Genomic DNA, 72,089 nt, shown 5'->3' on the forward strand with positions numbered 1-72,089 from the left:
AAAGCCTTGGCCATAATTCCAGTAACAGATCTTTGTGCTACCTAACTGTTCATTGATCATTAGTTGGTAGTATAAATTTTAATCTGATTTGACTATCACAATTATATTGATTTACGTAAATTTCTTGATTTACAGAGCAAATCTGTGATTTAGAGAAAACATTTTCTTTACAAACTCTGTTACCTTGTGCAGTCCACTATAGATCAAAATGTTACTATTATTTGTCAATGGTCACCAATGTCAACTCCAGATAAAAAGTATTTAAGCATGAATAGCTATTGTTATAGTTGTATTGTAAATGGTTACATCTGCTACTATTAAGCAGAGTATTTGTTTTCCTTCAGTTTGGCTCTTGTGCAAAAATCTTTGCAAATTTATCAGTGAAAACATCCTACTATCATGTCATGGAAAAAAAAGTGGAGCAATTTCCCTCGCACACACACTCACCATATGCATTTAAATTAAAGGGAAACAAAATTGAATGACAGGAACATATCTTATGGCAGTTTATTTTCAACCTCCTTGCTTATTAGAACTGTCTTAACGTTTGTCATTGCTTTTTACAGAGTTGACAAATGGCTTTTCTGAGATCAAGAAATGTTTTGGAAGCTGTACTGTTTTGCCTGACTTTTAAAAGCGGGCTAAAAAATTGACTTCTTTGCATTTTAAACAGAGCTAAACATACAGCCATCTCTATTAAAATCATGTATTGATTTTGCTTTATGACATCATTTTCATACTAAAAAAAGAGTGTAAGAAAGGCGCTCCTGGGTGAATGATGAAACAATGCAAATAATATCAATGCAATAAATAGTCACTGGTAATCAGTTTAAGTAAATAAGATGTGAACACCTCAAAAGAATCTTAATACTTCACCACATAAAAAAATGTACAAATAATGTGAAATAGAAATGTGCAAACTTTTACACTCCAGAAGAAGCCAACCTAGATGAAACACGTTGAAGAATCATGATACGGTGCTATTTTAGCAGAGGGGAAGCTTTTTTGAGATCACCCCTAGCACCTCGTGACGCAACTGGAAATCCGGCTATCGGAAAGAAAACCTGGTGCTACTATAGTGTAAGGGGAAGATTGCAATGCGCACAGTCTCATCAAAATTGGAAATATATGAAAAAGAAGAAGAAAAAAACACAATAGTGTGATATTGTATATAACAATATTAGCAAAGAAAGTATTGCACTCACATTTCGTGAAATCTATCGGGCATTTCGGTTGCTAAGTTTAACCACACTGATGTTGCAGACTCTCCGTTATCAGGACACCTCTGATGATATACACCGTCTCCAGCAGCAGGACTTGCAGTGTCGTACAGGCTCACCGGTAGCAGGATATTCTCAATAGAACAGATGAAACACAAATAGTGTGATACTGTATATATATATGTATAAAATGAATACTAAACGACATATACACTCACATTTTGTGTTATACACATTGGCTTTTGGTTGTTAAAGTAACCAACTTCAGAGGGTGGTTCTGGAGTCACAGGATACCTCCAGTGAAAAAGGGAAAAGGACGCAGGAAATGGAAATACATCTTTATAAGATAAAAACAAAAGCAGAGCTGCACCCAGATTACTAGAAAAAGCTGCACTGAATCAGCTGAATCCCCACTCTCAATACACCCCAGTGATGGCCATACACCAGGGAATATCACATTGAGGGGGTACAGAGCTCCAGACAGATCCCAGGGGTCTAGTGCAGTCCTTGCAAGTGAGAAATAAAAGTCCCAACGCGTTTCGTCTAATCAGACTACTACATTTTGGAACGCACTAGCTAGTAATGGAACGCGATGTGCGCAACCAATGGAAGCCGGATGAAGGGAAAAAAGGCGCAAATTTCAAATGTATTTATAGGGAAAGGACAGCAGGACTTTAGAAAACCCCTGGAAGAAGTCTGATTAGACGAAATGCGTTGGGCTTGAGCTCAAACCTTCAAGCATTTTGGACCTTACCAGCTACCGTCTAGAGCTAAGAGATCGAGAGCATAGCACTGCACCCGGACTCGGATGCAACGAGCTGAACTCAATGAGTCTCTTACAACTCATAGACTTTTTATTTTGTACTTACTTCATCCCTTGATGTAAGTGCTCTCCTTTTTTAATGTTTTAGTTTTATTAAATTGCACCACTTCAACCACAGATTAAGCATGGTCTACCTTTGTTACACGCCACCACATGAAGGGGTTAACCCAGTGGAGCCTCACCACTTCATCACAGATATCATCACGGAAGCGGCTAGAGGTATTCCGGGAGGTGAAAAAGATACCGCTACTAGTGTGCACTCACACTAGCCTGTGTGAGTACCATTGATTATATATTTTTTCATTCCATTCCCTATCACTCTCATAGACTGTCTATACTCTATATATGAGTTTAAGACCTCAAGGCTGTCAATTTGGAGTAAGGAAAATATATCTCCTAGAGGATTACACTTACACTGGCCTGTGTGAGTGTTTGCAGTTCATTCTGCTTTAATTATTCCACTTCCCCTCACTAATCACTAACCAGAAGTATTTTCCCATCTCTGCATTTGTCATGATTTAATTCTGTTCCTTTACTCCAGGGGGATCACTGCGACTCTAAGCGAGAAGAGACCAAGGCAGGAGCAGGAAAGAAATCGTGATATCCAGGGAAGGATGATCGCTGCACCAGCAGGACAAAGAAAGAACAAAAGATACCTTGATGCAAGTTACACTTGCACAGGGCCGTGTAAGTGTTATTTATTTAACTTTCGATACACCATCCCCCCCATACCATAGCTAAAACAGCTTGTGTATTGACATATCTGCACTCAATATTTGATTGAGAATACTGATACCCTCCACCATCGCCTAACCTGTGTTCCCCCTTCTTTTTCTGTTTCTATTACCACTAAGGATCTTGGATAAATCCTGTGGGGGTTTGAGTCATAGGAGGGCAACACAAAGATAAGTGGGAACCAAAAAAACACAACAAGGTTTAAAATATCTTTTATATCTTTAATACATTTGTTCTTCACCACCATTCATATTTGAAGTAGTGCCCGGGCACATTTTCACTAAACAAATAAATATGGCCTACATTTCAATCAATCCCCCTCCCCACCAAAACACATACAGTACTGTAATAGGCAAAATAACTATTATCCAGATTTGGATAATAAATTATTTGCCCATTATTAAACACAACATTAACCAGCATAAATAAAGTAAATAAATACAGTTCTATTTACCACAGCAATATGATCATCACGATACTGCAGGTCCCTGTCCTCCGTTGCCAGAAAGCATAAATACATAATAAATACAATCTAATGGCCCCTAACCCCTTAATCACCTTAGCGGTTAAAAAACGCTATAGTCATTAAGGGGTTAACCCACCCTGACCCGCTACCCACCCAGGAGGCCTAAGCACCAACCCCAGACCCACTATACCCACCCTGTACCCATTGAGTAGTATAGTGGTACATCATACCCATATAATAGTGTGGGCATGATAAGCCTCTATAGCACTCAATGGGCACCCTAATCAAATTAAATTAATGGTCCAAACACACCAAAAAAACACAATTCACAAAATAAAAACACTAGCCAGCTAATGCAATTAATACAAGCAATAACCAGATCAACAATGAATTAATTAAACCAGTAACCAATCAAAACAATTAATAAATACAACAGCAATGAATTAATTGTACCAGTAACCAAACCAATTAATTAATACAACAGCAATGAATTAATTGAAACATTAACCTACAAAGAAATTAATTATTAAAAATAATCTGAAACACAACCAAAGCATTAGCCGACACAACACATTAATTCAAAACGAAAATCAATCGCCAACATTTTATTTAAATAAAGCAGCAAAATACCAAACAATTACATCCACATAATAAACTGACATCGCAAAAATCAACATCAATACAAAGCAAGAAATGCCCCAAAAATATTGTTCTAATAATGTATTGATCTTTACCCTAAAGTGGTACAGATGAATACATTATCAGTCAATATGGCAAAAAAAAAAAATATACACATCCAATGTCAAAACCTGTAAAAAAAATACATTTAAAAACACACAATATTTTACTTACCATTAAAAGCGCTGGCCCTCCGACTCCCAGGGAAAAAGGAAGCTTACGTACTGCGAAGGCCTCAAACAGCATCCGATGCCATCCGCCATGAAGATCCGGATCAGGTAACCAATCTTCTTTCTTCTATCTTTAATCAGCTTCTTCTATCTTCATCTGTCATTATTTCTTGATCTTCTTTATCTTGTATTGTATGTCTTTATTTATATAGCGCCATTAATGTACATAGCGCTTCACAGTAGTAATACACGTGATAATCAAATAAATAACAGATAATATAAATAACAGATCATGGGAATAAGTGCTTTAGACATAAAAGTAACATTAAGGAAGAGGAGTCCCTGCCCCGAGGAGCTTACAGTCTAATTGGTAGGTAGGGAGAATGTACAGAGACAGTAGGAGGGAGTTCTGGAAAGTGCGTCTGCAGGGGGCCAAGCTTTATGTATCATGTGTTCAGAATATTCACAGTGCTATTCATATGCTTCTTTAAACAAATGTGTCTTAAGTTGGGTCTTAAAGGTGGATAGAGAGGGTGCTAGTTGGGTACTGAGGGGAAGGGCATTCCAGAGGTGTGGGGCAGTCCGTGAAAAAGGTTTAAGGTGAGAGAGGGCTTTAAATACAAAGGGGGTAGAAAGAAGACATCCTTGAGAAGAATGCAAGAGTCTGGATGGTGCATAACGAGAAATTAGGGCTGAGATGTAAGGAGGGGCAGAAGAGTGTAAAGCTTTAAAAGTGAGGAGAAGAATGGAGTGTGAGATGCGGGATTTGATCGGAAGCAGGAGAGGGATTTCATGAGGGGAGATGCTGAGACACATCTAGGAAAGAGTAGAGTGATTCTGGTAGCAGCGTTTAGGATAGATTGTAGGGGAGACAGGTGAGAGGCAGGAAGGCCGGACAGCAGGAGATTACAGTAATCAAGACAGGAGAGAATGAGGGCCTGAGTCAGAGTTTTAGCAGTCGAGCAACAGAGGAATGGGCGTATCTTTGTTATATTGCGGAGGAAAAAGCAACAGGTTTTAGAAATGTTTTGAATGTGAGGGGCGAATGTGAGAGAGGAGTCGAGTGTGACCCCTAGGCAGCGTGCTTGGGCAACTGGGTGAATGATCGTAGTTCCAACAGTAATGTGGAAGGAGGTAGTAGGGCCAGGTTTGGGAGGAAGTATGAGGAGCTCTGTTTTAGCCATGTTGAGTTTAAGGCGGCGTAGGGCCATCCAGGATGATATAGCAGAGAGACATTCATAAACTTTGGTTTGTACAGCAGGTGTAAGGTCGGGGGTTGAAAAGTATATTTGTGTGTCGTCAGCATAGAGGTGATAATTAAACCCAAAAGATGTTATTAGGTCACCTAGAGAGAGTGTGTACAGAAAAAAAAGAAGAGGTCCCAGGACAGAGCCCTGGGGTACCCCCACAGAGAGATCAATAGAGGAGGAGGAGGTGTTAGCAGAAGAGACACTGAAAGTATGATGGGAGAGGTAGGATGAGATCCAGGATAGAGCTTTGTTCTGAATACCAAGAGTATGGAGAATGTGAAGGAGAAGAGGGTGGTCCACGGTGTCAAATGAACTGTCTTCATCTGTCAATCCATAAAACCCCATTGTAGATCCCAACCGCTGTTGTTTCGTCGTCTTCTTGGGCTCAAATGGGGCGTCACGGCCTTAAATAGGGCTTGTGACGTCACATTTGGACGGGAACTGGTTTAACAGCCATCTGATTGGCTGTTAACACCATGTGCCCACTTTAATTTTTTTTATGATATCATTTAAAGGGAATGATGCCAGCCAATCAGAATGGCTGTGCTTTATTTCACTTTAACATGACATCACTAAGCAGACCCCACAGACCCTCATGGGAACCCCCCAAGGTCCCTCAGACACCTGTGGGGATGACCCGGGGAACCCCAGACACCTGTGGGCCCCCCCGTGGACCCCATTGTGGCCCACAGTGACCCACCAATAGTGACCCGTGGGGACCACCTGGAGGCCCACAGCGCCTAGCGGGGACCACCCAGAGACCCCCAGACACTTTGGGCACCCCCCTCTGGTTCACTGTGGGGCCTGCAGACTACCGTAGGCCTGCGTTATTAAGCCTGTATGTTAAAAAATAAATAATGGTTTTACATTATTGGGGGCACGGGGGGGTGGTGTATTGATATTTATTAAATATTGCTATGTTTATTGTGGCCTAGGAGGTGGGTTTTGGGGCTGTTGTGTGTGTATTGTTTTCATTGTGGGTAGTGGGGCTGGGTAAAGGGGGTATTAGCCCCAAGGATGGATGTTAGGCCTTGCGGGTGGGTAGCAGGAGGGTTAACCCCTTCATTACCTTAGCGGTATTAACCGGGGTTTAGTCCACCCGCAACTCCCCCGCAAGGCCTAAACACCCACTAAGGGCAAAATACCCCCCTTCATCCACCCCCTCTACCCACAATAAGCCTGGCACGGGTGGTTAACCCCTTAATTGCCTTAGCGGTTAGCCGGTAATTCCGGTAATGCCTCGGATTCATGCCTGGGGTCTCCGGTGCTGGTATTAATGGGTATCAGCTCCGGAGACCCTCGGCATCAATCTGAGGCAGGAAAAAGGCCAACATTTTTTTTTAAGCGCCGTATTGCTGCATATCGACACTTCTCACCACCAATCTGCCAACTTTTTCTGGCATTTGGATATGGGGAGAAAATTGCCATTCTAGGGCCGCGATAGAAGGCGATAACATACTCGCGGCTACTGGAATCGCGCGTATTTATGATTATTCTGAAAAGCGCTGATAAGTAGCTTATCGCCACTCAGTCAGCGATTTGATTTTGTTCAAAAGTTTTTTTGGCGATTCAGGCATTTATCTCCCACTTATCAACGCTTACTGAATCGGAGTAGGCATTTTGGCCGATAAGTGGTCGATAAGTGGCTTATCGCTGCTTACTGCATGAGCCCTTACTGTTTTCGATACTGCGCAAACCATTTGTAAATCCCCAGCATGTATTTGCATGTTGCACCCCTGCAACTGTGCCACAGCTGCAAATGTTAATGCAGTATACCTTAAACCTGTCAACATAGCAAAAACATGCACTTACAGTACTGTACACACCTCAATCTCCCACAAGGCGGTCACTGAGTGGTATCCAGACAGACCGTAGCGGCAAAATATGCGACCCATGGTGACCCCGTTTAAGGTTGGCAGGGTTAGTACACTAGTGCATGATGGAATTAATACCCCCGCCCTACATGCATAAACATGCAGTGTATCCCAAAGTGTGTCTACAGAATATGCAAAGACACAACATTTTAACTGACACTTAAACCCTTGGCACTGACACTGAACCCATGCCACTGACACTTATTTGTTACTGGTGGCAATAGTTCTAACCCATCCACGATTCGTATGCACTTGTCTGGGTCATCAGGGCATGGGTGATGGAGCCCCAGCATGTAAGGGTTCTGCTATGAAGCCTGTGGGTGCATGTACGGCAAGGGCTGTGGGTGCTGCCTGTGCAGCGGGTAATGATGGGGTTGCTGGGCAGTCTGCAAGATCGGCAGGTACTGTGGCATCTGCTGGGGATACAGGTACTGTGGCTACAGTGGGGTCTGCAGGCTGCATATACAGGGGGTATTGCAGACATTGCTCTGATCTCAGCCATGGTACTGCTGTTCTGTGACGTTCAGGGTTTCCTGACATTTCAAGAAATTCCACATGACATTGTTATATTGTATATTATAGAAACACGTGTTATGTTTTTGTCCTGTTCAACGCTGGCATGGACAAAAATATTCAGTGCGCCATCTGCCGGACAAATACTGAATTGGAATTACATAAATTAGCCTCATAAATAATTCTGCTAGCTAGCCCGCCGTGGGCAAGCCGCGGTGAGCAAAGTGCTCCCGCGGGTGGATTCTCGTGCCTTGTGACGGAACCAAAAACAGTACATCTGACTACATCTGTATACAGTATTAAAGGTAAATTCAAGGAACTTTTAAGGGAGCTTTTTAATCCCAAATACACAACAAATTATACAGGGTCATCCCTACCGGTCATAGGAAAGGAAACAGGTGCCAGTCATTATGCCTTTCGCACAACTGCAACAGTGCACTCAAAGGTTAAATATATCACTGCTCTTAGTTAACCTTAATCTTAGGTAGAAATGCACACTTAAAATAAGAAATTATTTTAAAAATCTACAATATAGGCATTTTTGGTGGCTGTGAGTAATGTCCTTTGGCAGTGATGTCCCTAAAAGCATAAGGAAATTAAACCCATCCTTAGAACTGCATAACAAATTTTAGTTACAGCATACAGTATGAGGATCTGTCACCTGGATGTGGTGTTTATACAGCTGAGCTATATAAATCTGATACAGTTAATGAGACATTTTTAAGATTAACCAAAGTGTGACTGATCTGATCTTATCAGGATAATTCCATTTTCTTGGCAGGATAAAACTATGGCATAACGCTAGGCTCCCTTATCTTGACATAGCGAGCTACTTCCTATGAATCTCATTTCAAATAATTTTCTCCTACACATACCGCTGAAGCATGACCTATCAGTTCATCCATTGGTTTTGCTCCAGTGGGAGGTTGCATGAAAAGTCATTTATTTCATTCCCATTACTCTGCTAATCAGTTTGAAGCTCCCCGATTACAGTACTCTATTAAAACACATTAGCATCTTTATGACTTATCAGTTAAGCCGGAGATGAAAAGGTGCATTAATAAAAGATATATCCTCGACATTTTATCTGGCGTTTTATAAACAGTCTTGTGAAAAGTACTGGAAACATTTTAATCCTTAGCACAAGATAATTGAAGGTGTGTTAATTTGTTTCCCCTATACTAATCTTTACTGTATGTCAAGACATTTCCCTAAGCTAATATAATTGGATAACGTTAAATCAGATTACAAAATTACACTTAAACTAATGACCAATGAACAGTTCCACATCCCACAAAGATCTATTACTGGAATGTTGAGCAAAGCTTTTATGGGAATTAGCGAGAAGCCTGGGCAGATTGCGATGTATTATTTTATTTATATTGCAATATTTTGTACATAATGCAAATACAGTAAAGGTCTAAATCTCTACTTAATCAACGTAAATACAAATTTCTCTAATCCATGTATACTATAAAACTCAAACTCACTGGAATATTCACTATTTCAGTAGCTGAAACTCAATGTTGTGTGACCTCTATTGCAATAAAAAATAGTATGTTATTCTTTGAAAAGATAATACTATACAACCAGGGGCAAAATGACCACTTGCAAAAAGTAAAATTGCATTTTAAAATTGGAGCATGAAGTTCATTCTCATGGTACAAACACAAATGGTGATAAAATAAAAACTTTAAGTTAAAAAAAAAAAATAGGGAGCTATTCTAAACTTTGTGAAATGCACTCATACGGCCAGATGCGCAAAACTCCCTTAAGCCACTTAATGTGACTTTAACCTAAATTAACGCTACCTCAATAGTAATGCTGTATCCTCAAAGGACAATAACATAATGTTTAGTCAGGTTTTCCCATGTGAACAGCGATGACTATCAGGGACGTTAGTGATAATGACATGCAAATGAAGCTTTATCATTGCATCATCTACCCTCAAAAGCAGCAGTGTGCAAACTGGGGGGCGCGCACCCCCTTTTGGGGGGTGCAAGATTAATTAGGGGGGGCGCGGGCTGCGTGTGGGGAAACCTGGGGGCGGACAGAGCTGTGCATGGGCGGCCAGAAGCTCCGTGCTGAGGCTGCTTCTCTGCTCTGTGTCAGAGGGGGCGGGGCTTTCCTTCCCTGCACACAGACATCCCCTCCTTCTCTTCTTGTCTGTTTCCCGCACCAGTTTTCAGCAGCATGGGGGATTGGGGGATCGGAGCATGTCGCCCCCCCGGTGAAATGGTGAAATTTTGTGACTTATGATTATGTGTGTGTGTTGTGTCTGTGTTGTCTGTAATTGAGTGTGTGTGTTGTCTCTATGTGTGGTGATTGAGTGTGTGTGTGGTGATTGAGTGTGTGTGTGGTGATTGTGTGTGTGTGTGTGTGTGTGTGGTGATTGCGTGTGTGTGTGTGTGTGTGTGTGTGGTGATTGCATGTTTGTGTGTGTGGTGATTTAGTGTGTCAGTGTGTGTGTGGTTATTGATTGAGAAGGAGAGAGAGAGAGAGAGAGAGAGAGAGAGTGTGTGTTGTGATTGGGTGTGTGTTGTGATTGAATGTAGTGGTGCACAAACACGGGGGGGGGCAAGGAGGCTCAAGATTATTTAGGGGGGCGCAGGCAGCGTGCGGCGCAATTGGGTGCGAAGGGCCGGCAGACGCTGTGCGCGGGAGAGCGAAAAAGCTGTGCGCGAGCGGCCAAGAAGATGTGCGCGGGCGGTCAGCCGAAGATGTGTGCGGGTGCCTGAGCAGGATAGTGCAGGTGGCGGCCACGTGATGGTGTGTGTGCGCATGCGTGGGGGCTTCGGAGGTACGGGGAGGAGCACGCCTGAGCGCGGTGAAGTCAAACGCCCCTCCTTCTGGTGTCTGCCCTGCAATATTGCTGTGTTCCTGCTCTCCTCCGCTGGCAACCTGCTTCACTACGATCCTCTGCGAGTGAAAGGGTAGGCTGCCACTATATCAATCATACTATGAATGTACAGAAATAATGTAAAAAAAACTGTGAAAACACAACATTGAAAACGGAAAAAAATAAATAATACTGTAGGTAGGAGTTTGGATGACAATGGGGATAGCAAGCCAAAGAGCAGGGAGGGCAAGGAAGAAAAAAAAAGGGGGGGGAGGAGAGGGAAGGGAGGTAGCAAAGAGGTAGATGAATGCCCCCCAAAAGTATTGCCTTTGTGCACGTACGCTCTCCCAAGCTTGGCGCTTGGGGAGACAAACAAAATTGACTTTGAAGCGTGCTCAACAGCAGTCAATACACACACAGCCACACACAAATAGCCCAGATCCACGCTTGCAAAATTATGCAGGACAACCTGTGCTCATGCTTGGAGAGTTGGTGATGTCACTACTCTCAGCGGCAGCGTGGACGCAGCCTAATTTTGCAAGCGTGAACTGTTGAAATATGTAAGTATTTAGACATATTTGGATTAACATTTTATACCATTTAATAAAGGTTTTTTTTTTTTTATATGATTTTAATTACATCAGGCAGGAAGGGCCCGAGGAAATGTTATGGATGAAAAGTGGGCTTGGCCTAAAAGGTTTGCTCCCCCCTGCTCTAAAGCATGACTGTTCAAACATAAGGGCCCGGGGGGGGGGGGGGAGGAGGCGCATGCAGCCTGTCAAACCAGTCTGTCTGGCCTGCAGACACCCTCAAACTAATATTAACCTTACCGGTGCATAAGGAGAGAGCTCTGATGTGGGGACGGGCCTGTGCTGCCTCCTCCATGCTGCACGCGCACTTGACTGCAGTAGGCACTCTCGTGAGACTTGCCAGGCCAATAGTAGTGCCCGGTTAGCCTTTTTGTGGGATCCTGCAGCAGTCAAGAGCGGTAGCAGCATGGAAGAGGCAGCACAGACCCCTCCCCCAAGACAGCTCTTTTGCCATGCTCCCCTCATGCTGCCTCACCCACTTCCATAATCTGCCTGCTCTGATCTGGATCCCGCCTCACCCAGTAAGAGTTTGAATGGGGGAGGCTATTAAGAGTGTGAGGGGGGATATGAAGAGTATGAGGTGGGTATGAAGAGTGTGAGGTGGATATGAAGAGTATGAGGGGGGATATGAAGAGTGTGGAGGTGTGGACTCATTTGATTACCCCTGATTTGTGTATAAGGTTCCAAGAGAGTTAGTTCTTGGACTCAGTAACATTGTATAATTAGTCATGTATGTAATAATTTTTTTTTTTGTGTTTTTCTCTTTCCAGGCATGCCATCAAGCAGGGATTGCTGGTGTAAGATTTTCAAGGTGGGGGGGCGGGGGAGGGGTTTGCAGAGGAACTGTTGTCCGAATGTGCCTAGAACGTTAAGACCCAGAGTTACCAGTTCCCCAATAAATGTACCCAGGAATCATTCCTGATTCTCAGATATGTAGGCACATTGTCCTGGCAATACCTCCCCTTGAAAACGTAACCGCGTAACCGCGTCCACCACTAGGCTGCCCTGCTCCAGAACTAGGAAAGGAGAATGAGGCACAGGGATACATGTATTCCTGTAGCTGAGGGAATCACTAGGTTAAGGGTATATGGTTTGTGGGTACCCAACTGTGTATAAGGTTGGGGGTACTCTGAGAGTCCAACCTGAGTAAAAGGGAAATCATGGGGGGACATCATGTAGACAGAAATAAAAACAGTACATTTTTCCCTTTTCCGTTCCCTGTACCCAGAGACTCAGAGTTTATTAAAGAGTATTTTAATATGTTTTAACATTCAGAACCCGTGTCCAAATAGGCAGCCTGTGCAAACCCATAGGCGCCGGTGTGTCTGCTGGACATCAGAGTTCAAATCAGCCAGAGGATGCCCAGAGGTGTGAATAGTATTTGGTTAGCGAGGAAAGGTCCAGAGATCTCCGGGATGCCACTTGTTCTACCAGATCTAGGGGCGCCTGCCCAGCGAGTTGCATCGGGATAGCTGGGGGGATTTGGCAGTTCCCACACACTGATTGGCTGTCCAGTCTGCTTCTATTTTATGAATGAAGCAGGGATACTATAAGAAGCCGTGAGATTGTGTGTTCCTCTTGAGTCAGAGTCGAAAGAGCGCAGGGAGGGCTTTTCAAAGTTGATTTATGCGAAATAGCAAAGCAACCGGCTTCGATTTCAAGCCTGAAAAGCCTGCCCGCCAGAGACTAAGTTCTGACTTTTGTGCCCAAGTTCTCAGAAACGTACGTAGCGGTTGCGGCTGGGACTTCCTGCCAATTTAAGTTCCAGGAGATTCATGCTGTCTCACGGTCAGGAGGGACCAAGTTCTCAGAAAAGAACGTAGCGGCTGTGGCTGGGATTTCATGCCGATTTGAGTTCCAGGAGAATCCGGGCTAAGTCCCAGTCAGGGTAAAACTCTCCCATAGAGTTCCCTGCACCTAGGAAAGTCTAGTTTTTGACTCAGACCCCCAGTAAGTGTGTATGTTTGTCTGTATTTTGTATTTCACTGTGTGTATGCGAATTTATGCCGAATCAATTACAATTTATTTATTTACCATGTTTTGCTCAATGAATGATCCTGGTAAAAAAGTGTTAATAACCTGGTCTCCCGTGACAGGCTTATTTACTGGTGAAAGCGGTGGGATCATTGAGCTTTATGCTATAAAGTCCTGCGGGGATTTATAGCATAAAGACGAACTCGTAGATTATGAGCTCTCAAAAGAAGTAGTGACTTCCACACATTACACAAAGCAGGAAAAGCACAGGTTTCTCTTGTCACTTTAAGTTTAGTGTCTCCAGGCAAAGATGGATAAACGTTCAGGTCAGTTCCGAACCTGGGAATGTCCCAGAAACGTAGCCCGGTGTGAGGGTTATGGACTCCCGACAGCCAGTCAGGCAAAGACTCAGCTGGAGGCGGATCTAAAGCACCATGAAGTGAGCATAGCTTCAACTGCCGATGCAGAGGCCACCATTCCAGACAGGGTCAAGGAGGTCCTTCTGGACTTGGAGGAAGTGGAGGCTGAGGAGGAGAACAGAGAAGAGGGGGACCAGAGGGTGAGTGCGAGCTCGGGAGTGCAGCCGTAGTAGCCCCAATTGCTACCCGTCTCCCTACCACAGATCTTACTGTACCTCTCTCCTCGCCGTTTGAGGAGAGGGGGTCACCTATGAGCAGAGGTTGCAGCTGATTGTGGCTACTCAAGGTGTACAGTCCCCCCGACCCCGTTGGGACCCTGACCAAACTTCACCACCAAGGGTGTCACACTACAGCTTCAACAAGTTTGCAGATGGCATGGATGACATTGATGGCTATCTCAAGGTGTTTGAGGATCAGTGTCACCAGTTCTGTGTGCCAGAACGGGACTGGATTTTGCGTTTGTCCTAGCTGTTGACTGGGAGAGCCCCGAAGACCTTTCTCCTCATCTGCTCATTTGCGGAGGATGATGCTTCGGTAGCAGCCATCACCAGGAGCCAAAGCAGGGCACTTGCCCAAGAAGGGGAGCCTTTGGTACCCCTGCCCACTGAGGATGTCGCAGTCACCCTGCATTTGGGACAAACAGATCCAGAGGCCCCTGCGCAGTCCAGTAGCACCAGTCTGGGGCAACGCTCCGAAGCTACAGGATGGACATCTTGCAAGAGGCTGTACCTTAAGATAGAGCATACAGCAGCCTTGCAGCAGCTCCAGGCAGAGATACAGCCAGAGGTCCACACAGATTTGCTTTTGCATCCAGGAGTCCAGGCAGTCGTCAGGCAGTCGGCCTGGGGGTCTTCCTGGGGCAGCCTGACCCAGGGCACTGGTACCCACAGATGGGGATGCCGGTGAAGAAACCTGGAGAGGATGCTCGTGACCCCAGTCACACAGAACCAAAAGCGGGCAGTTGCCCAGGCAGGGGTGCAGTCGGGCAGTTTGTGGAGCTTGGGGAGACAGCTGTCCAGCTACCCTCTGGGAGTGTAAGCAAGAGGTGTTAAGGAGACAGAGGGTCCCTGTTATGGGGGAGCCACGTGGGACCCAGTGGACTGATCGCCTGGTAGACCCTGGGGGTCAGCGGACCCCTCATCAGACTGAGTACAGTGTCTTGATGGGGAGAGAAAGCTTAGACAGGGACACACAGCAGTACTTTAGGGATTTAGTGACCTGCTACAATATCCTGACCGACCCCCTAAATAAGGTGATGACCAGAGGGTATTTGTGCTGGCAGCTTGGGTCCCAGAGAATGGACTGGCATTTCAAGAACTGCAGTCCTGCATTGCTCCAGTAAGCAGCCCCAAGCCCCTGCAGCCTTTTGTGGTCAGTGTCCCCAAACCCAGGGGCAGATACCTTGGGTGGCAGGGGGGACAAGTGTGTTGCTACAACAGATCAGTGCCCTGATGTACATGGACCATGGAGGGGGAAAGGTGTCCCACTATGCTGGAGGACTGTACCAGCCAAAGAGATTCCAACCCCGGCACCCTCAACTTTTTTCAAGCTCAGCAAGCCACCGGAGATGGTGGCTGTCCTGGAGCCTTCATCTTGAGGGGGGAGGTGTGACGGGAGGGGGTAACATTGTATCATTACATTGTCTTGTATGTAATAAAAACATTTTTTGTGTTTTTCCCTTTCCGGTCATTCCATCAAGCAGGGATTGCTGGTGTATGTGTTTCAAGGAGGGTTTGTGGAGGAACTGTTGTCCGGATGTGTCTAGGAGGTTTGGGTCCAGAGTTATTGTTCCCCAATAAATGATTCTCGGATACATGTACTGTAGGCACATTGTTGGCCCATTGTCCTGGCAATACCTCCCCTTGAAAACATAACCGCAACTCACCACTAGGTTGCCCTGCTTCAGCACAACTCAGAAAGGAGAATGAAGCACAGGGATAAATGTTTTCCTGTAGCTGAGGGAATCCCTAAGTGAAGGGGTGTACCCAGCTAGTGCCAAGGTGACCAACAAACAGTATATGGTTTGTGGGTACCCAACAGTACATAAGATTGTGGGGACTCTGAGAGTCCAACCTGAGTCAAAGGGAAAGCATAGGGGACATCATGTAGACAGAAATAAAAACAGTACATTTTTCCCTTTTCTGTTCCCTGTACCCAGAAACTCAATATTTTTTAAAGAGTATTTTAATATGTTTTACCATTCAGAACCCTTGTCCAAACAGGCAGCCCGTGCAAACCCATACGCGCCGGTATGTCTGCTGGACATCGGCATTCAAAGCAGCCAAAGAATGCCCAGAGGTGTTAACAGCATTTGGTTAGCGAGCAAAGGTGGAGTACTAGGTCCAGAGATCAATGGCAGTCCTCCAGGTGACTGCCCAGCGGGTGACATTGGGATAGCTGGGGTGAGATGTGGCAGACCCTCCCCTTGGCTATTTCAAATTTCCCGCAAACCCGGCTTTCTACCCGGCTTGGTTCTGATTGGCTGCTTGAGGAAGTTCCCACATGCTGATTGGCTGTCCGGTCTGCTTCTATTTTATGAATGAAGCAGGGAATACTTTAAGAAGCCTTGAGCCAATCAGATTGTGTGTTCCCCTTGAGTCAGAGCCGAAAGAGCGCAGGGGGGCTTTTCAAAGTTGCTTTATGCAAAATAGCAAAACAACCAGCTTCGATTTCAAGCTTGAAAAACGTGCCCGCCAGAGACTAAGTTCCGACTTTTGTGCCCAAGTTCTCAGAAACGAACGTAGCGGTCGCGGCTGGGATTTCATGCCGATTTGAATTCCAAGAGATTCATGCTGACTCGCGGTAAGGGAGGACAATGTTCTCAGAAACGAACATAGCGGTCACAGCTGGGATTTTATGCTGATTTGAGTTCCAGGAGATTCCGAGCTAAGTTCCGGTCAGGGTAAAACACACCCATAGAGTTCCCAGCAACTAGGAAAGTCTAGTTTTTGACCCAGACCCCCAGTAAGTGTGTCTTTTCATCTGTATTTTGTGTTTTAAGCTGAAGACATAGTGCTTCCATCTGTGCTCGTCGGTGCTGACGCTGAGGCTTGACTGCTGAAGCTGGAGAGATTGCATGGCTTTGCAGGCAAGCCAGCGTGCGCGCTCAGGAGGTGGGGCAATGATGTCACTGTGCCAATAGCTCGCAAAACGCCGAAGTCAACGTCACGGCACCGACGTCAACGTCACGGAGCCGACGTGAATGTCACGGCGCCAACGTTGACGTCACGGCGTCGCTGAAAATGTCACAGCACCGACGTCAACGTCACGGCTGTGACGTGAAAAGCAAAGCAGATAGGCTGATAAAAGCAGAGGCTGATAAAAGCAGAGAGCAAAGCAGAGAGGCTGATAAAAGCTGATAAAAGCTGAGCAAAGAAGAATAAGCACAAGCATTAATTAATTCCATTAAAGCATAAATTATACGCCACATTAAGCATGGCAATGTCCAAGGAGCTGTGCATGTTTCTTCTAATGGAAAGTGTATACTGTATGTAAAAACGGCAATTTTGGGTGGAAGAACAAAAAGTGTACATGAAATTAATCGCCAGTGTGAGACGCTTGGTGAATTTGCCACATTATATCCAAGTCTTCATTTGCATGAACAAATTTTTTTCGGATACATGAGAATGTCAATAAAAACTTTTGACTATATCTTGAAACATATTGAAGAAAAGATTACCCTTGTCCAGACTAATTTCTGTCACATAATTCGTGCAGAAGAAAGATTGATGGTCCCTTTGCGGTACGTTTGACTATATATATATATATATATATATATATATATATATATATATATATATATATATATATATATACACATACTCATGTATATGTATGTATTAGTATATACTGTACTGTATGTATGTCTGCATATTTTTTCTATAGGTGTGGGTATGAAATAATGTGTATAAAAATATACCTACATATATACACACACATACTGTACACACATACATTGTATCTATCTATCTATCTATCTATCTATCTATCTATCTATCTATCTATCTATCTATCTATCTATCTATCTAGATTGTGTGTGTCTATGTATATATAAATACACACATTAATATATATCCACACAAATTTAAATAACTATAAGCACATACATACTGTATATATTTACTTATATGATTATATATATATATCCACTGGAGCATCCTTTTGTGCCTCGTCTTTTTCATTCCACACGAGAAAAAGCACTGTTGCATCTGTAGTACATGAGACATGCAACGCAATCTACAATTCATTGCAAGCAGAGCATATGCCATTTCCAACAGTTGACATGTTTGAAAATGTAGCAAAGAAATTTGACTTCAAATGGAATTTTCCTAATTGTGTGGGCTGTATAGATGGCAAACATATTAGAATAAAACACCCCACAAAATCAAGCACAATGTTTTATAACTACAAACATTTCCACTCCATTGTTTTACAAGCTGTTGCTGACGCTAAATGTCAGTTTCTAGCAATCGATGTGGGAGCATATGGAAAACAAAGTGATGGTGGGGTGTTTAGAGCATCATCACTGTGGCAGGATGGCCTGTAGCCGAGGTCAGGGAACAGTCCACACGTATAGTTTCAGGATAATGAAAACGTTCAGTGGCTTTATTTCTCCACAGCATAACATAACATTTGGGTACACTGTCCCTTTAAACAAAAACAAATCCTGCTCCACATTGGGAGAACTGACTAACACTCCAGGCCTATCTAGCAGGCTGGCTGGCTAAACCATTACCAAACCGTAAGTGTATTTTAAGCAGTCAGGAAAAACAAATGAACAATTCTTACTTTGGTTGAAGTAGTTAGTTTGGTGAATCCGTCTGGCTAGCAGCTCACATAGCAGCGTGCTCTGGTCTAAGGCAGACAGCTACTGCCAGTAACAAGATCCTTTTCTACCTTTGCTGGTTATCAGGTGTCAGCTTACCTCCTGATTACCTAGCTTCCTCCTCAGTTAACCTTCTGAGTGCTGGATGAAGCACTCAGACATATGTTTCCCAGGCATAACTGATAGGGGTTGACTTCACCCTGTCACAATCACTCTATAAGTTAATTGAACAAAATAAATTGGTGTTTCCTGCTGCTAAAACTTTGCCATCAAGTACCAGAGAAAACTTACCTCGTGTACTATTAGCAGATGAGGCCTATCCATTGATGAAATACCTCATGAAGCCGTATTGTAGGAAAGGATTAACCAAAGAGGGTGACATTTTTAATTACAGACTGTCCAGGGTCAGACGGTGTGTGGAGTGTGCATTTGGTATAATGACTTCGAAATGGCGATTACTATTGAAAGCGATCAAAACTTCTGTGCCAAATGCCAAACGTATTGTAAAATGTGTGGCTATACTACATAATGTGGTTATAGATTTGGAAGGCACAAATGATGCATCTATGCTGGATCGTTTAGCTGTACTTCCTACTTCACCGAAATAGAGCAAACAATGTACCAGGAAAAATTGCAAATGCATGCGTGATTCATTCAAAGATTACTTCAATGCGGAGGGAGCTGTGCCATGGCAAAATGATATGTAGAAAATGTTCACAAGTCATAAAATTTTACTTTAATAAACTGTAGTTGTACATGGTTATTACTTTTGATAACAAAATTGGTGTTGTGTGTGCCGAAGACATGCATTGTTCATGGAATTTTTTGGCCTTTGGACCCATGTTTGACTGCCAATTTGGTTTGTGACAGTGTTTAGACAAAAACTATAAAAAAAAACACATTTAAAAAGCAAAATACATTCGGACCGTCAGTCAGATGCGAGTGAGTGTCATTCGGTCAGTGTGAGTCAGTCAGTCAGTGTGCGAGTGAGTGTTAGTCAGTGTGAGTCAGACATAAAAATATATTTCTAATTATTCGACTCAAATTCTTCAACAGCATCAACAACAAGTTGTTGTACTTTTTGCCTCAGCCGAAGCTTAGATAATTTGTCCAGCGGCATTATGTAATGAATTAAACTTTAAAAAAAAAATCTATTTCCTCATTACTGTTTTGCATCATACTATGCATCAGCCCAAATTTATTTTCCTCTATTTGGACCATCTTGCGCTGCAAATCTGTGCTGGCTCTAAGTTGTTTAGCGATGGGTTCCTGTGAAACAGAGGCAACAGGCTCTGGACGAAGGACAATTCCAGTAGTGTTTCCTCCTGGCTCCCTAGATCTTCAAGGTTGGAGACTGTTTTCGCCGGCAGCATTTGTTCTTTGAGAAACTGCATATTCTCGAAATACGGCCAAGTTGATGGACCTTCAATGCTGCTCGGTCCAGGGTCCCCTGAGTGTGGTTGCTTCACCTTCTTGAGTTCCCTCTGAAATCCGTCCCGAAGATTTTTCCACTTGCCTTTCGCAGTTTCGGCTACAAAAAAATAAATAAAACACAAGCCATAAATTTACATTTATAATAAATAGATAGAACATGCATTTGTATTACTATGAACAACATGCAGATGGGAAAGCTTTAGGGGGGGGATAGAAGTACATAAATGCATGCACATGGATACGCTATAGGGGGGATAAAAATACATTAATACATGCACATGGGTATGCTATTGGAGGGATAAAAATACATTAACACATGCACATGGGTATGCTATAGGGGGGATAAAAGTACATTAAGGCAATGAAATAAATACAATACAGAGGGATATATAAAAAATATAAACACTCATAGATTAATAAAATAAATAAAAACATCAATAATAACAAATTAAAATACTAACGTGATACGCTCAATATCTGCGCTATCTTTTTCAAGAGCTTATCATTAACATTTCTGTCATAATAAGCTCTTGAACGCTGGTTCCATAATGGCTCTCTGATGGACACCTCAGAAATCAGGTGTTCTATGAGTGCAGGATCCATGGTAATTAGGGACAGTACAGGGACAGTCAAACTACACACAACTTCACATGCACAACTTCAATACAACTGACAAGGCACAAAACACTCACAAAACAAGTAACCATTTTGCTGCTTTACTCTCATTGGATGTTGGCCACCAACGTGACATCCCCAGCGCGCTAAGAAACATTTTGTGCTGTCGGCTCTAAATCTCAGCGCTTCAACACGGATGCATTCACTCACGGAAGCCCCTTCTCAAGACATCCTTATTGAGAATGACGGGGCTCATCGCGGAGCGTCCGCACGGCCCAGCGCTGTCTTCCTATCTATGAACGCAGCCTAACTGTGTGTATGCGAATTTATGCCGAATAAATTACAATTTATTTCTCTACCTTGTTTTGCTCAATGAATGATCCTGTTAAAAGGTGAATATAACCTGGTCTCCCGTAATAGTTGAGATCTAGCATACAGCCGTACTACTATGTTTTATATTTGTATTTTGAAAATGTATGGTATATACACTATGGATGAAGTACAATGAAATCTAATCAGGACCCTCATACAATTAGTTCGACAACCCCTGCTCTAAAGTTTTTTAACGCAGGAACTTAACCTTACGTTAATTAAAGGGGTTTAGCTCTTACCATTTTTTTTGTTTTTGTTTTAAGAAATGCAGCAGTTCGATATCTTTAAGGCAATGTCATTATTTAAGTTGCCAATCCAGCCATTCTCCTTTGTTCGATCAGCAAAATTCTTGGTTCCCCATATCCCCCAATATGGCTGCTTATTTCAAAAGAGGAAGTGATGTGGTTTTGTAAATAGTTGCAATAACAACCCAAGGAAGCTTAATACATTACAACTTTTTTTTTTTTAACATACTGTAGCGAGCGAAAAAATTATAAACACAAAAAAAGGCAGTAAGGTTTATCTAATACAACACAACTAATTTATTTAAAAAAAATCACATATAGGATTTTGAAGGTTCCTTTATGTCATACCTAAACTTGGCGTTACTCCCATCCAGACCCTGAAATAGAGTCCAGGGTCTAAATGGTTGTAATAACACAGTTAGACATCAATGCAAATTACATGCTTTTTTTCTGTGTGTTATTTTCCTCTCCTACTGTATCTTTCTCATCTTGAGCTAAAGACCTATTTCAAGGTCTGATCGGAGTAACGCTGAGACATACTGAGTGCCACGTTATTGTCAGATAATGCAACATTATTCTACAATAAAGTGAAGTGAAATCTTGCCTAATGAGATGTACAGTCATTCTGAAGTTGTTTTTGCATATAATTTACTTTAAGGATACCATGTTAACTCAGGGAACATAACATCCATTTCTGTTTTAAGTAACATCACGTTATGAGCTCTAATTTAACAGAGCTTTCAGCATGTTGCCCATATATACGTTTCTTTAGGTCAGTAATAAGAACAGATGTACAAGCCCATACAGTAGGAGATGCACTGATTAAAAGGAAATTGAATTGTTGGCACATAAGTGTAATTGACAAAAACATCAGAGGTCGCATTTCAAAACAATCAACTATTAGCTGAGAAAATGACGGAGCATCCCTCCCTCAGAAGTCATTTGTCGGTATTAAAAATTTACAATTCCACATAGTAGGCAAATTAATAAACATGACCCCTGAGGAAGTGGTACATGCACGAAACGCGTAGGTCTACTGTGATCACTTAAATCCTCTGATCATGTCAGCTCTATCCGTCATCCAGGACGCAAGGTTTCTTGGGAAGTTGTGTGCGAGGAGTGGTGCCGATGGCCCCTGCATTCACCCCAGCACCCAAACAAACACACTAAGACGAGGAGGCCTTCGGACGTGTGAGACTACTGATTTCTCAGTTTATTTACAGTACTGTATATGCCTGTTTGAATTCACCACCACGTTAATGTGATACTTTTTCCTTACCTTGATTTTGAGGAAAGCAATACAAAACAATATTATACTAATGGTGTTTCTCTTGCACTTGTATTTTTCTATATAAACGCTGTAGAGAGGGAGTGGTTCAGCACCACGCTGCAATGATCTGCATTTAGGAAGAAACCATAAGATGTTCCGGAATGGGAACCTGGGGAATTATGACAACAAGCAAGGCCTGGAATTGGTTATGTTGAACGTTTGAGTACAATTACACACATTAGTGTTTTTAATATTTATTTTTTTGCTTATACGTATATATTCTGGTGTTATTACTTCACACTTAAAGCTGCAGTTCAGTCTTTTTTTTTTTTTTTACTTCAATAGTTTCATGTGTGCAATCTCTAATTACCTAAAGAACTGTATAGCTGCCAGTCAATTCGTTCTCCATGTATTGATAGGCGAAATTTGGTGACATAATTAGAGCTGGCATATGTTTTTATTTGCTTCTGTCAGTCAGTGGAAGCTCATGAATATTCATGAGCACTCCTGCACTGACATGTGCTAGAGGGAGGGCAGGGCTGACAAAGGGGTGTGACAGGACATGACGGGGCAGTGCCTTAGCAAATGGCTGTTAAAATAGAATACAAGAAAATTGGTCTTTCAAAGTTGTTTTTTTTAAAACAGAAAATGCTAAAAGTATTTTTTCTTACTACAGAACTGATTTATTAAAAAAAACACACATGCAGGATATTGGTTGAACTGCAGCTTTAATTGAGATTTTTTTTATGTATATACTGTACAGTAAGTAGTCGTGCGTGCACAGTTACTATTGATCATAATATTCTTTTATTTTATATTTATAAATATTCTTTTATCTTTATATAACATCAGTTACTTTTCATCATATTATACTTTATCACTACATTTTGACTTTAGAAACACTATTTTTATGTACAGTTCCAAATAGCGAGGAAACAGTTTCAGGCAAGGAAAATCCTGATTGTGCAGCCAACACAACATAGACAAACAAATTCTTCAAAATACAGGTTTACTCTAAGGCCTCGTCCAGGGTTACTGCTTGCTGGCGGAGGCACACTGAGGCACGCTTCCGCTCGGCACTGAGCCCCTACAGCCGCAATGAGAGCGGCTTCAGTAGGGGCTCGCCCACGCTTCCGCAAGCGTGCGAAAGCGTAGGTTTTAGGGAAATTTTTCATTTCCCCGCTTGCCGGCGTACAGGGCCGGTCACCTGAGCAGTTCGCCCAATGAGGGCGAACCAGCTCTGTGACGTCACTGGCCCGCCCCCGACACGCCCCCGGACGGTGCGGTGTCTAAGGCCAGGGAAAGCACCCGCTTTCCCTGAGCCTCAGCGCGCCTCAGCACGCCCGCCGGAACCCTGGACGGGGCCTAAGGCTGCGTCCCCGCTAGCGCTGAGCTCGCTGAACGAGCAGCGCTCGGCGAGGTGACTTGCATATATATATATATATGCAAGTCCCTGCTCACGCGATGCGCACACGGGTATGCACGTGCACACACGCTCACCGGCGCTTAGGTAAATACATTTTTCATACTTACCAGCGCGCTCAGCTTCCCCTGCAGCTTCCCCTGCAGCGTCCCCCCCGAGCCACCCCCTCTCCCCCGCGAGCGCTTGCAAAAATTTAAAAGCCACCCGGCGCTCATGCTTGGAGAGCTCTTCTACAAAGTACAACTCTCCTCGCATAATGCACTTCATTTAATGTGAACAGTGGATAGACATGGACCTTTCATCAGGTCATGATTTTTAAGTAGATATTTTATTAATAATGTTTATGGGAACTCCTAGCACATTCTTTTCTAGTATCTATAAAATTCATGAACATGTTCAACAATGAGTTTATTTTGAGGGAGCATCCGTGTAGTTATTTTTTTTACTTATTAGTCCTGTTGAAATTTTAATATGTTCCTCTCTCTCTCTCTTTGGATAATGATGACAGCATAATTAATTTACAGAAAATTACAAAACATGTTATATTTAAATAAGAGTAAAAATGTATGTATACTGTAAGAGTTTACAGATGTTCTTTTCACAAAATAGATAAGATAAAAATACTAAAACCAATCCGAAGCATTTAGCTACGGTGAAGACAGTAAACGTTTTAAAATGGTTTTAAAATGTTTATATTTGATTTTTAAAGAGATGTTATTCACCTACATTTAACATACAGTATCAAATATGTAACAAATTAACTTTGGTTCTAGGGGTTACTGTCCCTTTAAATAGATTCTACCAGTTTGAAAACCTGTTGTGCATTAGTTATGCACAGACACATTTCAACAATATTTTGCATTAAAGTCCTATTAAAGGAAATAAACGTAATATTTCCAGCTATTTTTATATCCTGTATTTACCTCCAGCCAATTTTCATACGTAAACACAAGCGAACGCCTGTTGTCTGTGAACCTGAATTGATTACTCCATATCACCTCACAGCCGCACATTATCACATATTATTTTACAGCTGTCATTCTGGAGAGGCAAAAGGATAATGAGAAGAGTTAAAAGGGATAAGTTAAAATCTTTCTTTGATGGAGTCATCAGTGTAATTAACTCTTGCTGTTTCATGAATATTTAAGATTAACTCAGAAAACATGAAAAAATCTCTCACATGAAGAGCCACAGAACATAAATACAAAACATATGACAAATGCTGGTCTCTGGAAAAACACAGAAAAGATTTAAAAAATAATAATAATACAGTGAAACCAAAGGTTAAATCAATTCATGCAATAAGATGCAGATGTATCAAGATCTAACGGTCCTAGATGTCACGGACAAACAAGCAAAAGTCTTCAGTGCCAGGGACAGTGTCTGCCGCGATGGAGATGCTTCTGAATAGGATCTCCCACAGCATTAATCCTCTTGTGCCGCAGTTACGGGGCAGCGGCACTGAATTGCTACATCTGTACATGCAGAAAGTCAAAATAAATTTGGGGGTCTAATGGAAGGATCCTCATGAATTTTACTAACAATTTTCTCCCAGAGGTATTTATTATTAATAACTCACAGATGCGGGTAAATATCATTGCTATCAATGTGTCATCATTTTAATGAAATGTAAGGATTTTTGTACTTCTAAATATCTAAACATTAATGAGATATTGATTTGGTTTGTGATGTGCAAAAGCTTAGAGTGATGGCTTAAGATTACAAATGCAGCACTGACACAAAAACTGCAATCTTTGCACCACCTTGGTTCATTGAGTATATTTTCTTTTTCTGTGGTTTTTTTTTACATAGTAGCATTTATTTATATTTCAATTATACAATACAATAATCCTTGTATGCAAATATTCTCTGTTGTTCCATGTTTGTGTTTACAAACACAATATTCTCTGTTGCTCCTCTTTCATCTTCTTCCTTTATATCTTTTTTTATTCTTGGTTAGTGATGTCCTGAAACTTTTTACCCAGGTCCCTTAGACAGAATGTATTTTTCGTCAACAAACTATCTGACACACCGGATGATGACTGTGACCAAAAATAATGGCATGTATAACACTTGAACAATTTTCTGTTTTTCATATACTAGTGTCAAATATTTTTGTACAACCTTCTACAAAGGGCTTTTCTATTCATGTTTATTATAAAATAACTTGTAACTGATCACTTCAACTTTGAAATTGCTGCCGCATTGTTTCAGCAATTAGGTAGGATCCCCCAACAAATGCAATGTGTGCTATTTGGCTCTTAACCATTGAGCCTGCATTTGCATGTGCCAAGAATGTTACATTAGCTACAGTATGTGGTTTCACTTTATGGTTAATGTTGCGGTTTCATTCCCTTTGAATCCATGGCAAATACTGGTCACTGCTCAATTACTGAGCATCCATAAACCCACAGACTCATTAGGGGTCAGGGGTTCAACATATATTATTTACTACAGTACTTGCCTGACGCTGTGGCAGGAAGAATGTAGTCTACCATCACACTCAATGCAGTCAAATTAGGTATCTGGTTACTTATTGGAAACAATTGTAGCAGCCTCTGGTAATTGCAACAATTGTATACAGTACTTTCTAACTACAACTATCTGTGGGTAGTTACAGAAGGGCACATTGCACATATACCTGAGTATCAGACCATTTTTATCAATAATTCACATACTATTATCAAGGTTTTTGAATGTGTGGTGGGTATATATACCCCTTCAACAATATTAAACGCACACTTTTGTTTGTTGTGTTACATATTTAATGCCCATTATTTTATTTGTTTGGAGCATAGCTCCCAATAAAGTTTATTACCATTTTAATATACATCACCATATAATTTCTGAACTTTAGTGGCTAGAGTGCTCTCACACTGTAAGTGGGGTTCCTTTTTCCCTTGTGTTCATAGTCATTACCTACCCCCGATTGTACTGTAGCACCCAGGGCCGCTAACAGAAATCATGGGGCCCGGGACAAATGAAAGGAGCAGGAGCCCCCCCCCCCCCCGAACCCATAACGCACCTACCACGAAAAAATATCTTTTAGCGCTGAACTTTTACTTAACTGTTTTCTTATTGTGATACAGAAAAAAAACATTACAATGCAAAACAAATATAATCATTGCGCTTCTCCATGTAAAGAGCATGCAGCTAGTGAAGGAAATGGCCATACAAATGTGCAAAACAGAAAGTGAATCCCTGCGCTTCTCCCATAGGGATAGCAAACAATGGGGAATATACTGTATATATATATGTATGGTGTAAATACCTATAAGAAAAAAGGAGACTTTTAGTATACATCCTTTGATCAAATATATTTGATCAAAGGATGTATACCAAAAGTCTCCTTTTTTCTTATAGGTATTTACACCATACATATATATACACAGGCGGCACACTTTATTTGAGTACGGCTCATTCCGCAAGCCGGGATATGTCCCGGCTTGCGAGTCGCACTCCCTCAGCGTGCCGCGCATCGCCGATGCGCGGTCACGCGTCATCGGGTGCCTGTGCCGCCTGTACGCGTGCCCAGGGCTCCCCGAGGGAGCCCTGGTGTCGCACGGATGTGAGGACGGCGGCGGGACGTTCCGGGGGACCCGGCGGACCCGGTGAGGAGAGGGGGAAGCCCCGATCGGCGGGCCTCTCCTCCGAGGCTTCGGCGCGCGCCCGGCACCCTCCGGCGCGCGCCAGGTTACTGCTGCGGCCGAGAACGGGCAAATGCTCGAATAAACTCGGCCGCAGCAGTATATATATTCCCCATTGATTGCTATCCCTATGGGAGAAGCGCAGGGATTCACTTTCTGTATTACAATGCAACCTGTTTATTTTTATATTTTCAACAAAAGACATGTGACTGCCTGCCTGGGTGGGTGAGTGGGTGAGTGGATGACAGTGACTGGCTGGGTGTATGAAAGTAGAATGATAGTTGGGTGAGTGACAGTGGGTGGGTGAATGATAGTGGGTGGGTGAATGACAATGGGTGGGTGAATGATTGACGGTGGGTGGGTGAATGACAGTGGGTGGGTGAATGACAGTGGGTGGGTGGGTGAATGACAGTGGGTGGGTGAATGACAGTGGGTGGGTGAATGACAGTGGGTTGGGTGAATGACAGTGGGTGGGTGGGTGAAAGACAGTGGGTGGGTGGGTGAAAGACAGTGGGTGGGTGAATGACGGTTGAATGACGGTGGGTGGGTGGGTAGGTGGGTGGGTGGGTGGGTGAATGACGGTGGGTGAGTGAATGACAGTGGTTGGGTGGGTGAATGACGGTTTAATGACAGTGGGTGGGTGGGTGAATGACAGTGGGTTGGTCGGGTGAATGACAGTTGGGTGAATGACAGTGGGTGAATGACAGTTGAATGAGAGTGGGTGGGTGAATGACAGTGGGTTGGGTGAATGACAGTGGGTGGGTGGGTGAATGACAGTGGGTGGATGGGAGGATGGGTGAATGACAGTGGATGAGTGAATGACAGTGGGTGGGTGAATGACAGTGGGTGGGTGGTGGATGACAGTGGGTGGGTGGGTGAATGACAGTGAGTGGGTGGGTGGCTGAATAACAGTGGATGGGTGGGTGGGCGAATGACAGTGGGTGGGTGAATGGTGGTGGGTGGGTGAATGACGGTTGGTGGGTGAATGATGAATGTGGGTGGGTGAATGACGGTTAGACAGTGACTGGGTGACAGTGACTGGGTGGTGTCACGCTGTGCTCCCCACAAACAGGACGAGACCCCGGTACTGAGATGGGAGTAGTAACAAACACCAGGCACAGGTACAGGGGCCACGTCCGGAGTGTAGGTTTGTCTTGACAGCAGGGTCAGGGATATAGATATCAGAGTTGTCTTTATACTTGCCGAGTTCAACGTAGGAGATATCCGGAGCGTAGAAGGTACTTTTGCCAAAGTCAGGGTTGGAGAGTGGAGAGTGGTCAACGTGCAATGCCGAGTTCAGGATTAGAGAGAAGCGAGGAGTCAGAGGTAGCCAAGATCAGGAGCCAGAGGTTGGAGTAGTCAAAGCAAGCCGGTTCGGTACACAGAAGATCAAAAACTGGAACAAAGCAACAGGATAGGAATAAGGCAGGAACAGCAAGGGTAAACACAGAGTAAAAAGAATCTATGCTCAGCCAATGTGCATATAACATTGATGAGCATATATAGGCTGGATCAGCCAGCCCCCATGGGGGGTGGAGCGGGGGCGCAGCCTCCGCGGCAGCTGTGATAGATCCAGGGCCCAACGAGCAGGTGTAGCTGTTTGTGCAGCTAAAGAATGCATCTATGAGCAGGTGCAGCTGTTAGTGTAGCTAATGAATCATGACACAGAGCTTGGGGACGTGGTGCACGTGCCACATGTAAGCTCTGAGCGCAGTCAGTGTGCGTGATGATCCGGGGGCGAAGCCAGAGTCCGCGGCGTCGGATGATGCCATTTTGGCGCGCGTGCATGCTGCGCGCGTCTGGTAAGGAATGTGGTCCATAGGCACCCTGAGCATGCGCGGTGGTGCTCGAAAGGATGCACAGAGCGGCTGTACTTCGGTAATCCTTAGTGGGTGGAAGACAGTGACTGGGTGACTGGGAGACAGTGACTGGGTGACTGGGAGACAGTGACTGGGTAGGTGGGTGAATGACAGTGACTGGGTAGGTGGGAGAGAGTGACTTGGTGACAGTGACTGGGTGGGAGAGAGTGACTGGGTGACAGTGACTGGGTGGGTGACAGTGTGGGTGACAGTGACTAGGTGGGTGACAGTGACTGGGTGGGTGACAGTGACTGGGTGGGTGACAGTGTGGGTGACAGGGACTAGGTGGGTGACAGTGACTGGGTGGGTGACAGTGACTGGGTGGGTGACAGTCAGTGACTAGGTGGGTGACAGTCAGTGACTGGGTGGGTGACAGTCAGTGACTGGGTGGGTGACAGTCAGTGACTGGGTGGGTGACAGTCAGTGACTGGGTGGGTGACAGTCAGTGACTGGGTGGGTGACAGTGACAGTGGGTGACAGTGACTGGGTGGGGTGACTTACCTTGACCAGGTGGGTGAAGCTTGCCGCCGGACACTTCCCCCTCCTGCCCCCGATATCCCCGCGGCAGCTGCCCGGGACAGGAGGTGGGCTTGGGGGAGGGGGCACGGGAGGTGGGCTCTGGGGGGGGGCATGGGAAGTGTATTCGGGGGGGCCACAGGAGGTGGGCTCAGAGGGTGCGTGGGAGGTGGGCTCGGGGGGCGCGTGGGAAGCTGGCCACGGGGGGAAGCAACGGGAAGCAGGCCGCAGGAGGAGCTGGTACTTCCCCCTCCGTCCAACATTGGGAGCGGGGGGAAGCGGGCCGCAGGAGGAGCTGGTACCGCCCCCTCCATCCTACTTTGGGAGCGGGGGGAGCGGGCCGCAGAGGAGCTGGTACTTCCCTCTCCGTCCCACTTTGGGAGCGGGGGGGGGGAGCAGGCTGCAGAGGAGCTGGTACTTCCCCCTCCGTCCCACATTGAGAGCAGGGGAGGGGAGCGGGCCCTGCTTGCCCTGCGCATGAGCGCCAGGACCGTGGGGAATCGCCGCCATTTTCTTTAACTTTTTTTAAAAATTATTTAATTAACTGGTGCCCGGCCGCGCAGGGGGCCCGGGCGGTTGGGCCCCCTTACCCAAGGGGCCCGGGACACCAGTACCCTTTGTCCCCCCTTGTTGGCGGCCCTGGTAGCACCACTCTACCTTACTAGACTTGGTTTCAAACTGTTGCAAGATCTAACTACCATGCCCCCTTCCCTTCTCCTTTTGAGTATATTGGTCTCCAGAGATGAACCCCATTAATTTCAGCTCTGGGGACCCCCAACTTTCGGAGATACTTACCTCTGAAATAGGTGCTGGTAGTCACTCCGGCTGAGCAAGCAGGGCTTTAAAGTTTAATGCTCCCACATCATATGAGCCGATAGGAAGCCGCACCGATAATGTTACGGCTTCCTATTGGCTCTCAGGGCCAGATCTTTAAACAGTGGCCGTTACATGATCCCTGGCAGCCGAGGAGAACTGCTACTGGTACCTACTGTGGAGGAGCTGAAATTAACATGGGTCAGCTCTGAAGATCCCCTGGTGCAATCCTATATATAAAAAATAAATCACCAACTTGGATTGCCACTTTAATATATTGATTTAGAAAAAGTCCCCTGATTTCAAAAGGGTTTTGTTCTCTTTTAATAATCCGTTGTTTTGTACTCCAATTTTGCAGCAGTTTCGCTGCTGGGCGACTGATAAATAGAGCTCTGTAGCTATTATTCATTATGCTGGGAAGGCACCTGCATGTGGTGAAGATTTTAGTCCCATTGATTCTAGAGTACTAGGAAACAACTTCACAACATATTGAATAAGATCCTTTGTAGCAATTAGCCCAGGGTTGGGCAATTAGTTTGGCTGAAGGGCCACTTGACAAACTTTGGTAAGTTTTGCAGGCCAGAGAATTAATGTAGACACTACAGTACATTTACATCTGTGCTCCACAAAGCTTTCCAAGGCTGCCCCTCTCACCAGCTTCTCCCCATCTGCATCTCCCCAACCCTTTCCCTCTTACACCCCTTCACTCTCTGCATCCCTTTCTCACTCACCCTCCCCCACTCTCCTTTCTCTCTCCCACTTCTTGTAATTCTACCCCCTCTCTATCTTTCTTCCCCCTCCCACTCTCCTTCTTCCTTCTCTCTCCCTCTTTCTCACTCTCTCTCTTTCTCCCTTCTCTCTCAATCTCCTTCTCCCTCACTCTCCTTCCTTCTCTCTAACTCTCCTCCTCATTTCTCTCCCCTTCACCCTTCTCTCTCTCCTTCTCCCTTTTCTCTTACTCACTCTCTTTCTCCCTTCTCTCTCAGCCCCTACCTGTGGCGTGGGTGGCAGAGAAGACAGAAGAGAATCGGTCCCCATATCTTTGTTAGTACCAGGGACGGCTCCCGCTGCTGCATCCAGGGCCACAGACAGCTTTCCTGGGGGCCCAGGACTAAAGTTTCCACCGGGGTCCCCCACCCATGTGTCTGCACCCTTGTTCTCTCTTACATTCCCCCCTATCATTCCTTCTCTCCCTCTCTACTTACACCCCCACCTCTCCCTATCTCCCCCATACTCAATAACCCCCTTGCCAACAGAAATAGCCGTGTTAGTCCAGACAGAATAAATGAGTACTTCAGTATTAGGTGATACCTTATTTATTTGGACTAACAATTTATGTCATAGGACAAGCTTTTGAGTGTTCTCCTCTCAAAACTCTAGAACTCTCAAAAGCTTGTCCTATGACATAAACTGTTAGTCCAAATAAAAAAGGTATCACTTAATATTGAAGTGTGTGTGTATGTATGTTATATATGTGTGTGTGTGTGTGTGTGTGTGTGTGTGTGTGTGTGTGTGTTTGTGTGTGTGTGTGTGTGTGTGTGTGTATGTGTGTGTGTGTATGTATAAGTATGTGTGTGTAAGTATGTGTGTGTAAGTATGTGTGTGTAAGTATGTGTGTGTATGTGTGTGTGTATGTATGTGTAAGTATGTATGTGTAAGTATGTATTTGTATGTGTGTGTGTGTGAGTAACACCCCTACCCCACCCCCCCCCCGATCTGCAGAGGATAGGCATTCTGCCCTGATGGGATTTGAGAGTTAGCTCCTCGGTCAGTTGCCTGTGATCTCAGGGTTCCCTCTGGCAGGTTCAGGCCTTGGCTGTAATGGAGTATAGTTGATGGTTGGGAGAACAGCATAAGAAATAGGGTGCCAGGATCTTTTGCAACTCACGTATTTTATTGACAGGCACAACAGCTCCAGGATTGCACAGGACCAATTATTATCATATAGAGCACAATACCTCCTTAGACAGGTTCCCTGTATAAGGCTCTCTTCAGGGCCATCTCCCTCAGTGCCCCTTCCCATTCAGGTAAGTACTTCTCAGTCAGTCTTTGCCTCTAGTCCACCACAAATCTTTTGGGCTTCCTATGTAGCTCTTAGCACACTGCATCCCAAAATACTGCTTCAGCCTGAATATCACTCAGGAAGGGCTTACTTCTATTCTCTTAGTCTTGACTGTGCCTTCCAAGAGCTGGGTTCCCAGGCAGTCTTCACTTAGCAATCCCTAGTCCTCACCCCCAAGGGGGGGAATGAACCTGCTTTTTCCTAGGTGAGGGAAAGACTCATGCCTTTTGCAGAACCCACACTATAACATACAGCAGGAGGGGACAAACTATCCCTCCCCCTCTCCATGCAACTCAACAATCCCAGACTTGTGCCTGTAAAACTGCTACACTTTAGCAACTGAGGAGGTGATCTCACTAGCTAACTATTAACGCCTGCTCTTACCAGGAATTCGACAATCCTATACATCTGCACGCCCGGGGTGAGTGGATTTAACATCCGGGCGAGCTCCTATTGGCCGAAGCAGCCTTCGGCTGTTTTTTTTTTTTAATTTCCCCTGCTCGCGCTAAAACAAAACAAAAAAATCCCCCTTCCTGATTGGATGACACTTGCTGGCCTGCTGCCAGGATTTTTTTGGCAGCCAGGCTCTATGTGAGCCAGCGCTGTGACGTGGCCCCTCCCTTTGGATCCTGCTGCAAGGAGCAAGAAGGTAAGTAAGCCTGATGCCTCCCTTCCCATCCCTGCCTCATACCTCCATTCCCATGCCTGCCTCCCTGCCTCCATTCCTAGGGTGAGCAGGTGTCCTGGTTTAGCCGGGACAGTCCCGTTTTTTTAACCTCTGTCCCGGTTTTTTAGTTTCTGTCCCGGTTTTTTAGTCTCTGTCCTGGCTGCCCCGCATCCTGTAAAATGTTCCGGTTTTTTGTGGCTGTTCCGCTTTTGACCATCAGAGCAGGGGGGGCAGCAGAGAGCAGACAATGCATGGAGGAGAGCAGGGGCCGGGTCTGAGCTGCGCAGCCCAGCAGTGAGACCCGGAAGTGTCAGTGAGAACTTCCGGTGTCTGCTGCCAGGGCTCAAGATGGCTTCCCCCACCCATGCAGGTATGGTCCAGAATGGGGGACACAGACACAAACTCACTCACACAATGGTGGGGAGGAGAGGGAAGAGACACAGAGAGAGGCACAGCATGAGGAGAGGCAGAGAGAGAGAGAGACACACAGGCACAGCATGGGGAGAGACACAGCATGGGGAGAGGCACAGGCACAGCATAGAGAGAGACAGGGAGAGGCACAGGCACAGCATAGAGAGAGACAGAGAGAGGCACAGGCACAGGATGGGGAGAGACAGTGTGGGGAGAGAGGCACAGCATGGGGAGAGGGGCACAGAGTGGGGGGGAGAGACACACAAAGAATGGGGGGAGAGAGACAGAATGGGGGGGAGAGAGAGAATGGGGGAGGGAGACAGAGAATGGAGGGAAGAGAGACAGAGAATGGAGGGGAAAGAGACAGAAAATGGAGGAGAGACAGAGAAAGGGGTGGGAAGAGAGAGAGAGAGAGAGAATGGAGGGGAGAGACAGAGAATGGGGAGAGAGAGACAAAGAATGGGGGAGAGAGAGACACAGAATGGGTTGGGGGAGAGAGACAGACAGAGAATGGAGGGGAGAGAGAGACGAGAATAGGGGGTGGGGGGAGAGAGACAGAGAATGGGGGAGAGAGAATGGGGGGGAGAGCATGGAGGGTAGAGAAAGAGAATGGGGGGTAGAGAGAGCCGAGAATGGGGGGAGGGGGGTGAAGAGAGAGAATGGGGGGAGAGAGAGAATGGAGGGAAGAGAGAGAGAGAATGGGGGGGAGACAGAATGAGAGAGAGAGAGAATGGGAGAGAGAGAGGGAATGGGGGGAAGAGGGAGAATGGGCGGGATAGAGAGAGAATGGGAGAGGAGAGAGAGAGAATGGGGGAGGAGAGAATGGGGGGAGAGAGGAGAGAGAGAATGGGGGGTTTCACAGAATTGGGGAAGACACAGAGAATGGGGGGAGAGAGAGAATGAGGGGGAGAGAGAGAAACAGAGAATGGGGGAGGGGAGAGAGAGAGAATGGGGGAGGGGAGAGAGAGAGACAGAGAATGGGGGGGACAGAGACAGAGAATGGGGGACAGAGACAGAGAATGGGGAAAGAGAGAGAGAGAGACAGACAGAGAATGGGGGGGAGAGAAAGACAGAGAATGGGGGGGAGAGAGACAGAAAATGGAGGAGAGACACAGAGAATGGGGGAGAGGAGAGGGAGGGAGAGAATGGGGGAGAGGGAGAGAATGAGGGGAGAGAGAATTGGGGGGAGAGAGAGCGAGAGAATGTGGGGGGAGAGAGAGAGAGAGAGAGAGAGAATGGGGGGGAGACACAGATAATGGGGGGATTGAGACAGATAATGGGGGGATTGAGACAGAGAATGGGGGGATTGAGACGGAGAATGGAGGGGGGAGAGAGACAAATCGAATGGGGGGGAGAGAAACAGAAAATGGAGGAGAGACACAGAGAATGGGGAGGGGAGAGAGACAAAGAATGGGGGAGCGAGAGAGAGACTAAGAATGGGGAGAGAGAGAGAGACAGAGAATGGGGGGAGGGAGAGAGACAGAGAATGGAGGGGAGAGAGAGACAGAGAATGGGGAGGAAAGGCACAGAGAATGGGGGAGAGAGAGACAGAGAATGGGGGGAGAGAGACAGAAAATGGAGGAGAGACACAGAATGAGAGTGAGAGGGAGAGGGGAGAGGGGGAGAGAGGGAGGGGAGAGGAGAGGGGGAGAGAGGGAGGGGAGAGGAAAGGGGGAGAGAGGGAGGGGAGAGAGGGGGGGAGAGAGGGAGGGGAGAGGAGAGGGGGGGAGAAAATGGGGGAGAGAGGGAGAGAATTGGGAGAGAGAGGGGGAGACAGAGAGAGGGGGGAGAGAGAGATGGGAGGGGAGAGAGAGAATGGGGGAGAGAGAGAGAATGAGAGAGAGAATGAGAACGAGGGGAGGGAGAGAGAGAGAGATAGAATGGGGGAGAGAGAGAATGGGGGGGGAGAGAGAGAGACAGGGAAGGGTGGAATGAGAATGTAGGGGTGGGAAGAATGAGAATAGAGGGATATGGGGGGAGGGAGAGAGAAAGGGGCTTGTGTGTGAGAGAAGGGGGGACAGAGCGGGTAGAGAGACAAAGAAGAAGGGGCGCAGTTGGTGATATCATTTGTTTTATAAAAAAAATTGTTAATGTGTCCTGGTTTTTACTTTTGTAAATCTGGTCACCCTATCCATTCCCCTCCCTGCCTCTATTCCCCTCCCTGCCTCCATTCCCCTCCCTGCCTCCATTCCCATGCCTGCCTCCCTGCCATGCCTCAATTTCCTTCCATGCCTCCCTGCCATGAGGCGAATCCCCCCCCCCGCCCCCCCACCGTGCGGAAAACCCCCTCTGCCATGGGAGACCCTCCCCTACCCCCCTATGGTGCGGAGGGCCTGCTGCCGTGCGGCCAGCCCCCGCTACCATGGGAGACCCCCCTACCGTGCGGAGGGCCCACTGCCATGCGGCAACCCCCGCTACTATCGGAGACCCCCCTACTGTGCGGAGGGACCGCTGCCGTGCGGCCAGCCCCCGCTACCATGGGAGATCCCCCCTACCCCCCTACCATGCGGAGGGCCCGCTGCTGTGCGGAGGCCCCCGCTGCCATGAGAAACTCCCCCCCCCCCCCTCCCCTGCAGTGCAGCGGGCCCCCTGCCTTGCGGGTGAGTGTGTGTGTGTGTGTGTGTGTTTGAATGTGTGTGTGTGTGTGTGTGTGTGTGACTGAGTGTGTGTGCGTGACTGAGTGTGTGTGCGTGACTGAGTGTGTGTGTGTGACTGTGTGTGACTGTGCGTGACTGTGCGTGACTGAGTTACCGAGCGTGTGTGTGAGTGACTGTGCGTGAGTGTGAGTGACTGTGTGTGTGAGTGACTGAGTGACTGCGTGTGTGTGAGTGACTGAGTGACTGTGCGCGACTGAGTGACTGTGCGTGTGTGACTGAGTGTGTGTGTGTCACTAAGTGACTGTGTGAGACAGTGGGTGTGTGTGTGTGTGTGTGTACCGTCACCTGCCCACCCAAAGTCACGTCACCCAGTCACCCACCTCCTGACCCTCCCTCTCTGTCTCTCTCTCACACACCCTTTCTCTCTCTGTCTCTCTCTGTCTCTCTCACCCTCTCTCTGTCTCTCTCTCACCCTCTCTCTGTCTCTCTCACCCCCTATCACCCTCTCTCTGTCTCTCTCTCACCCACACTCTGTCTCTCTCACCCACACTCTGTCTCTCTCACCCACACTCTGTCTCTCTCAGCCACACTCTGTCTCTCTCAGCCACACTCTGTCTCTCTCACCCACACTCTGTCTCTCTCACCCACACTCTCTCTGTCTCACCCACACTCTCTCTGTCTCACCCACACTCTGTCTCTCACCCACACTTTGTCTCTCACCCACACTCTCTCTGTCTCTGTGATGGTTCAGGGGATTCTTTCCCCTTCTTTCTCTCCCTCTGTCCCCTCTCTGGCCAATACCTCTGCACCTACCCACTCCTGTCCCGCTCCATCTCCCTCTCTCTCACCCTCTTTCTGTCTCTCTCACCCCCTATCACCATCTCTCTGTCTCTCTCTCACCCACACTCTGTCTCTCTCACCCACACTCTGTCTCTCTCACCCACACTCTGTCTCTCTCACCCACACTCTGTCTCTCTCACCCACACTCTCTCTGTCTCACCCACACTCTCTCTGTCTCACCCACACTCTCTCTGTCTCACCCACACTCTGTCTCTCACCCACACTCTGTCTCTCACCCACACTCTCTCTGTCTCTGTGACGGTTCAGGGGATTCCTTCCCCTTCTTTCTCTCCCTCTGTCCCCTCTCTGGCCAATACCTCTGCACCTACCCTCTCCTGTCCCGCTCCGTCTCCCTCTCTCACTGCCCCATTGCCACAGCGCATGCCTCGCAGGTCGCGTGCACCCGCGCGGTCCCCAAGCCCCTGCGACAACACTCCCCACTCCCAGTCACTCCCTGTGCCTGCTGCCTGTACCTTACCTCCGGTGGCGGTCCCGTCCGGGCCTCTGCTCCCCTCCACTGTGGTGTCCGCAGCGCGGCGTTCCGCGCGTCTGGTGACGCAGCCTGTGCGCGCGCACCCTCGGCTTGCAGAGGGCGCGCGCACACGCTCATCTTCTAAGCCCTGTCACGCTCCTGACTCCTCCCCCCATTCCTTGCAGGCGATCTCACTCTCTGATCCTTCTGTCTCCTCCTCTTCTCTCCCTGACCTATCCTTGTTGTCTCCCACTTCTCTCTCGGCTCCTCCCCTCTCTCCTATTGGTGTGTCTCCCTTTATAATCCCTGTCTTCCCTCTCTATCGTCGCTCTGCATAGTTCCTGTTTCCCTGTGTGTGCTGACCTATGCTGTGCTCCCTCTGTGTCCCTGCTGTATCCTGTTACTTTGGATTCCCTGGCTTTGACCCTTGCTTGTCCTGGACTAACCCTGCTCTCTGTACCCCTTGAACCTTGCTACGAACCCTACCTTGCTGACCTCTGGACTCCTTGGACCTGGCTTTGAATTCTGACTACTCTACTCTCTGGACACCTGGACATTGGCACACAGACACGACCATTCTTACGCTTAACACCACAAGACGTTGCAAGTATCTTAACCACTCTCTCAACAGGCCCAGCAACGCTATACCACACTCCGGGCTTGCTCCCACTGCTGTGGGTGTGTGGTGTAATACCGTTCCCATCTCAGTACTGTGGTCTTGCCAGGTCTGCGGGGAGACAGGCGTGACAGTCTCTCACCCACACTCTCTCTGTCTCTCACCCACACTCTCTCTGTCTCACCCACACTCTGTCTCTCACCCACACTCTCTCTGTCTCTCACCCACACTCTCTCTGTCTCTCACCCACACTCTCTCTGTCTCTCACCCACACTCTCTCTGTCTCTCACCCACACTCTCTCTGTCTCTCACCCACTCTCTATCTGTCTCTCACCCACTCTCTATCTGTCTCACACTCTGGATCTGGATATCTTATTTACCCTATATATCTTAACTGTCCTATACTACACCGAAATAACCTATACTGCCTTTTTCCAGATCTGACTCAAGCTTCACACGGGAGGCATCGGAATCCCCCCTAACCCAGAAGACAGGTAGGGAACACCTCCCCTCCAATGTATAACATTGCGGGAATGAGGGTACCTGGACATTGAGGGACTGCGGATCAGGCAAGATCCCATGCGGGATTGCTGCTTTAAATATTGGGAAGTGGGGGCATCCAGGCACTAGTTATGGGGTTCAGGAAACGAGTCATTCACATCCGGCTTTTTTTTCTAGATCCGACATTTACACACACACACACACACACACACACACACACACACACACACACACACACACACACACACACACACACAAACGTAACAAGGACTAATTGTAGTATAATGTAATACAATAAATAAATGAATGTCAAAAACGAATGTTCTTACTAGGAATTTATTTAATTTATTTTATTTATGTATTTTTTTTAAAGCGGGACTAGGGGGCGAGTAGATTGTTTGGTTCGGTGAGTAGATTTTTGGGTGATTTGTCGAACACTGTATATATATACACATATATATAGTGATACCAGAACTGGCATCTAGGTGCTGGAAAGAGTTAATCCTCCCTGGAGTTGTCAAGAACACCTGAAATCTAATTTAATAATCCTGGGCTGATCTCCTGAAAAACAAGGAAGTGTTTGGTCACAGGCTGAGCCTGACCCAGAAAGCGAGAGGGGCAGTGAGAAGAGACTGACCGGTTTTCCCTCAGAGAAGTAGAGAGGCAGAAGGGGCTCCCCAGCTACCAGGGGCTGGTTAAAGAAGTTGGCAGATTGTGAGAGAAGCTGATGAAAGAGCCATGCTGAAGCAGGGACATCGCCAGATGGACTAAGATAAGCAAAACCCTTTCTATTACTTTGCTGTTTCTTTATTGCCTATGCCAGGGCATGTTTCGGGGTGGGAACTGGCTTAGCTGGCTGCCCGGTAGACAGGGCTGAAGAAGTAAGTTAAATCCCTGACCGGGATAGGTTTTTATTTATGCTTTTTATTTTAATTTGGTTTTCTTAAAGGGACGGTGGACCTGCGAATATGTTACTTAAACCCCTATAAATAAACCACACGTAAATAGAAGTATTGTGTTTCCAGCCTTATTTGGGATCAAAGGGACCTCAAAGTGATGTGGTTGTCACAATATATATATATATAAACAAAAAAAGAGACCTAAAAAGTAGCGCCTTACAGCTGCGGCCGCCTTTATCCTTATGCGGCCGTAGCAGCGCAACTCTGATAACCTCGGGCAGATGCAGTATTTTTTTTTTTCGGAATATGTTCCGGTATTTTAGCGCTCGTAATATTAGCATATTCTTAGTGCTGTCTGCAATACTGCAACACCGTCTAAAAACTCATGTGGGCGTTCGCGAGCTGTTATCTTCAAAGTCTAATACTGTAGCAGTTCAACCTACGTCAGTTCACAGTCTGTGTGTGCGCGCGCAGTAATTGTAAATTTGCATATTTATACATGCATGTATGTCTCATTTGGACATTGTTGAAACGCACTGTATATAGCGCTCTTCCCTTGCTCGCCCCCGCACACACACAGGATAATGTACTGCACTGCAGTATTTCAACATCTTATCTACAGTAAACCTCTCCCACGCCATTCCTTTGAACGGATGGCTTTCTGGTTTCAATCACATTCCTGTCATCACATTCCTGCATGTATAACGTTCAGTTTTGATTTACTGTATTCTTCTGTGTTGATTATTAATGCTCATTGGGGGAAAAAAGTTCAAGAGTGACCAAAAAAAAAATATTTTAATTTTCCTATTGTTGGCTTTGAGTCACATCTCTGTGCCTGCGTGTAATCCTCTTTGGGAAGGGAGCTGTAGTTGATTATTACTGCGCATGCGTGAGTTGCTTGCGAAGTTCAAGAGTGACCAAAAAAAAATTCTCGTCATTTTTTATTATTATTTTCTCAACATGAATGAACATGTTCCTGCCTCAACCATCTTGACATTACGATATTCAATCTGTGCTGTAGCTTTTGACTGCGACACTGTGCGTTTTACTGCACATGATTGATTTGTGTGATTTTTATGTATTTAGGGGTGTGGGGATCAAATTATTATGATTACCTGCCTGTTGAAAATGTGTCATGTCTTTGAACTACAGTACAGCTAATCCTTCATGCAGCTGTACCATGTACCCCCCTCCCCCACGCACACAAGGCTCGCTCAAGGATTTGAACCTATTATCGACACCTATACAAAACCATTCATTAATTTTCCTATTGTTGGCTTTGAGTCACCTCTCTGTAATCCTCTTTGGGAAGGGAGCTAGCTGATGATTACTGCGCATGACTCACCCATCCACACACCCCCCAACCCTTTGAGGCTTGGTTTACAGTAACGCTTGTGATAATCCCTTCTCGAATTTGATATGTAAATCTGATTTGCACAGCACTGTGAAATTGAGAGTTAAAAAAACTATAATCTGATTCATGTTTTTGATGCAGTAAGTTACCAATTTTTGTCATTCTTTCTTTTTCTTTGGTGTAGGGGGGGTTGTTGTCAATGATTATGATTATCATGAATGTAAAGAAATATTTATTTTATTTTATCAGGAACAAAAAATACAAATATACAAATAATCATGAATAATACAAAATGCAGTCTTTATTCAGTTCTTCTGTCAGTTGAAAATTGAGGGCCGGTGGATAATCATGAATAATGCACATTGATAATAATATTAATTAATAATATATAATATATAATAATATATATAATAATATAAAATTTTCCGTCTTTATCTTCTTCCTCATTCTGTGTAGTTCATTGAGAGAGGGGAGGCTTTGTGTAAATCATGACTGCACTTTAGATACACTTTACTGTACACAAAGTTCACACAATGTACACATGATACCCCGCTCCCCCTTTCCATCCTTTTTTTCTCTGAAAACACAAGAAAAGAAAAAATTAGTGCAGTTAGGTGCATATTATGGCATTGTGTACTGTATAGCTACTCCATATTGGACTACAGTATGCAGTTAGTACTGTCAAACTAGTCTATACTGGAACTACTGTATACTGTAACTACTGTTAAATACTTTGGAAGCAGATGACTAGTGCTGCTCTCTCAGGAAAGAAACAAATTGTGCAGTTAGGTGCATACATGTATTATGGCATTGTGTACTGTATACACTGCCGACACAGTTTATCCGAGTGCGGCTCATTCCGCAAGCCGGGAAATGTCCCGGCTTGCGAGCCGCACTCCCTCAGCGTGCCGCGCATCACCGATGCGCGGTCACGCATCATCGGGTGCCAGCGCCCCCTGCACGCGATCGCGGGACGGCGGCAGGGGGTTCCGGGGGACCCGGCGGACCCGGCAGCGGTAGGGAGAGCGCCCCGATCGGAGGGCGCTCTTCCGCTGCTTCGGCGCGCGCCCGTCACCCTGCGGCGCGCGCCAGGATACTGCTGCGGCCAAGAACGGGCAAATGCTCGAATAAACTTGGCCGCAGCAGTAGCTACTCCATATTGGACTACAGTATGCAGTAAGTACTGTCAAACTAGTCTATACTGTAACTTCTGTATACTGTAACTACTGTTAAATACTTTGTAACCAGATGGCTAGTGCTGCTCTCTCAGGAAAGAAAAAATCTGTGCCATACTTACCTGTATCATACAGTACTGTACTTGGTGTGCCTGTACTTACAATACTACAGTACAGTACTATACCATACTACCTTCTTGATGCTTGCCCATTACACTCGATCACAATGGGCAACACAGTCGCAATATGGTCAATATATTTTTTGCATCGTTCCACGGTGAGTACATCGTTCCAAAAACTCATTATGCCTTGCGCCAACTCATCGTTTTTGGAGGGTTTCACGACTTTTCGGATATGATCCTTCAGCTGATGCCAGACCATTTCGATAGGATTGAAGTCTGGCGATCTGTCATTGGAGGGGGAAAACAAGGACAATTAGTTAAAGAGATACACAGTAAAAACAGTGGGAAAAAATGAGACACGGTTCCCGTACTTACTCCGCTGGCGTCTTCACCCAGTCGATACCGTGCTCAAGAATATCCGCTGTTTACGCGGTGTGCTTCGGATCATTGTCCTGGTAGAAACGGTAACCATCTGGGAACTCACGTGTGATGTATTCCACAAGCTCAGGCACAATTTGCTCTTGGAAAAAAGCTTTATTCATGATTCCTATAACAAGAAAATAAAAGTGCTCAAAAAACTGCACACTAGTACAGTACAGTGCATAAGGCAAAAGCGTGTGACTTATTTTACCTTCAAAGATGACAGTGCATCCTGGTCCACGCCTAGAGATGGCACCCCACACATGCATCTTCACTGGGTGTTTTGGACGCGGCTTCATAGATATGCGACCTTTTTTGTGGAATGCAAAGGTGGCAAATCTCTCCAGCGATACAGTAGACTCGTCAGTGAAGATGCAATCCTGGAAAGTTTCTCCACTGTCAATCCATACCTGGGCCTGGACCACTCTCTTGATCTTGTTAACGTCCCTTATCATAGGGTACACTCTGTAATGACAATGAATAATTTTATAGGTACAGTACAGTTTCTTAAACAACACTTAAACCTCCTGTACTGTCCAGTACTAACCTCACACGTCCATATTTCCATCCAATTCTGCGTCTCATCTTCTTTATGCTGGTCTCGGATACAGTGAGATTGTGATTTTGCAGCAGAGTGTATTTGACCCTTAAGGCACTCTTCTCATCATTCTCTTCACTTATTTTGTTGACCAGAAGAGTTGTCTCCCTACAATGTACACAAAAACAACAATCCGGTAAGTTACAGTGCAGTAGGCCACAAGTACAGCACATCATTTACAGTAAGCAATAATAGATGCAGCAATATAAACAATAATAGATAGATATACTATATTATATAGTAATATAAATAAACAGAAATAACCATAATGTTAGATAGATCTATACTATATAGTTATATTTATATGCAGCAATATAAACAATAATAGATAGATATACTATATTATATAGTAATATAAATATACTTACGCGTTAGTTACCGTTGGTGTCCTCGTGCGTTGTTTGGTCTTTCCATGTGCATGATAGCACACGGTGGTTAATGGCACAACGAGGCCAGAAGCAGTTAACCAGCGTTGGAAATCTGCAATTCGTTGTCCGCTCGTGTACATCTCCTTAATTCTCATGCTGAGATCCTTTGAAATCTTTTTAACAGGCATTGCTGCGAGTAGAAAGAAATACAAGCACAAGAATGTATATTCAATGTTTAGTCGATGTGTATTCAATGTGCAGTGAATCCACAAAATGGATGGTGTATTTATACGTTAATGACTCACATTAGAGTACACCCACTTTTAACACCTGTACCTCGCCGCCATGCATAAAAGGTTACACAATTTGCATAGCCCACCACTCGATGATCTGTATCGGAACTTTACCTTGTCCAGATACTGCATTGTGCCATCTGCTTCCATGGATCGACCCCGATTATATGGACTTAGGAACCCACTCGCTTCTGCCGTGCCTGTCACGTTGAAAAAGCGAAAGGCAGGAGCCATTTCCAAGCCAAGTCCAAAGCAAAAGGCTAATAAAGAAAACCTTCTGCTGACCCCAAAGGCTAAGGGTTTTAATACACGTAAGCCTTATTGTGTCAAGAAGAAATTCGGTGATGTACACTCGAGGCAAAACAAATGGCAGCCAACCCATCGAACCCGCAGGCCACTTCCTCGATTACGCTTCGACGACTCTGCCGCTGCTCTCCCGGAAATCCACAGCCCATCTTCTCCACTACTCGTCCACGACGCTGCCGCTGCTCTCCCGGAAACCCACAGCCCATCTTCTCCACTTCTCTTTGACGACGCTGCCGCTGGTCTCCCGGAAATCCACAGGTCACTTTCTCCATTACGCTTAGACGACTCTGCCGCTTCTCGCCCGGAAATCCACAGGTCACTTTCTCCATCCCTCTTCGACGATGCTGCCGCTTCTCTCCAGGGAACCCCCATCTCATCCTCCGTAGCACCCATCCACCCAGATGTCCACTGCACCCCATGCACAAGATCCAGCTCGTTAGACCGCATGCTGAATGGGTTAAGTGTCGATATCCCCGGAAACTCTACTATGCTGGTAAAGATAGATCTTCTTTTAGAGACCATGCTAAATATGGATCAATGGATAGAGAAGATGGATCAACGGATGGAGAAGATGGATCAATGGATGGAGAAGATAGAGATTGACATAGCGAGGATACATAATTTGCTCGGAGTTCATGCCCCTGTATCTCCGACGCCGGAGCAGGAAGGTGGCATGGATGGGATGAATGGGACCTTCGACCGCCTTCCATCACCAAGCGCACCCCTCCACCAGAAGAATATGTGTACATATATGCCGTTGATGACATGACAACCCCGTCAAGACCACGCCAGGAGACAACACTGAGACCAAGACAGGAGGAAAGCATCCTCCCAGACAACCTACCCTTGCCCGCCGCCACAAGCACACCCGCTCCCAGAAGAACACCCGCTCCAAGAATCCAACCCACATACGCTTGCATCGATACGGTGCCCGACATCATCCTGCGCAAGCTGCCCAATCCACTCAGGGAGAAGTATAGGGTGATGAGTGCTGGTTTACCCCAGAAGTATGCCATGTTAATTTTCAAGCACCATGTGTCCTACTTGGTGTACTGCGGGTGGGCCAACAATGTAAACTACGAAGGAAATCGCGAAAAAAGGGCGCTTCCTGAAAATGTAAGAAGGACTATGGTGGAGGAATTGCGGCGCTATTTTTCAATTACAGATCCTGTAATTAAAATCGTGAGAGACGCCATTGATTGCATTTTGCGTCATACAAGGCATCGGCCCTGGAAGGACAATCTGGTGGGGATGTAATTTGTGTGACAGTTCAAATGTTGTTTATTTTTTGACTTGTTGCTTGTTTTAACTTGTATTAATAAAGAAATGTTTTTACTTACACAAGACCTGCACAACTCCAGTCCTCGAGGGCCGCAAACAGGCCCGGTTTATCCTGAAACGGACCTGGCCTGTTTGCGGACCTCGGGGACTGGAGTTGTGCAGGCCTGACTTACTGTACTGTACACCATCCTACTGTAAATGTTTTGACTTTCTGTACTTTAATAAAGGAGATGTTGCGTGTTTTAACTTGTATTAATGAAGAAATTATTTTTACTAACACCATACTGTTGTGCTGTAAATGTTTTGACTTTCTGTACATAAAAGTTTTTGCTATACCATACACCTTTAAATGTTTTGAATTGCTGTACACTTTTTGTACTTACTCCACCAATAAAAGAAAATGTTGATTTGTTTTAAATTGTTCCATTATCTCCTTTTATACTGTAACAAAATACAGTGTTTCTAGAACATACAGTACAGTAATGTCCGGCATACTGTACCGTATACTGTAGGCATGCTCAGAACTGTACATCACACGAGTATTAAAACAATACATGCTGTACGGGTAGTAGAATACACATATGTACTGGAATACATGTAGAATAAATGCATACTTTTTATTTTTCAGGTTTATTATACAGTATATATATAAAAAAGTATTGTATATGGTCTGAAAACAACAGCATACTGTTTCAGGTTTTCTATGAAGCTCTCAGTTACAGTATTCTATCCTGCACTACTCAAAAGCCTTGCACTATATACTAAATGTTGGTGGAGAACTCTAAAAACCAGCACACCAACCACTGCTCACTCTAATGGCAAACACCACAAATTTACAACTTGCAAACAACTACCCAAATTTCTACTCATACTATTACTCTCTTTAGCAGGTGATATTGAACCTAACCCAGGTCCTCCCATTTCAACTCTGTCCCATGGCCCTGAGAATTCCACCTTTAAATTCCAAAAAGGGCTATCTGTCGCCCATATAAACATCCGGAGCCTGCTGCCCAAACTGGACGAACTAAGGGCATGGTGCCTTATGCATAAACCAAAAGCCATCGTTCTTACAGAAACATGGTTAACCCCTAAAACCCCTAATGCAAATATCGCCATTCAGGGATACTCCATTTTTAGGAGAGATAGGTCAAAGAGAGGAGGAGGAGTGTTATTTTATATTGCAGACACATTACAATTTACACTGTTAAATTGCCCCCCAAGCCCACCCTCTTTTGAAATTCTAGTTGGCAAAATCTGCCTCCCCTTTTCTAAGCCCATCTTGCTCGCTGGCGTCTACCGCCCCCTAAAGCCCCTCTACAATCCCTGACTGATATCACCCAGTTTCTTGGCTCCATTTCCTCTCTGAATGAGAAGAATTAGCTGCTAGTTCTTGGGGATTTCAACTTCAATTGGCTTGACCCTAAAAACCACAAAATCCAGATACAACTCAAGTCACTTAACCTATCACAACTCATTTCCCAACCCACACGGAAAATTCTGAAATCACATAACCATTCCTTGCTAGACTGGATTCTCTCCTCAAACCCCAGCAGAATCCAAACCTCTGGCATCCTTCCTGATATTTTCAGTGACCATGCAATAGTGTACTGTGTAAGGAAAATTAAACCGCCCCATTCAAGCCCTAGAGTTCTCCTCACCAGAACATTTAAGAACTTTAACCCACAACAATTTCTGGATGACCTTACCAACTGCCCATGGCACAGAATCGATTTAATTCCCGACCCTGATTCTGCGCTCGACTATTTCCAATCAGAGTTCTTAAAACTCTGCGATACCCATGCTCCACTACGCAAAATAAGGGTACGGGGAGCCCACCTTCCATGGGTTACAACTGACCATTTTGCACTCTACCAGCTCAGTGATACCTTGTGGAAAACCTACAAAGTAACTGGCACTACCAAGGATCTCAATCACTACAGATGCATGCGGAATATGTGCACAAGGCACACAAAAGCACAATATTACTCTGACAATCTCCACCAAAATACATCAAACCCAGCTAACTTCTGGAAGGTTATCTACAATATATTCCAGCCTCCTAACCATCAACAACCAAGTAATATCACTAAGGGGGATATTACTCTGACAAACCCCACTGACATTGCAAATGCATTCAATGATTACTTTGTGGGGTGTGCCACTAACTTATTAGTGAAACGCAGCCCAAACCACAAATCTGAATCTCACCCTGGGAGTACACACATAGCCCCACCCCCTCCCAACACTGCCCACAATTTTCAATTTGGCCCAGTATCTGAAGAGGAGATTACACAAGCGCTCCTCAAACTAAAACTAAGCAGCCAATGCGGACCTGACTTATTACAATCTAGGTTCCTACGACTTGGTGCCCCAGCCATTGCCAAACCAATTGCTTCCATAGTCAACTCTATCCTGTCTGCAGGCCATATCCCTAAGACTTGGAAAACTGCCAGAGTTGTCCCAATCATCAAAAGTGGGGACAAAAACACTGTCTCAAACTACAGGCCAATCTCACTTCTCCCAATTCTATCCAAAGTAATGGAAAAATGTGTCCACTCCCAATTAAGCGATTTCTACACCAAGACAAATTTCCCTAGCCAATTCCAATCTGGCTTTCGTCCCAAACACTCCACCGTAACTACCCTGCTAAAAGTTTGTAATGAAATCCAGTGTGGAATGGAACGGGGACAACTCACTGGTGCAGTATTCCTAGATTTTGCAAAGGCTTTTGACACAGTTGATCATGCTATCCTGCTTAACAAACTCCAGAGCTCTGGAATAGGGAAGCATGCTTTAAACTAGTTTCAGTCCTACCTATCAGGAAGATCCCAACATGTGTCCATCTCAGGCTCTAACTCAAACCCCCTGGATATCACCTGTGGTGTCCCGCAAGGCTCTGTTCTGGGGCCCCTACTCTTCTCAGTGTTCATTAATGATCTTCCAGCAGCTTGTAAGGAAGCCTCAATACACATGTATGCAGACGACACAAACCTATATGCACACTGCCAAAGCCTCTCTGACCTTCAACACATACTTCAGTCTGACTTTTTGAGACTCGAAAACTGGATTTCCCAAAACAAACTGTTTTTAAACACTGACAAGACTGTAACAATGGTATTTGGGACCAAGACTAAATTTTTAAAGCTTCCAGCGACTGAGCTCCAGATTAGAACCAACGCCAACACCACCCTAACTCCTGTTACTAGTTTTAAATACCTGGGCTTATGGTTTGACTCCCACTTAACATTCGGGATGCACATTGATACCCTGACAACCAAGACCTATGCCAAACTAGGGGTACTTTACAGGAACAAATCCTCCCTAAGTCTCCTGGTCAGAAAGTGTATTGCACAGCAGATGCTAATGCCAATTATTGACTATGGAGACATAGTATATGGCTCGGCACCTCAAACCCACCTTAGCAAACTTGACACCCTCTACAATTCAATTTGTCATTTTGTTCTCCAATGCAACTTTAACACACATCACTGCGAAATGCTCAAAGAACTAGATTGGTCATTACTAGAGTCTAGGCGCAAAGTTCACCTTTCCTGTCTTGCCTTTAAATTCTTCATGGGCAAGCTACCCAGCTATCTGAACAAGCTCCTCACCCCTACCACTTGCAGCACTCATCACCTGAGATCAGACTCCAAAAGACTATTCATGGTCCCAAGGCTCAACAAAGTATCCGGCCGTTCCTCCTTCTCCTACCGTGCACCCCAAAACTGGAACAAATTACCAGAGACTCTCACATCCACCACCAGTTTAAGTTCTTTCAAATCTAAAGCTGTCCCACATTTTAATCTGGTCTGTAACTGTTTCATACGCCCATAACATAAATTTTCTTTAACTGTGCACGCAATGTCTTGTATATAATGTATACCCTGTTCATTTATGTAACTCTATTTGTAACCATGTATTATTTGTCTTACTCGGTGCCCAGGACATACTTGAAAACGAGAGGTAACTCTCAATGTATTACTTCCTGGTAAAATATTTTATAAAAAAATAAATAATCAATAGCAACGGCCACTAAACTGTAGACTCCGGTACGTGGTTTTTAAATCCGATTCAGCAATGTGCAGGCATTGTTACACAAAACGATATTATCCATCGAAATCCCTCCATGTGCCATTTTCCGCATGACATGACAAAGGAAAAACAAAAGTAAAAGTTTACTGTAATGGTCAGGCAGTCCCCTAAAGAAGTTCCCACAGTCAGTCCCACCAATAATTTTCTCCTGTTCTCCTGTACACATGCGCATGCGCCTACTGTCGATGTGATGACACGCATATGCGTTTTAAGAAGGTTCCAATGCGCATGCGCCTAGCTTTCCACTAATTGTTCAGTATCTACTGTAGAAGCTGCTCAGCCAATGATATTGCTTACAGGAGAATCGCTTGACTGTGCATTGATATTGATATTTCAAAAACAGAATAAAATATGACAACATTACTCACCATAGACTTTGCCAATCAGCTGTCACGAGCCACTGCCAGTCCCATATTTTCGATCATACACGTAGTTGACAGGTGACAGCGGGACTACTACACCTGTAGTTGACAGCTGATGAGGCTGGAAATCGCTTTGGTACATGCAAGCTTGCTGGAATCTGTACGCGAAATCCGGCTCAGGCTGCAGGTATCCGGGCGGGGACAGACAGCAAGGGTTGCCGGTCAACAGGTTTTCACTGACGGTCGGACCGTTATAGGAAGCTGGCGCTGTCGCTGGCACATTGCTTGCCAGCGACTGACGTTTCTTAGTTGGTTTTAACATGACCTTTCGCCTTTTGAAGTCTCCATGATCAAAGGTACGGGAAAAATCTGGTGCTACACACCAATACCCTCCAATAACACCGGGATCAATACGAAAAAAACACGGATCGATACATAACTTTTTCCTTATTGCACGCTTCCACACATGAGCATCTGGTGAAAATTTGTAAAAGTCATAGTTTTCGATAAAATACTGATAAATTTGAACAACTGTTGCCATCTTATCAACTGTTACATTAATCGCGGCCCATATTAAATAAGCGTACGTTATATCGGGTTTTTGGTACACGGACTGCAGCGATGCACTCATCTCGGAACTCTCAGGACAATAGAACACCAGACAATGCGCATTTAGTTTTTAATATGAAAAGCCTAAATTGATACATTATTGTAACTTCTTCAGTACCAAGGTCAATTTACAATAGACCACTGTGGTATTTTTTTAAACACCTGCAAGTCGACACATTACTGAAGCGCATGCGCATTACAATTCATGAATATCTGCCACCTGGCAGATACGCGAAGAATTGCAACCAATTAAATCCGAACCATTATAAATAAACACATCAATTAACACATCAACCGCGGGTGACGCCGGCATGAATGCAACATGAATGCGGCATGAACGCGGTAAAGTTCGTGGCATTCGGAAAAAATCTCCGAAAAAATTCGGAGATGTCGGAGAATAAAAGTGGCCGCGGCTGTATATAACCCACATAGGTTATGATGTGAGATATTAACGTCTAGAAATAAGCTGATTACTTAAATACCCAACAGGTGTAACAGAAGCAATCCTAGGGTAAATATGTGTGATATATCTAATCTAACCGCTAGTCATTAAAACATAAATGGCATGTGCACAATATTAAAACAATGCATATAAAAAATATAAAATAAGTAAAAAATGAAAAATAATATGACCAATCGATGAGTGTCCAATTTAGTCCCAAAGCATAATTCACCAAGGTGTCTGCAGCCCGATAATGGGATCACCAGTCCCTGTAAATATCTTGAAAGAGAAAAAGACACAGACGCACACCTAGTGTATTATCGTTAGAAACAATGTTTATGGGACATAGTGCATAGCCCTTTAAGCTCAATGGGTTTGCGTTCTGATGTTCAAAAAAAGCATGTCCGTTAAAAAGTGAGGCCGGGGACACGATTCACTAAGGCCTTGAGCCCATTTTTTAACGTACGTGCTCAAAACACCCACAGCATACGTGTTGCTTTTTTTTCCCCCTGCTAGCGTTCTTAAACTTCACGTACACTAGCTGCTAGAAAAAAAAGCTGCATGTAACATTTGCATGGAGATTTGCCATCTCCATGCAAGGCTGTTACAGGCGATCGTACACTAAATAAATACATTTGAATAATAGTGTACATGAGCAGGGGGTCTCCGGAGCTGAACAGCATTTGTTTCAGGTCCGAGGACCCCCTACTTCAGGAGATACAGGCCCCGTTATGGGGTGCCAGTATCCCCTGCAGAATTTCAATGTCCCGGTCACGTGACGCGGACGCTTGAAAGTGCTGTCCGGATACCCCCTGCACATCTACACTATGAAACACATGTATATTAAAAAAAGGATTAACAAACATCAATACACGACCCCTCCGCCCTAACACATACAGTACAAAAATGTGCAAAATTATTATTATCCAGATATGGATAATAGATTATTTGCCCATTATTAAACACTGCATTAGCATACCTAAATAAAGTAAATAAAAACAGTAGCCAGCTAATCCAATGAATACAAGCAGTAACAACATCAACAATGAATTAATTAAACCATTAACCAATGAAACAAATGAATTCCTAAACCAACTCAAAATGAATAGTAACACTAACCAATCAAACCAATGAATTACTACAAAATCAATGAATGTAAACATTAAAAGACAAAGAAATAAATTCAAACAATATCTGAAATAAACATAAAACGCATTAGCTAACATAATACAACATTAACTACAAATGAACACCAATCGCAAACATTTTATTACAATAAGCAGGAACAAAAACAAACAATCACATCCACATAAGAAATTGAAATTAAAAAAACCAACAGCAATACCAAGCCACAAATGCCCCCCAAATATTGTCATAATAATGTATTAATCTGTACCCTAATGTGGTACAGATTAATATATTATCTGTCAATGTGCCTCCCCCAAAAAATCAAAAAATACATCCAATGAAGAAACCTGTAAAAAGAGACATTTACAAACATTCAATATATTACTTACCATTAGAAGCGGTGGCCCTCCGACTTCCGGGGTAACAGGAAGCTCACGTACCTTGAAGGCCTCCAACAGCATCCGCCATGAAGATCCGGATCAGGTACCCAAATCTTCTTTTTTCTTTCTTTAATCACCTTCTTCTATCTTCATCTGTCACCATTTCTTGATCTTCATCTGTCAATCCAAAAAAAACCCATGGTAAATCCCAACCGATGTTGTCTCGTCGTCTTCTTGGGCTCAAATGAGGCATTACGGCCTTAAATAGGGCTTGTGACATCACATTTAGCCTCAAAATGGTTAACAGCCACCTGATTGGCTGTTCAAACCATGTTCCGACTTTAATTTTTTTTTTTTACATGACGTCACTTAAAGGGAATGATGCCAGCCAATCAGAATGTCATTTTGAGTTGGTTTAGGAATTAATTGGTTTCATTGGTTAATGGTTTAATTAATTCATTGTTGATGTTGTTACTGCTTGTATTCATTTGATTAGCTGGCTACTGTTTTTATTTAGGTATGCTAATGCAGTGTTTAATAATGGGCAAATAATCTATTATCCATATCTGGATAATAGTTATTTTGCACATTATTGTACTGTATGTGTTAGGGGGTTGTATTTAGTTAGAAATAATGTTTAGTATTTTTGTAGGCACAACATTGATACTGCAGGCCCGCGGGTACCCCGGGACTCCCGCGGGGTCAGCCGGGGACACCTGCCGGCCTGTTGTATGGGTGTTGCGCATGCAAAAATGTAAAGCAAGAAATATTTCAAAGTCCAGCTTTTTTTGCGTCTACCTTGAGCTGACGGGTTCTGTTGATCCCAACTTTCGCGTACGCTAAGGTTGCGTTGCTTAGTGCATCCCACTTAAGGTCAGAATTTAACACAAACAGGGTAACGAACGAGCAAAGTTGGACTTAGAAACATTTTCTGAAAAAAGTCAGTTTTAGAGCGCAAAGTGCCTGTTTGCGTGGCTTAGTGCATCGTGTTCAGCGCAACATCATATTCTAAGAGCACTTTGCGCTCTAAAAACGACTTAACGGAGCTTAGTGCATGACCCCCATAAAATTCAGACAAATGCCCACTCACAAAAATAGCAAGAAATCAAGCGTGTCTAAGAATAATCTCAATCACCAACTGCGCGGTCCTTTCACTGCACCTCAGGAACCCAGCGTTCTCCAACGTCGTCTCTCCGCCCTCTGCGGAAGCGGAACCTTTTCACCCGGAAGTGATACCCTCCGGATACCAACAGTTCAAATATTCGTGCTCGCAATGGTGTAGCTGGATCGCTGGGAACCTCGGGCCCTCATACACAGCTACCAAGTCCTTAGCTCTGTCAGTGTAACCACACAATTTAGCCACTCTTTCTAGATGTATATATACACATGTACTTATATCACACAAAACTGAAACAGCGCCTAATTGTCATACTTTACATATGTTTGGTGCAGTCTGGGTTTTAAAGGCTTCCAACACCAATAATCTACTGATGTAACTAATACTGCCCAGTGAAGAGATACCAGATCCACTAGAAACCAGTTTAAATGCTGTTAGGTCACAAATACTGCTGCAAACAGTACATGTAGTTATATCATATATGATATGCCAATAACTATATAATCTATATTAAAAATTGTGAATAGTAAAAATAACTATAACAATACTATAAAATTATAATAAAAATATAAAAAATATAGAACAATATGTCCTGTCCCAATTGTATCGGTCCTCTGGATTCTTTGCAGCCTGAACTCAGGAATCACGACTTCCTCCACAGATACCTACAAAAACAAAAAGAAGCACAGGCGCACTCCTAGTGTATCACTGATACACAATTTAATGGTCTGGACAGGTAAAAGTAGCTCACTAACAAAAGTAGTTTGGAGTCTATTGGCAATTTATAGGCAGACCCATGCGGTGATACTATGCTCTCCGGTGTTCTCTGCTATCTGCAGCCAGGTGTGGGCTGTATGCGCTGTGTCGCCTCCAAATAAGCTCCTCTGGCAACAGCAACCATAAATGCTGCTTCCTGGTGCTTGCTGGCACCTGCTCACACTCAGACCCTTCCCAACCTCTGCACATACAGATTGCTTGTGACGCTACACGCAATTGGCAACCCTACGCGTTTTGTCATTCATACTTCATCAGAGAGCGCTCAGTATCACCGCATGGGTCTGCCTTCAGAGATGGAGCTTGAAATCTTCTCATAAATTGCCTGATTCCATGCTACTTTCGTGAGTGAACTACTTTTAGCTGTCCAGCCCATTAAATTGTGTATCAATAATACACTAGGCGTACGCATGTTCTTCTTTACACACACACACACACACACACACACACAAATAAGCCTCCACACACACGGACACAATACACCTCCCTCCCTCCAAACACACACACACACTATAAGCCCCCTCCCCAAACACATGCACATAAATACAAACACGATAAGCCCCCTTCCCCAAATGCACACACAATAAGCCCCCTCCCCAAATGCACACACACACAAAGGGCTTGGGGGAGGGAGGAATAGATGGGCGGTGCCAAGCAAAGGGGAGAGGAGGGACAGATGGGGGGCGGCATCCAGAAAAGGGGAGGACCCTTCTTGCCTGCAGAGCGGAAATCACATTGTTGCTGGCAGGGAGGCCGGGCCCCTTGACTGGCTCGGTCCGGGACATTAGTTTCAGCTGTCCTCCCCCTGTCGGACGCCCTGGCTGCCCCTGCCACCTCCTCTGCTGCCTGCACCACAGATAGGGGCTATTTAATGAACAATTTAGTAATATTATGAGAAAACAGAGTCTTTTCACAGTGCTCAAAGCACAGTACGTGTTAGAAGTTGGCATTTTGCATCATTAAACAACACTTGTTGTGTGTTCAGTACACCAAGCTACCTTTTGAATATGAAAATCCTAGCAAAAGGTTACATAGAGCTGCAAAAGGCCAACATATGCTATTCTGCAAAGCAAGGCCTTCATAAATAAATCCCTAAGCCTCCATGGTTCCAATCTTCATAAGTTAACGTGCTTCCTCATAAAGGTTGCTGCCTGTTTGGCAGCAAGTCAATATATATATGCTATATATATATATAGCAAATGGAAATATTACTGTATGTTCATTTGCATGTCTTAGACAGGTCTGCAACCCTGTCTTTCACCATTATCGCCCAGCACACAGCACTTCCACTGCAGCAAGGGATTTTGGGAAATGACATGCAAATGAGCACACAGTGCCACCTTTTGTCTCAAGCTCATATTACACGAGGTGGCACTGTGTGCTCATTTGCATGCCATTTCCCAAAATCCCTTGCTGCAGTGGAAGTGCTGTGTGCTGGGTGATAATGGTGAAAGACAGGGTTGCAGACCTGTCTAAGACATGCAAATGAACATACAGTAATATTTCCATTTGCTATATGCTTTACTGTGGAGGATTTTTGTCTCTTTTTTTTTACCCACCATAACCTTAATAAGTGTGGTATTTATTTATTTATTTATTCATTCATTCTGTGTGCACATAACCTGACAAAGGAATACTTCTGACATTACTGGGACATTCCAATGTATGTCCTTAAGCAGGGCTGGTTTGATGGCAGTGCAGTCAGTGCCATTGCACCGAACACCACGCTCTTCCCCACAACAATTAAACTAATTCTCGGGGGAGACTGTGGGGCCTCTGTAACTCTCTTAACTTCTCCTGCACGATCTCTTGCTGTTAGTATCCCTCCTCATGGAGCCGCAACATCAAATTGTGTTGTGTTGCCATGACAACGGAACGCCAAGTGACGTTGTGAACGTCATTCGTTGTCCCATTGTCATGGCAATGCTGCGCAGCATTGCTATGCCAACGGGACGTCAAGTGACTTTACAACATCACTTGGTGCCCCGTTATCATTGCAACGCAACACCGTATGACGTCAGAGCACCTTGAGGTAGGACACTGACAGGAAGAGATCGTGCAGAAGAAGGTAAGAAGCCCTGCACCAAGTCCCACAATTTTCCTAATCGGCCCTGCTTAAGAGCTAGAAACAGGCTATGGTCTAAAAAATACAATGTGACTAAAATATATTGCCATACCTGTATGTATCAAGAGAAGGAAATAGCTCCAAACACTGCTTCGAATTGCATCATTTTGACTCTGTCTCAATATTTTAGGTGCTGTGCTCCAATTTTGATCCACTTAATAAGTGAGCAACATCGGGAATGGTTACAGGATGGGTTAGTGGAAGGGATTAGCACAATATTTTGAGATGAATCCAAATTTGCAATTAATTGATGCAGGTTTTCCTTTCCTTTTGTCTCAAACAACTGTGGTGTTAACATCTACTCCAGTGTTTCCCAACCTGGGCTCTGCGATACCATGAGGTTTCATGAGAGGATAAAAAGGGTGGGGTTTCTCCGTTCTACCAGAGCAGGGAGAGAGCAGTGCAGTTTTTATATCCTGATTGGCTGCTTCTGGGTAATGCAGCCAATCATTAGGAGGTGTCAGGAGCCTGCAGGGTGTGGGTGAGCACAGGAGGAGGAAGCAGCATGGGCAATAGAGGTGAAGCTATGTGTCTCTGTGCTGTGTGTATTTGTTCTGTGGCGTGTGTGTGTTTTCTGTGACTCTCTGCCCTTTCTGACTCCCCTGCCCCCTCTGACTGTCTGTCTCTGTCTATTGTGACAGTCTCTCTGCCTGAAGAATGGAAGACTCGGCTATGTGCTAACAAATGTGTGATACTATATTTAGCGCTTAATCTTAATAAAACAGTGCAGTGCACGGTGGTGAAAGTGAAAATAAATGTTTGGGTGCTGCCTAGTATCCCTAGTGCAGAGACTATCTCAAAATAATCTCCAATTAAAATGAGTGATAATACAAATAAAAGGTTAACAACCCATGCTCAACATATACAGCGAATAAAGTATATAAAGTGATGAAAGTCCTCAAAGGATATAACCAGAGTCCTTAGGTGAAATTAAGAGAGTCTTTTCTTCCTGATGAGAATTTTAGTCCCCAGTATGATGTAAATCCTCTCTTGCTGCAATTTTGGATCTAACAGTTGAAATAAAAACAGGGACAGGCCATTGCGCAGTATCGTATGAACAATGAATGCCCTCCCACGTGGATATCCCAAACAGTGCCTACTTACTAGAAATAGGAATGAGACATGCAGTGGATAGAATCTGTTGATGAGTCCTCTGACTTCAAGGTGGCACGAACCCCACGTGATATCCTTGATTCCGACTTGTCTCAGAGATGCCCTTTTACACAGATGATGGATGAACCTCCGTGGAATGGGATAAAGAAAAAAGGGGATTGCGCAATAACGTTTAAAACTTTATTGAACAAGACCTCCCATGTACAGAAACATACTCACAATATTCCTGTAAGTTAAAAGCAATGGATAGAAGTGCCGAGACAGCTTGGGACCTCCACACAGCTTGTAACAGTTCTCAGATGTCCTGCGTGCTCCGTGTGTGATCCACACAATTCCAGCCCGCAGCGGCAACTCACTTTGCTCCTCCCCTGTCTGTCTGTGTCTATTGTGACAGTCTCTCTGCCTGGAAAACTCTGCTATGTGCTAAGCTGAAGGAACGCCGGGAAGTTTTCTCCACTAGCGAGATGGATGTGGGCTGTAGCCGGAACGCCCATCTCACCATTCGTCTGAACGACACCACCCCTTTCCGGAAGCGGTCCAGGCGTATTGCTCCTTGAGATGTGGAGGATGTAAGGAATGTCATCCACGAGATGGAGACTGCTGGTATAGTAACTGAGTCTCAAAGTCCTTACACCTCTCCAATAGTGGTGGTACGGAAGAAGAATGGGTGAGTGCGTCTATATGTGGATTATCGAACACTGAACTGGCGTACCATACACGATAAGTACACTTTGCGACACATAGAGGAGATTCTAAACGCCCTGTCGGGAAACCAGTGGTTTAGTGTGCTGGACCTGAGGTCAGGATACTACCAGGTCCCGATGAGTACAGAAGACCAGGAGAAGACAGCGTTCGTCTGCCCCCTTGGGTTCTACCAATTTACCTGGATGCCCCAAGGCATTTGTGGTGCTCCAGCAACGTTCCAGTGGTTCATGGAGAAGACGATTGGGGACATAAACCCCCGTGAGTGCCTGGTTTATCTTGATGATATCATCGTATTCAGGAAGACCTTACAAGAGCATGAGGAACGCCTCCTGAAGGTGTTGGATAGTTTTTTTGGAAAAGAAGGCCTGAAGCTATCCCTAGATAAGTGCCGGTTCCGCAGGACGTCTGTAACCTATGTGGACCACATCGTGTCAGCAGAAGGAGTGGCTACCGACCTGGCCAAAGTCGAAGCCGTGGTAAACTGGCCGAGACCGGACAACGTGGTGGAATTGAGATCCTTCTTGGGTTTTTGCGGCTATTACCAACGCTTTGTGGAAGTGTATTCCAGTAAAGCCAAGGCCCTAAATAACCTACTGAAGGTCTATCCAGAAGAGCCTACCACGTACGGTGACAGGTGGACATATGCATGTGAAAATGCTTTTATCGGCCTCAAGAAAAGTCTGACTGAAGTCCAAGTCTTGGCTTATGCGCATCCCGAGAAATCCCACATCCTACATGTGGTTGCCAGCTTTACGGGTTGGGAGCAGTACTACACCAGAAGTATCCTGCCGGCTTGCGACCAGTAGCATATGTGAGCCGAAGCTTAACTCCTAGTGAGAAGAACTACCCGGTTCACAAATTGGAATTTCTTGCCCTCAAATGGGCCGTCGCGGACAAACTGCATGACTACTTATACAGGGTATACTTTGAAGTAAGAACAGACAATAATCTGTTGACCTATATCCTAACGTTAGCCAAATTGAATGCCACGGGCCATAGGTGTTTTCCTGCCTTATCCAACTATCAGTTCACCCTAAAATATAAAAATGTGATGGGTGCTCCAACAGTCCTGGAATCTCTATGCATATTCATCAATCATGTAAAAACAGTGAAAGCTCAAATAATGGAGCGGGTAAGTTACTGGGTGAGTGACTATAATATACCACTGAAAATCTCCTGAAGGCAACAGAAAAAATATGTATAACACACTCTGCTGTACCTCATTGGAAATAGATATGATGCAATTGAGCACTCATCCCAGTTAGTAGTGATGCAGATCCATGTGAATTTATATCTTTGAAAATCTTACCCACTCCTAGAGATCACTGAAATCCTGGGGGCGTGTCCAGCCGCTGGTTGAGTTCCAAACGATCCAAAATATGCAAAGAAATGCACAAAGCAGCGCACTGCCCAGGGACACAGGTGTATAAAAATGAAGTATGAATTTATTGTCAATCAGACATAGTAAACAAGGGGGTACAACCCCTCCAATGCGTTTCACACAACAAGGTGCTTTATCAAGGAGTAAGGTACAATACATTGGGGGACCTATATATACGTGGTGCAACAAGTGTTCATAATTAATCAAATTTCGCACCAAAAACACATGAAATTTACGTCATCAGAGCGACTCAGCATATGCCTATGGTATGTAAATCTAAGCACTTCATGTCCCTCCCTAATCACGCCCCTCCATGACGTCACCGCCAATCCGCTTCCTGGCATGAGATCCGAGAACGGTGCCCGTGCTTCCTTACAGTGGAGATCCCCACACCACCAAATGTGAAGTGAAGAATCCCCGCTGTCTAAGCAATGGCGCCATATCCCCACATTATCCCCGCCTCGAAAACGGGGTAGCGCCAACGAAACTGACTCTGAACAAAGGGGATAACACAGGGATAACATCACAATATCTTAACCCTAAGGATGTCAAACTAGATCCCCCAATGAATGAAGATAAGACACCTGTACACAAAACAAGTGACAAATATTACACATGTTTAAAATAGAGCTGATAGATATAACATCATTCATTAACCTTTATTATTTCATTCAAATTCCCTACTCAAAAGGGAAGAAAATCTAACCTAGCTCTAATAACAAACACAAATAATGATAAAAACCATACAAAATAAAATTACACTGATGATTAATCAGTCTATTTCTATTAATGGTGTCATTATGATAACCTCCTATTTTTGCAAGAAGAAGATTTTTGCAGGATAAAGCACAATCAATGTATCAATATATTTTAATCATACTGAAATATGTTACTTCAATTTATCATATATTACAAATAAAAATGTATTTTTGTTTCCAACTTATTATAATAAGAAAGAAAGGGATAAGGAAGGGAGGGGAAGGGAGGGTGTGTGGGGGGGGAGATAGGGGAAGTGGGGGTGGATGGGAAAAAGGGGGGGGGGGAAGGAGAGGGGGGGAAGGGTATGAGTGCCCAAAAACGAGAAGATGGTATCATCACAGAGCAGATCTTACAATTCCCACATCGAAATGATCCCCTCGTAGTGAATGTCATATTGGTACTTATAGGGGTAGTTACAATGCTGGGAGAGACTGCTGTTGCTAGGGTATTAGCCCTTCTGTAAACAGAATACAGAAGGGCTAATACCCTAGCAACAGCAGTTGCTACGAGGGGATCATTTCGATGTGGGAATTGTAAGATCTGCTCTGTGATGATACCATCTTCTCGTTTTTCGGGCACAAATTCGACCAAAACATTTCCCATAAAATCATACATCAATTGCAATACAAATTATGTAGTGTATTTACTGACATGCGGTTGTGGTTTGAATTATGTGGGTCGAACAACAAGGGCCTTAAAACTGAGAGTGATGGAACATCTAAGGTTGATTAAGAAATATGATTGCACACACCCAGTATCGAAACATTTTACCGAATGTAAACAGGGTGGTGTCAATAAACTAACAGTAAGAGGGATTGAAAATGTTACATTAAAAGAATGAGGAGGTGATAAACTTAACCTTTTAGACCGCAGGGAAGCATATTGGATTTTTATGTTAAAGACCCGCTTTCCCTGCGGTCTAAATACTGTACAGAATGGAATCTAAGTCATTTTTTGACATAATATCTTAATAGAGTCATGATTTATCCCCTTGATCTCATACCCTCCCCCCCCCCCTTTTCCCATCCACCACCACTTCCCCTATCTCCCCCCTCCCTTCCTTATCCCTTTCTTTCTTATTATAATAAGTTGGAAACAAAAATCAATTTTTATTTGTAATATATGATAAATAGAAGTAACATATTTCAGTATGCTTAAAATATATTGATACATTGATTGTGCTTCATCCTGCAAAAATCTTCTTCTTGCAAAAATAGGAGGTTATCATAATGACACCATTAATAGAAATAGACTGATTAATCATCAGTGTAATTTTATTTTGTATGGTTTTTATCATTATTTGTGTTTGTTGTAATTAGAGCTAGGTTAGATTTTCTTCCCTTTTGAGTAGGGAATTAGAATGAAATAATAAAGGTTAATGAATGATGTTATATCTATCAGCTCTATTTTAAACATATGTAATATTTGTCACTTGTTTTGTGTACAGGTGTCTTATCTTCATTCATTGGGGGATCTAGTTTGACATCCTTAGGGTTAAGATATTGTGATGTTATCCCTGTGTTATCCCCTTTGTTCAGACTCCATCATGATTGTGTGTCCTTATGGGGTTAATATCATCTATACCCATAGTAATATCGTGGTTGCCATGGCTATTTAGCTCCTCCCCCTCCATGATGACAGCAGTGTCACTGTCTGTGGGAAGGGAGGGGAGGGGTGTTTTAGTCGTCTTAACCACAGTTACAAGGGACGGACTAAGTGATAACATCACAAAGGGGTGTAGCCATCTCTGATCGCGTCAGTTTTGTCGGCGCTACCCCGTTTTCGAGGCGGGGATAACATGGGGATATGGCGCCATTGCTTAGACAGTGGGGATTCTTCACTTCACATTTGGTGGTGTGGGGATCTCCACTGTAAGGGAGCACGGGCGCCGTTCGCTCGGATCTCATGCCAGGAAGCGGATTGGCGGTGACGTCATGGAGGGGCGTGATTAGGGAGGGACATGAAGTGCTTAGATTTACATACCATAGGCATATGCTGAGTCGCTCTGATGACGTCAATTTCATGCGTTTTTGGTGCGAAATTTGATTAATTATAAACACTTGTTGTGTTTATATATAAAGGTTCCCCAATGTATTGTACCTTACTTCTTGATAAAGCACCTTGTTGTGTGAAACGCGTTGGAGGGTTTGTACCCCCTTGTTTGCTATGTCTGATTGACAAAAAATTCATACTTCATTTTTATACACCTGTGTCCCTGGGCAGTGCGCTGCTTTGTGCATTTCTTTGCATATTTTGGATCACCCTAAAATATAAGCCTGGACCTCTAAACATAGGAGCAAATGCCCTATCGAGAAGACCGGGGCTAAGCAAGACATCAGATGATGGTCCTTGGGAAGAAATCCCTGGACCAGGAATGAAAGCAATGTGTTCCACTGCGGCCATTGTAAACGATAGAGTGGTGTTCTCCGAATTGAGAGTAGTTGATTCCCTGGGATGCCGGCTGCAGGCTCTCCCCGCCGCTTACTGTAGCCCGGATGGATTGGCAATCCTTCCCAACACTCTCCTAACATGGAAGGAGATAGTGACGGTGCTGATAAATGATCCCGTGGCAAATGCTGTTTGTGAGGCATTACATCAGAATAATCCCTCCTTGTTAAAGCGGGCCCCGTGAATACTGTCGAAATTCTGACGAGGGAGTGGGACAAGTTTGATATTGATCGTGGTCTCCTTTATTGGGTCGTCCCCTATCACAATCACCCAGACAACTGTTCCCACCCCAAAGTATGCAGTACCATGTCCTAAGATCTTTAAATGATGACCATGGACTTTTGGGTATAGACAAAACCTTTGGTTTAGTACGGTATCGATTCTTGTGGCCCAGAATGAGGGAATCTGTAGAGCGCCATTGCTGAAGATGCTTGCGGTGTCTCCAGAGAAAGACACTGCCCACTCGTGCAGCCCCAATGGACCATCTAAAAAGTTCTGGCCCCCTGGATCTAGTCTGCATGGACTTTTTGTGTATCGAGCCCGACTCCAGGGGCATCAGCAATGTGCTGGAAGTAACCGATCATTACACATGATACTCCCAAGCATTTCCAACCAAAGATCAGAAAGCTATCACAGTAGCCAATGTACTGTGGGAGAAGTATTTTGTGCACTACGGTCTGTCAAACCGAATGCACTCTGACCAGAGAAGAGACTTTGAGAGCAAACTAATCAAGGAACTTCTCAAGCTATTAAACATCCAAAAGTCCAGAACTTCTCCTTATCATCCTGAGGGAGAAGCTCTCCCTGAAAGATTCCAAAGAACATTATTGGATATGTTAGGCACACTAAAGGGATCACAAATGGGAGAAGGGAGTAAGCACGTTGAGACACTGGGGCACGCATATAATTGTGTTCGGCATGAATCGATGGGGTTACGTTATGTCATGATGTTCGGCAGGGAAGCTCGACTGCCAGTAGACATGGGGTACCCAATGTGGCACACTAACGCTAGATAGTCTGGACTGCGCCTATCAGTTAGCCGAAAAGGCCACGGCCCAGTTAAACGCCAATAACAAGCGGAGGTACGATCATAAAGTACGCTATCGGGAATTGCAGCCTGGAGACGCTGTTCTCTTACATAACTTGGGGAATCCTGGCAAGTATAAGTTGGCCGACCGATGGAGAGAAGGATATTTTTAAGTAGAGTCCAGATGCCCGGCCTCCCTGTGTATCGCATACATGACATCAACGGCAGGGTAAAGGTTTGGCATCAAAACCACCTGTTGCTCATTCCACAAATGGGTGATGTAGGCTCAGAATTAGAGACTGTAGTAAACAACTCTGAGCCCAATGAAGCTGTGGACCCTCCCAGCCCTATGACTGAGAGCAATTCTGAATACGGGGACGAAACTGCTGCTAACCAAACCAGAGACTGGTGAACACTTCCCTAAGGAGCATCAGGTAATGGGCCTGAGCCCCAGGTACCCTCAACGCGGCTTCAGCAAGCCGTCCTCTCAACCCCAGCAGCCCCAGCTGTGTGCCTAACAGAGACTTTGTTCCAGCTGATTCACCTGCTACCCGAGAGATGGGGCCTCAAGTCCCAGAACCTCTCTTATCTGAGGAAGTTACAGAGACTGAGACCGAGACTCGTCGGTGTCAAAGAGTGAGGCGTCCACCCACTAGAGTGACTTACGATCAATTAGGGGCACCCCACTATGAGTCTCAGCCGCCGGCTAAAGCTAAGCTAGCCTCTGTTAGTAACATGTTTACTGAACTTCATAACATCATTTAGAGTTATTTGTTAAGTTGTACAATGTATACTCTGCATTTGTTATATATAAATATGTGTAGCGCTGTCCTCCAAGCGGGGGACGTTGATGTTTTCACCGGGGGGAGAATATAGCCAGGTCCCCTTGCAGTCCCCCGTTGTTGTGCCTCTCACCTCCTAACTCCGCTGCTGCAGGGGTCAGTGTGGGTGGCGACAGGTTCGCCAGAAGCTCTGGCGGCCCTTGCTGCAGGGCACCGCCATCTTGGGCCATGTTGCGCATGCGCGAGGAGCGCCAGGAGTCGCTGTGGCCAGTTGGGGTTGCGCATGTGCAGTGCACAGCGTGCACGCGGCGACCCATAGAGAAAGGTTCCGCGAGGACTACAAGCCCCATGGTGCTAAGGAGCAAATGTACCACATGATGCCAGGGAGCCAATCACGCGGTTAGGTCTCCTGCAGCAGGAGATAGTATTTGCACGCTGGAATAGGAGGATTCAGTCAGAGCTCGAGTAATATAGGGGTGAGAAATGTGTATGCAGGGGTCTGTGACCCTCTGCACTAGGCTAGATTTCCACTAGGCCCCAACACCCAGTATTAGTTTGTGGCAGCTACAGGGACATGCCCTTAGATACAAACCTTGCCCCTTATCTTTTATAAGTCAGGGACACAGTGTTACTCTGCGTGATCCTGACACTGTGGTCTGGGACCAGAACACTGAACTGAAGCAGAGACTGTCTTCAAGGTGGGACCATCCGGCTGGATACCATCCCACGCGGAGGAGAAAGCACAGTGGAGGACATCGCTGGATCACGGATCCCTTCTGATCCTTGTCGGCGCGCTTGGGTGCTGGAGTGCCCAGCAGGTGCCATTACAGAAAGTGCACCAACTCTAACACATTCAATTAGTGGTCCGCGCAGTCACACACTGTGGGTTGGGTGTGGGCATTATGGGACATTGAGGGACTGGGATTCTCGGGACATGATGTGGGTTACATGGTGGTGGGATACAGCCCTGCGAGGTGCATGGGTAGTTGTACTTTTAGTTTGATAGAGTTATAAGATATTAGAGTATAAGATTTATGTGTGCCAGTAAAGGCCTTTCTATTTTACTGCGTGTGTGTTTATTGTTTGTGTCCTGTGAGGTGCTCCTCCAACTACGTTGGGATCCCTCTCAGGTGGAGGCGCTGCACCAAAGTTATAAGTATATCGCCCCAGGCTCCCCATGGCTGAGGCTTAGGCCCCTGCGAGCCAACAGGTTAAAGGTCAGCACCAGTAGCCATCTTGTTTAAGGGGAACAGGGCTACACAAAGTTTTGCTACAGACAAAAGTGCGTTATCCATACTATGCCAGCATGAAAGAAATTGCTGTGTGAGATCAGTGTTATGTTAGGTCTTCATTCATTTCTGCACAGGTTTTGTTCATCTTTATTTATTAATATTCACCCGGTTTGCGCCGTGGATACCTATTGTTTGCACCTCACCAATAAAGGCTAATGAGTGTTTTTTTCCCCTTCCCCATCCTTTTCTTACCAACTACCTAGCAAAATTTCAACAGACAATTCTAGCTCTCACTGGGATATCATGGAGTCTGCTTGAACTTTAATTGTAAGTCTATGCTACATGTTTGTGTGTTTTTTATATTGCACAATTTGACATTCACTTCTTGTGTGCTGTGTCTTCTATGTTGTTGTTTAGAAGATCCAGTTGGATTGTTTGGTGGGAGAACGGATCCCCCACTGTAAGCTCATCTAGCAAGGAAGTGGATACTCAAAAACTATCATTATTTTTGAACTGATTGTACCATACTGTATGACAGTCTGCGCGATTGGAACTTTTTATTACAGATGTAGCCAGGTCCCCCTCTTACCTCCACGCTGCGTGAGGGGGACGGCTGTGTGTTTGCTGCAGGGAGATTGTGAGCCAGCCGCGGCCATTACACCCATAGATCCACTGGGAACTACAAGTCCAAGCAGCCTCAGGGGCTGCAGACCACGTGTTGCCAGGCAGCCAATAATATATTGCTGCATTTATAATAGTTAGAACAGTGATAACAGTTACGATAGGTAGGGAAGTTGGTCAGTTGGGAGCAGGGTACAGAAGAGGAATGTTGGGTTTCAGGTGCCTGTAGCCCTGGGACTTGGCCAGCTTTCCCCTGCAGGCCCCAGTTAGTCCCTGATTCACAGTAGTCACCTGCAGCTGTATAGGGAAGCCCATAGTTAGGGACCCTTTTTCCTGTGTTGTGCAGTATCAGGGACACAGTGTCTACGCCACATGGTGACACATAACTTGTGGTATGGGATCAGACCACCTATGTTCAGAGTCTGTCTATGGTGGGATGCTCCTGCTGGAGACCACTGCACACGGAGACGAAAGGCATCGTTGGAGCAAACTGCCCATTGACTGTTGATCAGCTAAACCCAGGAGTGCCCTGGAAGGTATCCGCATAAGTGCACCAACATTCACGTGGGGAGCACTGTCTCACACTTGGGGGTGGGAAAGGCCATTGGGGTCGGGACACTGGTGACCCTGCACCCAAGTACTGTGGGGATATTCATATATGGTTGTTATACATATATGTCTATTGCTGTTCCTATTGATGTCATTGTTTATTACCTCCCAGTAAATACTGTTTCCCATACTCTGTGTGTATTACTGGGCATTTTGTTGGAAGGGGTTATCCTACTATGTGAGGATCTTTCTCAGGTGGATGTGCTGTTTAGTATATACAGTAAACATACACCCCAGGCTCCCCAGTGGCACAGGATCAGGATTCCTGTTTGCCCCACAGGTATAGCAGCACACATTGTCACCCTGACACATGGGGAAATGGGGCTACATTTGGAGGCGCTGCTGAGATCCAGACCTGGGGTGCCCTATTTAAATTTAAGATATCCTCTGCCACTGGGAGCCTGGGGTGATCGTGTGCTCTCTGGTTTCAGCACCTCCACCTGGGAGGGATCATAGCGCAGCAGGATAACCCCTCACAGAACCCAATACAATCAGTGAATAAAGATATACACACTGGTATAACTAGCTTATATTTACTGACTCACATCTAATAACACAATAACAATACATGCCCCCACAATGCAATGCCCACACAATAAACACCACTCTGATGGAACTCCCAAAGTAGTGAGGGTGCCCATGGCACCGAACCACCCTGGTGTCCACAGTCAGGCCCACCCAAAGTGTGTGTGGAGTAGCGCTACTCTCTGTGTATGGCCGTTGGTGCATGTTGGATTCCTTCCTGGTCTTAGGCCAGACCAGGCTGACTTGGGATGGTGGATCCACAGGACCGCAACGTGGTCCCACGATGCAGTCTACCATATCCTCGTTCTCCACCGAATGCGTCCACCTCTTGAGGGAGCTCCAGCTGAAGTGTGTGAATTAATGTCACTTAAGGTTGCCTGTGGTCTGGTCCCAGATCGCAGGCCACGCACACCACATGGAGTTCATCACCGGTGTACTAACTCTGTCACTAAAGTGCTGAGGGGAGCAACCCTATCTGGGGCCTTCCCTGCAGCAACCACAAGCTGAGGTGAGTCAGAGCCTAGCTGTGATCTATGGGGGATATCTGGACTAGTTCAGGGGGCACTGACACCCTGGACACATCCTCACCCCTTGCTGTCCCTGCTCCGACTGGCACGCGTTCTCTAGCGCGCCAAATGTATCTATCTGCCTCAGCGTAATCCCTGCAGCTCTATTGGCTGTGCTGCACCATGTGGTGACACTTGCCCTAGAGCAGCCTGGAATTGTAGTTCCCCTGCGGCTCTTACGGAGCAACCTAACATGGCCGCCGCATCTTGGGACCCTCTGCGCTTGCACAACCCTTCCATCACATATGCGTGAGAACTAAGATGGTGTCCCCTTCTTGCCGTGTACGCCACGGAGCTCCGGAACACCGGAGTGTCTCCCTGCAGCTAGCCGGGTCCACCCGTAGCTCCCCCGCCCGCAGTGGAGGTAAGAGGGGAGCCCGGCTACACAATTAAAGTTTATTTTATACTATTTTCACTAATCCTAGTTTTGCGTATAGAGTGCAACTAATTTGGGATCTTGCTTTTTCCTGTATATTTATCCACTTATCCCTCCTTGCAGCATACCACCTCACCAATAAAGGGACAAACAAATAAAGCGCAAACCATATACCATTAAATAAGAATGTTGGTAAGTGAAATAAAGAGCATTAACCAATATATCTATTTGGAATCAGCTCATGTGCTCATAAACTAGGTGCTGCCAGATAGCTGTGGTCTCCCAACCACAATAAAACTAGGTGCAAACAATAGGTATCTTTGGCGCAAAGTGGGTGAATATTAATAAATAATGAGGAACAAAACCTGTGAAGAAATGAATGAAGACCAAACATAACACTGATCTCACACATCAATCTCTTCCATGCTGGCATAGCATGGATGACGTACTCTTGTCCATAACAAAGCCTTGTATAGAGAGAAATATAAACGCAATAGTCTATTAAAGTTTTACTTATAAATACCTTGAGGCCACCGTACCATGAGCTCAGTGAGCAGAAATCCTGGAGCACCACAGTTCTGGATATGGAAACGTAGACCAGGGAAGCCATGAGCACGGAGGGCATATATCTGTTACGTGACTGAAGCTACGTTGGAGTGCACCTCAAGTGGCTCACTGTGATTTAACATTGGGGAAAGTGTGAGTGTTGTCCTTTCCCCTCTGTGTTGTGTGTTATTTACATGTAAACTTGAAAACACTATTGTATTCATATTTCTCTCTATACAAGTTTAACACGTGTCCCCCCCTCCCCCAAATTCACTTAGGAACCAGTGTGTGTGAGAGGGCGCATTACCTCTGTGTTTTGGTGCTTCACCTGATGGTTGCAGGAGGTCAGAGTGGTCTGTAGAGGTCTTGACTAGCCAGCCAAGTGAACAAACTTACCCCGCAATGGGGAAGAATCACAGTTCCCACCATCACTTCACCCTCCTTCACCCTAGTCAGGGATCAGGGAGGGACACACTCCTACATCCTCACTCTCCAAGGTGGAGAGGAAGACTCTCCTTCCACCTCCTCACACCATGAGGTGCAGAGGGGAACTATGAGTCTTCCCCATTGCACCAAGAGCACCTGGAGCAGTGGAAGTAAAGCACCATCCAGAAGTCCTGGGGCATATGCAGAAGAGTATGCTGCTAAACTGATTGATGCTGAATAAAGATCCTGCAAATATACCTCAGTCTAAGGTGTCAGTTCCTGGGCTGGGTGAAGGTATGTGTGTAGTGATGGGGGCTGACGCCTACACTTGTGGGAGCCATCGCTACTGGAGGCACTGATAACACCAAGATGAACCAGAGTTCTGAAAGAGTCAGTCCTGTCCAAGTCTCATAACTTCTGCAGACCACTCAGACCTCCTGCAGACCACTCAGACCTCCTGCAACCAACAAGTGAAGCACCAAAACAGTGAGGTAATGCGCCCTCTCACACACTCTGGTCCCTAAGTGAGGTTGGGGGTGGGACACATGTTACATTTGGAGGTGCTGCTGAGATTCAGACATGGGGTGCCCAAACGCAGAGAAATCATGTCACTTACTCTCTCATTACCCTCAAGCCAGGAGGTGTATGAGTGGGCGGCAAAAAGGCAAGTTCCGCCCCTACAAGCACTTGCTGTTGGACAAGTCCCAGCTAACACCTCCTCTTATGACATATGTTTGTTGCTGGGTCAATACCCAGCCTAATGGGAGGCCAAAATCCTAGGCCGCCGCACAGACACAGATGGGGTATGGTGTCAGTATTAGTGACAGGGGGCAAGATTTAACAAAGGAAGGAGGTCCCTGCAAATTATGGCTTTCTGGAGCACTCAGTCAAGGGTGTCCCATTATCTATCCCAAAATGCCAGTAAAGTTGAAACCCCATAGTCCTGGCCCGGATTTACAGGAGGTTGCTATGAGACTGTCCTCCTTGCCCCCAGAGAGTTCCAGTATAGGCAGTCCTAGCTCCCGCCGGGCTGGTGACAAACAAATGTTGGCCCCGGCCATACAGCGGCTGGGAGCCCCCAAGAGTGAACCTCCCCTGCCACAACCGTATCGCAAGTTGAAACTTTTCAGGCGCCAAACCCACACCTGTCGGTGAAGAGACCTTCGATGCCTGGAGGGACTACACCTTACAGGTCCTCGAGGAATGGTCCTGCCCAGACACGGTGAAACGACAAAGAATAATGGAGTGCATGCGGCCCCCTGCGTCCACTATGGTAAAGATGTACCAAGACCAACATGCTGACGTCACGGCGCAAAAACATATGGCGTCTTTGACCTGCATATACTGTATGGTGTACAAGATTATGAGAGTGAGCTATGGTCCAAATATTATCACCTTTGTCAGAAAGAGGGGAAGACTTAACTGACTTCATCCAACGGATTCAGCTGATCTTGTGGGACTTACGTTTGCACCAGATGATCAAGGCCCCTGAAGTGGATGAATACCAACAGAAACAATATCTGCGAGGGGCAATCCCCACCCATCATATCATTGTAATGATCCGGTGTTCGCTACTACAAGGAGAGCCGCCTACACTGGAAGACCTGCTGGGCGTGGTGATGGGGCATGAAGCCTACACACAATTGCTCCTTCCCAAAAAGACCAAATAGAACCTGCAAGGATGAGGCTAAGAAGACAACGACTCCAAAATCTAAGGGAGCCAAAGGTGAGAAGGATACTCCTGTTACCAAAGTGCCCGAGGCTACTACCAAGACCCAGGACAGCCCCGCTGCTACATTTGTGGCCAGAGTGGGCATTTTGCCAGGACCTGCACGAAGCCCATGAAAACCCCTACAGGAGCCGGATCTTTTACCGTACGAGTACAACAATCCCTCTCAGCTTCCCCAGAACTGCCGGAAGAGGAGGAAGATGAGTCCAAGACCTGTCCTGATGCGGATCCCCCACCAGACACCTACTGCAGGATAGGCCATCACGATCTTAAGAGTTGTTGTGGAGGGCATATATTCCTCAGCCTTGCTGGATACTGGGTCCCAGGTGACCATTATTTACCGGTCATTTTATGACCAGCATCTTCAACATCTGCAGTCAGCCGAAAAGATGAAGTTGTGGAGCCTCTGTCAAGAGAACTACCCCATTGACGGAGTGATGGCCATTCGGATCAACATATTCTAGTTGAATACTAACCGGACGCATCCGATGGAAGTGGAGGCTCTCGTCTGCCCCGAACCTCGGGAACACCCGAGGGCGCCCATCATATTAGGGACTAATGCTGACGTGGTACGGTCTGTGATCCAGGCCAATCTGCATGAAGCAGGCGAACTATCTCTATTTGCGTTGAGAATTCATCCGGCACTAAAGATGAGTGCTATCG

The sequence above is a fragment of the Ascaphus truei genome, chromosome 4 (assembly GCF_040206685.1).
Source record: "Ascaphus truei isolate aAscTru1 chromosome 4, aAscTru1.hap1, whole genome shotgun sequence".
Classification (NCBI taxonomy): Eukaryota; Metazoa; Chordata; class Amphibia; order Anura; family Ascaphidae; genus Ascaphus; species Ascaphus truei.